Source organism: Puma concolor, chromosome C1, assembly GCF_028749965.1.
Source record: "Puma concolor isolate L17-30 chromosome C1, mPumCon1.1.hap2, whole genome shotgun sequence".
Classification (NCBI taxonomy): Eukaryota; Metazoa; Chordata; class Mammalia; order Carnivora; family Felidae; genus Puma; species Puma concolor.
The window spans coordinates 14514104-14584429 of NC_141674.1; the positions used below are offsets into that span (position 1 = coordinate 14514104).

General features: G+C 47.7%; 2 protein-coding genes and 1 long non-coding RNA gene across 4 annotated transcripts; 2 read left to right on the forward strand and 1 right to left on the reverse strand.

The window, feature by feature from the left end:
• Positions 1–19153: 19153 nt before the first annotated feature.
• OTUD3 (OTU deubiquitinase 3) lies at positions 19154–49546 on the forward strand. 2 transcript variants are annotated; one of them, XM_086715863.1, is made up of 9 exons: positions 19154–19508; positions 28052–28200; positions 32513–32625; positions 36835–36957; positions 41177–41308; positions 41772–41868; positions 43306–43490; positions 44250–44371; positions 44491–44616. In XM_086715863.1, the coding sequence occupies exons 1-8, from the start codon at positions 19288–19290 to the stop codon at positions 44340–44342; spliced, it is 1113 nt and encodes a 370-aa protein (XP_086571989.1). In that variant the 5' UTR covers positions 19154–19287; the 3' UTR covers positions 44343–44371; positions 44491–44616. The 2 variants fall into 2 exon arrangements, with proteins under 2 accessions (XP_086571989.1, XP_025768319.1); XM_025912534.2 differs by lacking the exon at positions 44250–44371 and having other exon boundaries at positions 19157–19508; positions 44491–49546.
• Positions 49547–55691: 6145 nt separating this feature from the next.
• LOC112848836 (group IIE secretory phospholipase A2) lies at positions 55692–62298 on the reverse strand. The gene is made up of 5 exons (XM_025912637.2): positions 62119–62298; positions 59253–59336; positions 58341–58479; positions 58068–58174; positions 55692–56187 (listed from the first exon to the last, which is right to left on the reverse strand). The coding sequence occupies exons 2-5, from the start codon at positions 59290–59292 to the stop codon at positions 56045–56047; spliced, it is 429 nt and encodes a 142-aa protein (XP_025768422.1). The 5' UTR covers positions 59293–59336; positions 62119–62298; the 3' UTR covers positions 55692–56044.
• Positions 60976–66831, forward strand: LOC147577819 (uncharacterized). Its single transcript, XR_015254516.1, has 2 exons — positions 60976–61099; positions 66270–66831. It is a non-coding gene; the product is annotated as an uncharacterized LOC147577819 (long non-coding RNA).
• The last annotated feature ends 3495 nt before the right edge of the window (positions 66832–70326 follow it).

The following is a 70326-nucleotide window of genomic DNA, read 5'->3' on the forward strand; positions in this document are numbered from 1 at the left end:
CCTCACCCTTGTTTCAATTTATGAGACTGGCGGGAGCATGATTAGCCTGTAAACTCTTCTGGTCTCCCGTGGAGAAAAACATCTGATAGGCGATGAGGATGGCTGTAGTTTATAGAACTGAAGATTTGTTTCCAAAGCAATCCTTCCCGATAACTGGAAGTGAGGACTTTGTTTTATCTGGGCTTAGGAATGTGTAAGTAAAAATAGTTTGGAAAACCAATCTTGGAGAACCCATAGTCCTAGAATTGATATTTGTGACTGAATCTATGTGGTAGGTTACATGATTCTCAGGCCCTTGGCAACAGGACAGTTTTGTTTAAAACTTTGCACTTAGGAGCACAGGCTCTGGAGTTGGACTCAGGTTTGAATTCCAGCTCAATCCTTGCTAGATGTGTGACTTTGGGCAAGTTTACTTCATCTGTTTGTGCTTCAGTTTCCTCATCTGTAAAATGGAAATAATGATAGCGCCTAACTCATAAGATGGTTGTAAAGACTGAATGAGTTAAAAAATCTAAAGTTTTTAGAACAGAGTGTCTACAGAGAAGAGGGTTAAGAAGTGTTAGCTTTATCTATCTATTTATCTATCTATCTGTCTGCCTATCTATAACATCATCATCTGGATTGAGCAGTGCAGTGTAGAACAAAGAATGTAGGATTTGAAACAGAGCTTTCCAATCCTGCCTGTACTACTCAGAAGATTTGAGATCTCTGGAACATACCATTCTTTAAATTTTTTTTTTTCAACGTTTATTTATTTTTGGGACAGAGAGAGACATAGCATGAACGGGGGAGGGGCAGAGAGAGAGGGAGACACAGAATCGGAAACAGGCTCCAGGCTCTGAGCCATCAGCCCAGAGCCTGACGCGGGGCTCGAACTCACGGACCGGGAGATCGTGACCTGGCTGAAGTCGGACGCTTAACCGACTGCGCCACCCAGGCGCCCCATGGAACATACCATTCTTAAGTTTCTATATTCAGTGATGGCTAAAAGCTGATGATACTTAAATGAGCTGTATAAAATACAAAACCATCTTAAAAGTATCAAAGAGCTAAAAAGATGGTGAAGCATACTGGCTTAAATCTGGGAACAGCTAGGATCCCAGAGAGGTGAGCCATACACTCGGGGCCACTTTTGCTCAGGAACACTTGCTGATATCAAATAATCAGCTGAGCTATTGAGCTGTCTTTTGACAGACCCTCAGAGCTTGGAGGACTAAAGTAGGATTTTGAATCCCATCAAGGGTAGTGATCCTAGTCAACCATTTCCATTTTTAGCTGAGACTCAAAAGTGCCATGTCCTGGAAGAAAGCGTGGAGTGGAACTAAACCTGCTCAGACTGGCACTAGTCTTTGAGTCATGAGAATGGTCCAGAAAACCCCAATCTTTTGGATTTGATTAAATTGTCCCAAGCAGAAGGGGCGCCTGGGTGGCGCAGTCGGTTAAGCGTCCGACTTCAGCCAGGTCGCGATCTCGCGGTCCGTGAGTTCGAGCCCCGCGTCAGGCTCTGGGCTGATGGCTCGGAGCCTGGAGCCTGTTTCCGATTCTGTGTCTCCCTCTCTCTCTGCCCCTCCCCCGTTCATGCTCTGTCTCTCTCTGTCCCAAAAATAAATAAACGTTGAAAAAAAAATTTTTAAATTGTCCCAAGCAGTTAGTACCCTCAGGTATTTCATAGAAGCTAATGAAAACTTTTTTGCAGAGAACATAACATCATTTTAGGCCTTCAATTATTTTAACAAATATACTTAAAAATACAATATTCAACGACTACTTGAAGATAACTAGGCACACTAAAAGACAAGACACCACGAGCAAGTGTCAACAGAAACAACAGACAACAGAAACAGACCCATATGGAACATAAGAATGACCAGAAACCAAAAATAAAACAGCAACACTTACTTTATTCAGAGAGATACAACCTAAGCTGGCAATTTTGGTTAAGAAACAGGAAATGATCAAAAAAAAAAGTGACATAATAGATTTTAGAAAGAACCAAACAGAAATTTTAGAACTGAAAAATAGAAGAATCAAAACTAAGAATACAACGGACTGTTTTTTTTTTTTTTTTAACTTTGTTTGTTTGTTTGTTTGTTTAGAGCAAGCAGGGGAGGCGCAGAGAGAGAGAGAATCCCAAGCAGGCTCTGCACAGCTAGCATAGACAGAGCCTGATGCGGGGCTTAAACTCACAAACTGCAAGATCACTACCTGAGCCAAAATCAAGAGGCAGATGCTTAACCGATTGAGCTACCCAGGCACCCCTACAATGGACAGTTTTACCATCAGATTAGGCACAGCTAAAGAAAGGATTAACAGTGTATGCTATAAGACAGGTAAAGAAAATCTCCAGAGAAAAGGATGGGAAATCAAAAAGGTCTGAACCACAGAAGAGGTAAGCGACATAGACTGCCTCATTGAGGATTAATTCAAATCCCAGAAGGAAAAACAGAATGGAGCACAGGTTGTATTTGAAGAAAATGACTGGAAAATTTCCAGAGATGAGGGCACATCTCTCCACAGACACAAGAAGCCAGGAAATTCCCAGACAGAATAAATAGAAAGAAATCAGACTCTGGGCACCTAGTGGTGAAATTGCTCCAGTGGTTCCTATATCCAGAACATTCTTCCCCAGTGCCCATTCTAGCTAAATCCTATCACAAGTTATATCTCAATTTATATCTAATGTAAATTAAAATGCTTCATTTCTCACCTCTCCCCACTTCTGAGTTGGGTGGCCCTTCCTGTTTGCTCCTATAGTGTCTCGAGCTTACTCAGAATTTTATTTTTATTATTTATTATTATTTTTTTCATTAAAAAATGTTTATTATTTTGAGAGAGAGACAGAGCATGAGCAGGGAGGGACAGAGAGAGGGAGGGAGACACAGAACATGAAGCAGGCTCCAGGCTCTAAGTTCTCAGCACAGAGCCAGAGGTGGGGCTCGATCTCACCAACCGCGAGATCATGACCTGAGCCAAAGTTGGATGCCCAACAGAGCCACCCAGGTGCCCCCTTTTTTGAATTAAAAAAAAAAAGTATTTATTTCAGAGAGAGAGAGGGTGTGAGCCAGCGAGGGGTAGAGAGAGGGACAGAGAATCTGAAGCAGGTTCCATACTGTCAGTGCAAAGCCCAATGTGATGCTCAATCCCATAAACCATGAGATCATGACCTGAGCCGAAGTCAGACACTCAACCAACTGAGCCACCCAGGCACCCCATTTTTAAAACTTATCATACTAGAGACTGCCTCTTTACCTGGCTGTATCTCACACCAGGCTGTGAGCTCTATGAGAGCAAGGAACGTGTCTTTATTGCCTACTGTTGACTCCCAACACTCCAGCACAGAGCCTGGCACACACAAAAGTACTAAAGAATGTTGTCAAAGAATGAAAGTTGTTTATACTCTTTGAACCTCAGTTTTCTCATCTGGCAAGTGGGTACAATAACACAAATCTCATGCATTCATATATGGTTGTTAGAATTAAATAAACAAGGTACCAGACATTTATTGATATAATAAAGCTATGTATTTGACCTCCCTGAGGCTCTGTTTTCTTATTTATCCACTGGGGAAAATAATACCAGTTAAGCCATTTTTATTATGGCTGAGATAAGCTATCAGTCATGTCATCGTTGGCAATGAACTAACAGGAGCTAAATGAGCTAAAGGCAGATCAGACTGATTTGTCAAATTTCTACTATGTGTCATTTGCTGGGATGGGAGCTGTATATTCATTATCTCATTCTATCTGTTTGTTTGTTTATATTTATTTTTTTAGTTTTTAGAAAAACCCCATTCTTTTTTGTTTGTTTGTTTTTGTTTTTTAAGCTTATGTATTTATTTTGAGAGAGAGGGAGAGACAGAATCCCAAGCAGGCTCTGCCATGACAGCATGGAACCTGACGTGGGGCTTGAACTCACGAACCATGAGATCATGACCCAAGCTGAAACCAAGAGTTGGAGGCTTAACTGACTGAACACCCAGGCACCCCCGTTATCTCATTTTAAAATGGATGAAAAGGGATGCTCGGGTGGCTCAGTCGGTTGAGCCTCCGACTCTTGATTTCGGCTCAGGTCGTGATCTCATGGTTCGTGAGATCGCACCCCGTGTTGGGCTCTGTGCTGACGGCACTGGGCCTGCTTGGGAGTCTCTCTCTCCCTCTCTCTCTGCCCCTCCCCTGCTCGTACTCTCTCTTTCTAAAAATAAATAAACATTAAAAACTAAATAAAAGGGATGAAAACACGAGGCCCATAGTTCTTTTCTTCCCTTTTAGACGCCTGAGAGCGAAAACCCGTATCGCAGAAGAGTTGTCCTGGAGGAAGAGGAAGTAAAAAGAGAAAAGACGTTTTACATTCTGGGTGAAGCTCTTGATTTTCAAGCTCCACTGCAATCTCTGAGCTCAAGGAGGAGAGAGATGAGAAAGATTCTTTTCTCCTGTATCCCCATCAATTAAAAAAAAATTGTTTTTTGGACAATACAACTCTGCTAAGTCCAAGGAACCTAATATCCCCTTGTCCTATAGCTACTGATCTTTCCAGAAATAAATATCCAATATAGTAAAAAACCATCCCCTTCTGCAAGGGTGAGGAGGGGCAGAAGGTCAAAATCTCATGTGGCCCACTGGACGGGATTCAAAGCCCTGTCCTCGGTTATGCTCAGGCAGCTGCCACTTCCGGGGCTGCATGACACACACTGTAAGGCTGTGTGAGCAAGTCCAGCAGCGTGGATGCCGTCACGAATACACCCTTGAACTTCAGTCGCTGCACACAACCAACACTTGTTTTTCCCTGACTTGGTCCGGTGAGGGTGTTCCTGGTCAACGGGTGCTTTTCCTCCTTAAGGTGACTCAGCGACCCAGGCCTGGAAGTGGCCCCCATAACTTCCATTCACATCTCAGTGGCAAAAATGTGGGTTTTGGCTGAATCTGGAGGCAAGGGGGGCTGGAAAATGGACTCCATGGTGGGGCAGCTGCCTTTTAGCAACAACTTGACGCTCTAGAAGAAGAATCATGGATTTTTGGTGGGCAGTTAGTGATGCCTTTTGTAAAAGTATTATTGCTAAATATGAATCCTCCTCCTCCTCCTCCTATTTGGGTGGGGAAACTGAGGCTCCAGTGCTTAGGTAACTTGTCCCAGATCTGCAGCTAGTAAGTGGCGGAGGCAGGATTTGAGCCCAGGTAGTGCGGTTGCCAATCCCATGAGCTTGCCACAGCATCCTGCCAGGTCGCGGCGATGAAGGAGACCGAGTGCCCACTGTCAAGAAAAAGGTGATGTCAGGCACGTTCCTGAAATTCTATTTTCAGGATCGGAGCTCTTGACAAAAGCTAAATAAGTACTTGAAAACAAACACTTTCACGGTCATCCAAAGTCAGAGCTCAAACGCCACCTTCTCCGAGGGGCCTTCTCTGCCCCCCTTGCCTTCCAACCACGCCGAACCCCCAGGCACTCTGTTTCCTGTGCGTTTACAACCTCTGCAATTTGCTCATAGCGCTATCACCATCTGAAAGCAGACACGCTTGTGTTTCCTGGTGGATCGACTCTCTCCCCAGCTAGCATATAAGCTCCCTGCAAGCAGCAGGCCTGTCTGTCTCCCTTGATGTCCCGGGGCCCATCACAGAGCCTGGCGCACAGTAAACCCACAATAAATTTTTGTGAAATGAACAAGCAGTCATATCTACAAAGTGGTGCTGGAGCAGACGCATGATCTTATTCATTCACTCATGTTATTAGTCACTCACTCATTCACAGAATCTTTCTCAGTTGCCAGAGTCTGATCTGAGGATAGAGAGATGATACTCTTTGGTCTAAGAGTAGCTTGTGAAACCCGGGAAGGCTTCTTGTAGTTAATGGTGTTAAAGGGAGCATTTAATTATGAGTTGGGGAGGAGGGTGTCATGTTACCTCTTTGGATACTTTTACAGCTTCACTGGACCTGTTACCAAATGTGTTGCTGCCCCTGGCTTTGTAAACTACCATGGTTCGGCAGGGAGACTAGCCTGGATATCGCTTTATGGTTGCAAAGCTCCCGAGCCGTAGGACAGACTCACAATGGGACAAGGTGGGTTTGTGCTTTCTGTCTTATTTAGAGGGGTGTCGCAGGCAGGTTCTAGGTTCCTAGCAAACAGCTGGCAGCTTTTGTTAGCCTATAAATAAAATGACCCAGCCATTCACGGGATGGCCAGCCCATCTCCAATTCCAGATGCCACAGCAATGCCAGTGTCATGGCTGTAAGCATGAGGGTCCCCAAGGAAAGGTACGTGATGTTTTTCTGAAAAATCTGAATTCCTACTCTCCAAGTTGCTTTTTGGGCAAGCCAGGTACGGCAGCTCTTCATTCCTGATACTAATGAAGATGCTTAGACACTGTCCAAAAGGGACATGCACGGCGCAATCCAAAGTTAAGGTCAGCGACTAGAGAATGAAGGGTTTCCTCCATAAGAGGCCACTCCAGCCCTGGCCTTGGGAGTTCTGGTGCTGAGGGAAGCTTTCAGGAGCAGGTTTGGAACAAACACCCGCGTGTTCCGACCACTACGCACAGATTTTGGGAGGCGTTTTTCTGACAACCATTGTAATAAAATTCCAGTGCCTAGAATTTAGAAAAATACAAACACTCGACAATGTAAACCGAAGAAAATAAAAAGTCACCTCCACTTCCAAGAGCTCAGACATGATCAGTTTGGCAGTCTGACATCTATTCCTTCATTCTTTCTGTGTGTGTACGTGTGTGTGTGTGTGTGTGTTTTAAATTGTGTTTTTTACCTCTATAGAAATGGGATCCTTACCTTTGTGCAAACTGTTTTTTTTTTCCTACTAACCCATTGCATACATTATTCCATTCCGTTTTCGTTGATTGATTGGCTATTTGGTGTGGCTACAAATTGAACCATGCAGGGGTTAGGAGCACTGGCCCCCATGCAGTTGAAAATTCTGCACTCCCCAGAAACTTAACTACTGATAGCCTACAGTTGACCGGAAGTCTTGCTGATAACACAACCAGTCGATTAACACATACCTTGTAAGTTATATGTATTATCTATTGTATTCTTACAATAAAGTAAGCTAGAGAAAAGACAGTGTTATTAAGAAAATCATAAGGGGGGCACCCAGGTGGCTCAGTCGGTAAAGTGTCTTTGATTTTGGCTCAGGTTATGATCTCACGGTTTATAAGTTCAAGCCCTGTGTCTGGCTTAGTGCTGACAGCAAGGAGCCTGTGGGGATTCTCTCTCTTTGCCCTTCCCTCTCTCTCTGCCCTTTCCCTGCTCACACTCTCTGTGTTTCTCTCTCAAAATAAATAAAACTTAAAAAAAAAAGAAATCATAAGGAAAATACATTTACGGCACTGTACTGTAAAAAATCCGCATACCTGTGGACCCATGCAGTTCAAACTCGTGCTGTTCAAGAGCCAGCTGTGCTCTGTGGTATGGTGGCACCCTAGTTTATTTGAAAAACCCCCTGTTGGTGGATCTTTAGGATGTCTACCACTTTGCCCATGATAAATGCCACAGTGTGGTTTTTTAAGGTTAGGCATTGAGTCAAACGGTGTGTACATTTAAAATTGTTTTAATTTATATATTTATGTTTTATTTGCGAGGGAGAGAGAGAGTGAGCACAAGCAGGGGAGAGGGACACAGGGAAGGAGAGAGAGAATCTCAAGCACAGAGCCTGACGCGGGGCTTGATCCCATGAATCTGGGATCATGACCCAAGCCTAAATCAAGAGTCAGATGCTCAACTGCCTGAATCACCCAGGTGCCCCAGATGTGTTAATTTTTGTTGTTGTTTGAGAGAGAGAGAGAGAGAGAGAGAGAGAGAGATAAAGAGAGAGAGTTGTGTGAGGAAGGGACAGAGAGAAGGGGACAGAGGATCCAAAGTAGGACCTGCGCTGACAGCACAGAGCCCGATGCAGGGCTCGAACTCATGAACTGTGAGATCGTGACCTGGCTCAGCCGACTGAGCCACCAAGGCACCCCATTTTTAAAGCATAACTTAAAATGGCAGCATAGCGGGTAAATCCCATGGCTCTAGCTGTGCAAATTAAAAGACCAATTTAAGTGAAGCGTGTGTATAAGACATTACGATTAACTAAATACAAAATACAGACATTAGACGTTAACTTCTTTGAATAGATCTACTCCAAGGGGGTCAATTTGACCTCAGTTTCTTTTTCTCTAACTGGAAGAGAGAGAGAGAGAGGGAAACATGTTTGCCTGGGAAGCAGTAGGTGTGTTGGAACCAGCAGATGTCCCCTCCTTTCAGGATGCTTGTGAGTTGTGCTTTTGCAGCTGGAGATTTCACAGGGGACACTGACGGGTGTGGGAACAGTCCATTTTACTTGAGACATCTTATCTCTAGGTCTGGGTCTCTGCTGAACTTTGCCGATACATACGCTTTTACTCAATCTTCTCGAAGAAGAGAAATGAACCCAGAACCCAAGGCGGCTTCCTGGGATGCCAAAGGACCGACGAGCTCTTGAGGGAGAGCCGAGAACGATGCTTCCCAGCTGCGATGCAGGACGGGAAGCTTGCAACACAGGCAGTCCTGGTGAGATTCTGGGTTTTCCTCACCGGGAGCAGTGTTTGCTCTTTCGCAACAAGCAATGTGCAGCGTCAGTAATCAATGGCAGCTCCCTGCCAACTCAGCTTGCTAATAAAAGCTGCTCCCATTTATAGAAGGTGCACCGGGCACCACACCTGGCAGGGTGCACCCAGCAACTTGCAAGGTGGTATCTCTGTTTTGCAGACAAAGAGACAGAAATTGAACGAGGTTGGCCGTCTCGCCCACGGTCACACATTGGGGAAGTGGGAGAGCCTGGCTTCTAACTCTGATTCCAGAGCCCCTCATTATGCTTCATTGCCACCGTGGCTCACGGTTATCCCTATATTTTATAGTCCAGTTTACAGGCAAACTTTAAAGTCCTCGGGGTCAGGAAGATTTTGACTCTCAAAGGAATTAGTTGTTTGTTTGTTTGTTTGTTTGTTTCTGGTTGCCTGTGTTCTCAGTGTCATTGTGCACCACTCATAAGTTATAATTGTCTGAACAACTTGGAGATGAATATAACCAGAGAATCCCGCGAACATGTCACTGCCTTAATATGAAAATGTGGGCTGTGGGTTGTGATGGTGAAAGGGACCTCTCCTCTTCCTCTTTCAGGAGTGGGCTCAGGACCCTCGGGAAGCTTTTCTTCATGCTCCTGCCCTTCCCCTGCAGCTCTGGACAGGATGCCCTAGCACCTGTGTCTGGCACCAGGGAGGTGACATCCTAATGTTCTGTTCAGCTTTGACATCTGCCTGTCAATCACTTCTCGGCCTTCTGGCTAAGATCAAGTGCAGCTTTGACATCTGCCCGTCTAGATCCGAGAGACTTCTTGTCCTCAGGGTGCTCTGCCTTGGGTCCTCAACAAAGGAGGCTGGGTGTTTCTAGCTCAGTGGTTCTTACTCTTTCGCTCCCTGCATTTCTGTAACACCCATTTGTGGGCCCTCTCAAGCTGCAGGTAACTAACACAGTCTTGGCACAGAGAAGGCCAGCCTAGTGGAGAGAGAGGCACATAGTGAATCTGAATATTTAATAGCAAAAATGGAAAATGTATGAACAATGGGAATGCAAGCTGGTGCAGCCACTCTGGAAAACAGTCTGGAGGTTCTTCGAAAAACTAAAAATGGAACTACCCTACGACCCAGCAATTGCACTAGTAGGCATTTATCCAGGGGATACAGGTGTGCTGTTTCGAAGGGACACATGCACCCCCATGTTTATAGCTGTACTATCAACAATAGCCAAAGTATGGAAAGAGCCCAAATGTCCATCGCTGGAGGAATGGATAAAGAAGATGTGGTATATCTATACAATGGAGTATTACTCGGCAATCAAAAAGAATGAAATCTTGCCATTTGCAACTACGTGGATGGAACTGGAGGGCATTATGCTAAGTGAAATTAGTCAGAGAAAGGCAAAAATCATATGACTTCACTCATATGAGGACTTTAAGAGACAAAACAGAGGAACATAAGGGAAGGGAAACAAAAATAATAAAAAAACAGGAAGGGGGACAAAACAGAAGAGACTCATAAATATGGAGAACAAACTGAGGGTTACTGGAGGGGTTGTGGGAGGAGGGATGGGCTAAGTGGGGAAGGGGCATTAAGGAATCTACTCCTGAAATCATTGTTGCACTAGATGCTAACTGATTTGGATGTCAATTAAAAAAAATAAAAAATAAAATAAAATAAATAAAAATAAATACATAATTTTTTTTAATTAAAAAAAAATCTTGGCTAGCAAGTTTATTAGCATTTACAGGAGGAAGGAAAGGAATGTGTTACAGATCCTTTCCCATGATCCACTTCACCTGACACAGTACAAGTCGTGGGGAGGTTGCGCAAAAAGCATTTATTGAATAGAAGTTACTGTAATATGGAGACCACCTGAATGGGCCACTTACTTTGCTTGGATGATTTGACTGCTTGGTTAGAGTGTAGGTTAGATTTGCTTGCTCTCAGAGGACGTATAGTGTTCACATCCAGAAAAAAATAAAGTGTGACCTAAAATTGCAGATAGTCCCAGGATCCATCCACTGGTGTTCAGTAAGTTGGAACTGGTTGACGGCCTCCCTCACAGCTGAAAATGATTGATATTTCTGGTCACAGCTCTCCTCCCATTTTTAAATGGCGAGTTTATTTTAAACATATATTTCAGTTTTGGGGCACTTGGGAGGCTCAGTTGGTTTAAGCGTCTGACTTCGGCTCAGGTCATGATCTCGCGGTTCGTGGGTTCGAGCCCCACGTCGGGCTCTGCGCTGACAGCTCGGAGCCTGGAGCCTGTTTCAGATTCTGTGTCTCCCTCTCTCTCTGCCCCTCACCCACTTGCACTCTGTCTCTCTGTCCCTCTCAAAAATAAATACACATTAAAAAAAATTTAAACATATCCTTCAGTTTTTCCCCATCCTGACATTTTCCTATTGATTGCACCACAATTGTGTTTTTATTTATTATTTTAAAAATATCTACTTATTTATTTTGAGAGAGAAAGAGAACAAACAAGCTGGGGGGGGGGGACAGACAGAGGGAAAAAAAAAGAAAATGTATGAACAAAAGCTATATGTCTTGACACGGATAAATGTTCAAAAGTATAAGTATCATTTATGTAAAATTAAAAATGTTAAACTATCCTGCGTACTGCGTGGTGATGCAAACCTATGTATGATAAACACCAAGTTTATGAGAATGGCTCCCTCACGAAGATACGGACGGGATGACCATCGGGGAGGGGCATGTCTGGGGCTTCGGTTGTACGTGTGACATTTTATTTCTCAAGGGAGCAGTGGTAGTCATGCTTGTGTACATACAGACGTCTGTTACTAATATTTCATTTGAAAAGACAGGCTTTGAAAAAATGTTTATTTTTTGAGAGAGTGGGGGTGGGCAGAGATGGAGAGGGAGAGAGAGAATCGCAAGCAGACTCTGTGCTGTCAGCACAGAGCCCGATGCGGAACTCGAACTCATGAACCATGAGTTCGGCTCATGACCTGAGCCGAAACCAAGTCACCTGAGCCACCCAGGCGCGCCTGAAAAGACAGGCTTTAAAGATACACACACGTGTGCATATAATCCCATCTTGAATTCGTATTTAAAAATGCATTTATGGGGCACCTGGGTGGCTCAGGGTTGAGCATCTGACTTTTGATTTCAACTCAGGTCATGATCCCAGGGTCATGGGATTGAGCCTCTCATTGGGCTCTGCAGTGAGCATGGAGCCTACTTAAGATTCTCTCACCCCCCCCCCCCAACTTGCACTCTCTCTTTCTAAAATTAAAAAAAAACAACAACACATTTGTGTTTGTCATACAGAAAAGGTGTGAGGAAATATTAGGTTAAACCACATGAAATTGTCATTTTTTAAGTTAAAAATGCTCAGGTATCAGCCATCTCCTATGACTCAAGTCAAGACACAAACATGCCTACAATCACTATCTCTGAGAATGGGATTATGGATGGTTTTCCTCCTTCTTTATTCTTTAATATCAAGATTTTCTCTCATGAACATGCCCCCTTTTTCGCATCAGAGACCTTTCCATGTGCATTGTTTGAGAGGAAGGAGAGAAAGCTGCGTTTCTGCTGCCCCCTCGTGTGCCCTCCAGGACAGAGCTCCTCTTCCCTTCGCCCTGCCCTGTGGGGTTAACGTGGCCACAGGGCGGGGTCCTGGCACAGGTCCGGATGGTGTGGTGGCAGGTAGTTTACATAGGGTCACCGTAACAACAGACTGTGTGAGCAATTAGGCTCTTTGGCACAGAGATGCCAAACAAAGACGTTGCTACGGAGCTGTAAAGATTAATTCCGCAGTTCAAGGACCAGCAAAGTCACTGAATGAGCATGAGCATCTAAAATCTAGCCCAAGGACAGAAGCCCCCATTCCCACACCCCATGACCTTCCCCCCTCATCAAGGGCCATCAGTGAAATGGAGAGATCGAGCAAGGATCACCCGAAAACAAAAACTGATGCCTTCATTCCCCACGAGAGCAATGAATGTTCTCTTTGGTTGCTAGGAAAAAGAGGAATGGAGAATATTCAACTACTCATTTACATATTTACATAATTTAGTATATATGACATATTTCAGTGGATTATAGTATAGGGTATATAGTCATTTAAGAGAAAGTGGTGAGAATGGGTGGTGGTGAGATAGGACAAAAAAGAAGGGAGAGAGGAGGAAGGAAACTGGTATTTATTTAGTTATTTTTACTTTTTAAAAGCCTATTTATTTATTTAAAATTTTTTTTTTTAAATTTTTTTTTCAACGTTTTTATTTATTTTTGAGACAGAGAGAGACAGAGCATGAACGGGGGAGGGGCAGAGAGAGAGGGAGACACAGAATCGGAAACAGGCTCCAGGCTCTGAGCCATCAGCCCAGAGCCTGACGCGGGGCTCGAACTCACGGACCGTGAGATCGTGACCTGGCTGAAGTCGGACGCTTAACCGACTGTGCCACCCAGGCGCCCCTAAAATTTTTTTTTAATGTTTATTTTTGAGACAGAGAGAGACAGAGCACGAATGGGGGGAGGATCAGAGAGAGAGGGAGACACAGAATCTGAAACAGGCTTCAAGCTCTGAGCTGTCAGCACAGAGCCTGACGCGGGGCTCGAACTCAGAGACCGCGAGACCATGACCTGAGGTGAAGTCGGACGCTTAACCGACTGAGCCACCCAGGCGCCTCCCGATATCTACTGAATTAGGCAAGACTCTGTTAGGGTCGTGATCTCAATGTCTCAGACCAACTCTGAGAGGAAGTCATGACCGCTGTCATTTTCCACACGAGGAAACTGAAGCTGGAAAAGATTCTGGAAAATACCGCCGGTCACAGGGGTTTAAGCAACAGACATGGGATTTGGATTGATTTCAATGTGACCACTCCCGCATTCTTGTGCTTTTGGTCCACCAGGTGCTAAGTGAGTGGGACAAGGGGGTGCTATTGAGGGCAGAGAAAGAGGATAAGGTCCGGGAGGGAGAGCGGAGCCACGGGACCAACCCCACCACCGAAAGCAGGAGCCACAAATGGAAAAAGAGACGGAGGAGTGACAAAGCTCCCTGTGTACGCGTGCACAGATCCGCATGCACGCACGCACGCGCACACACACACACACACACACACACACACGACAACAATAAACGTAAAAGATGCAGAAACAAAGAATGACCAAGAGAAAAGACTTTTGTTGAGTAACATTCTTCCTGGTGGCCTACTATGGGACTGTCCCGGGATAGAAATAAACTGTGTGACATTTTCACCAGGGTTAAGTACAGGGGATGAAGTTAGAGACGTGGCTTTGGTACCAGAGGCTCCCTGCCCTGAACTTGTTCTTCTCAGACACTCTGCCAGTCAGTGAGCTGCGCACAGCACCCATCGTGGCCAAGTTCACTTGGGGAGTGGGTCTGGGGGTGGGGGTGGGGTGATGCTCTTCGTCCTGAGTATTTGATGTCTACATATGTTCTCTGTGTCCATCGAATAAAGGTGGCGTCTCGTTAATTCAAATTCTAGTAGCACGTAACCTGTGATAGTTTGGACATGGCTGAGTTGATATCTGATTTTGTTTCAAAGCCCTGTTCTCACAGGAGGAGCAAAATGACAATAAAACAAGATCGATCCAAGAGCGACATGGTGGAGATACAAGAGAACAAGATGCTGTGAACTCTAGAGACACGAAATACCCACTTCTCAGGAAAAGCAATACGCTTATTCCAAATTCATGTTAGCTGATAAAGCACTCCCAAAAGAATTCTGTAGGGCTTCAGTGTGAAGGAAGGAATAGATGGTTAGTCCAAGGAAAATAATTTAGGTAGTGAAATTATATACATCATACACAATTACGCTGCCTTAATTAAAAACAAAAACAAAAACAAACCACATAGGGGCGTCTGGGTGGCGCAGTCGGTTGGGCGTTCGACTTCGGCTCAGGTCATGATCTCACGGTCTGTGAGTTCGAGCCCTGCGTCGGGCTCTGTGCTGACAGCTCAGAGCCTGGAGCCTGCTTCAGATTCTGTGTCTCCCTCTCTCTCTGCCCCTCCCCAGCTCATGCTCTCTCTCTCTGTTAAAAATAAGTAAACGTTAAAAAAAACTTCAGAACGGATAATGAGATGTGGTGTCTCTGGGTCATCAGGCATTTAAAACCTTACCAGAGACTGTCCCATTGCCCTCCAAAGTGGCCAGACTAGTTTGCCTCTGAAGAGCAGTGTGTGACAGTTCTCATCTTCCCATACCCTTCATGGTATGTTCTGGCATGTCCTAAAGCTGCATTTTTCACGAAAATTCTGCCAATCACACTTTTTTTTTTTTCTTTTCTACTCATCCACAAGTAATCCCCACTTATCCACGGTTTTGCTTTCCACAGTTTCAGTTACTTGCGATCAACCCCAGTCCAAAATCAACCCCAGTCCAGAAGCAGATGATTCTCCAGATGGGTCATTAACGGACTGTCAGAAGGTCGATAGCAGTCTAGGACTACATCACATGACCTGTCATTCCTCGCATTTCACCCCGTCACGCGGGCATTTTATCATCTCACATCATCACAGGAAGAAAGGTGACTACAAGATATTGAGAGAGACAGACAGACAGACAGAGAGACAGAGACAGACTCCACATTCACATAGCTTTTATTACAGTATCTTGCTATAACTGTTCTATTGTATTATATGTTATTATTGCTAATCTCTTACTATGCCTAATTTATAAATGAAACTTTATCATATGTTTGTATATATGTATGGGGAAAAACATAGTATATATAGGTTCAGGTAGTATCTGTGTTTTCAGGCATTTGCTGGGGGCTCTTAGAATGTGTTCCCTGCAGAGACGGGGAGACTCCTGTACTAAATGCCACCCATGAGGTTTGATGAGTCTTTGGATGATCTCTGATCAAGCTGGCAGAGCATTCATGTAACTCACAAGGGCTCCTTCCCTTCCGCCTTTAGCTGTAATATAGAAGGAGTATTCATTTGCATTCAAAGGGTGATAATGGTCTAGCATAGGTCTCTGCTGACAGAAGACCACCTGTGGTCTTCTAGGTAGACCTGTAGATTTTAGGTGTGGGCTGGAAGGCCACCGACCTGTGGAAGACCAGAATTTTCCAAGAAGGGCAAGTATTTGCATTTCCACGTGTTTCCTGAAGACGAGCCTCCCTCTTCCAGTTTCTGAAGTTGCCAATGGCAGGCTTTGCCTGGCTCCCACGACCTTCCCGCCACAGAGGAATGATTCAACCAACATCGCTAAGTTGGCAGGCCTGGGGCTTTCCGTTCCTATTAATGTTGACAGCTCTCCCTCCCATTCCTACCTGAGTATGGCTATTTGACAGGGTAGAAAACTGAGGTGCAGAAGTGCAATAACTCACCTGTGGTGAGACCAGGATGGAAACCCGGGGCTATGAGGCTCTAAACTGTGATCCGCTTTAGCGCAGAGAAAGTTAAATAGAAAATTGGACACCAGTGACGTGTGACAATAGGGGTGGTTGAAAGACCGTACCAGCGATGAATGTGGGACACATCAGAGAGTTAATAACAAAATAAATGCATGTGTTACGTAGAGTTTTGTGCAGTTTATGGAAAGGTATATGTGTGGTGGTTAAAAGCCTATGGTCCTGGGATACCTGGCTGGCCCAGTTGGTAGAGCACGTGACTCTCAATCGAGGGGTCATGAGTTCAAGCCCCGCAGTAGGGCATGGGGCCTACTTAAAAAAAAGACAGGGGGGCGCCTGGGCAGCGCAGTCGGTTGAGCGTCCGACTTCAGCCAGGTCATGATCTCGCGGTCCGTGAGTTCGAGCCCCGCGTCAGGCTCTGGGCTGATGGCTCGGAGCCTGGAGCCTGTTTCCGATTCTGTGTCTCCCTCTCTCTCTGCCCCTCCCCCGTTCATGCTCTGTCTCTCTCTGTCCCAAAAATAAATAAATTAAAAAAAAAAAAAAAAAAAAAAGACAGGTACCTTGGTTAAGTGTCTGACTCTTGACCTCAGCTCAGGTCTTGATCTCAGGGTCATGAGTTCAAGCCCCGCGTTGGGCTCCATGCTGGGCATGAAGCAGAAAGAAAGAAAGAAAGAAAGAAAGAAAGAAAGAAAGAAAGAAAGAAAGAAAGAAAGAAGAAAGAGTATATAGTCTGGAGTGAAATGACCTGGCTTGGGGTGCCTGGGTGGCTCAGTCAGTTGAGCGTCTGACTTTGGCTCAGGTCATGCTCTCACAGTTCGTGAGTTTGAGCCCCGAGTTGGGCGCTGGGCTGATAGCTCAGAGCCTGGAGCCTGCTTCGGATTCTGTGTCTCCCTCTCTCTCTGCTCCTCCCCTGCTCATGCTCTGTCTCTCTCTCTCCTTCAAAAATAAATTTAAAAAAATTAAAAAAAAGAAATGACCTGGCTTCAAATCCTGGTTCTGTCACTTTGTGACTTTGGGCAAATTACTTAACTCTCTCTGTGCCTCAGACAGTACATATTTCATTGGGTTGTTGTAATGACTAAGTAAGATAGCATTTGTAAAGCAATTAGAATAGTGCCTGGCACATGGTAATACCACAGAAGTTTGTAATTACTGTCATTACTATTGCATTTGGTCTTTACTGTTATTATGTATGCTATTTTAAAGACAGCAAAAAGGAACTTGGGAGGTGAAGCAACTAATCCAAGGTCATGGAGTCCGTCAGTGATAGACCAGGCCAGAACCTAGGTCTCTGCCCTCCCGTCCAGGGGGTTTCCACTCCTAGCACTGTCCCGCCCCTCCACCTTACTAAACACAGCAGAGGGGTCATCTAAGGGCTCAGCATGTCTGTGCAAGAAAAGGCGGGTCCAGGCACAATTTACGCTCTTTCTTCCTGAGAACAAAGGAGGGATCTGTGCAAAAGAATTTCAGGAACTTCAGAGAAGCATGTGAAACATTCCAAGACAATTCAGTCCAGTTCCATCCGAACATGTGAGCCTATTTTCCCAATCTCCCTCTCTTCTACTCCGTCCTAGACCCAGCATCACATCACCGTCACCTGTCTTTGGACGTCTACAGGAGCCTCCTATGAGGCATCTGCCCTCTGACCATTCTCACCAAAGCTGAAGACACATTTCTAGACATAGGCCTGATCAGCTTTGTTCCCAAGATGGCTCCCCACAGCTCTAAGGACTTGGGCTGATCTCCTATGGAGCAGGGTGGAGCTGGGCTTTCTTCCCACTTCCTGCTCAAGCTGCATACTCCCATTAGATGGCACTTCTTCAGTTCAGCACTGCATTTGTCATGCAGTATTGTAATTGTGCTGTGTTCTTACCTATATGTCCCACTGGAATCTGGGCTGAGGGCAATTGCCCCGTCTGGTTTCGGGATTATGCTGGGCACCTAGCACAGGGTCTGCGATGAGAGTTACTGATCCAAGATAAATACAGGTGCTGGTTCACACTGGGCTTGCAGATGCTGCTTTTGGCCATGGCCCAAGAAGAACCTGTAGGTAGAGAAGACAATTATTAAGGGCAGAAGCATTAGGAACATTCTGAGGGATGGCAAGATTGGTTTAGGGGGCCAAGAGGAGGAGAAGGCAGTACCATGACTATGGGAAGGGAGAGAGATGGAGCTTAGATGAGGGAGGAGAGGGGGTTAAGATAAGTAGACAAGGAGACCATTAGACTGAGGTGGCTGTAACGCCTTATAACCACAGAAGTGAACCCAAACCCAAACCGAAGCCAGAGTCAATGAGCTGGATTCTCAGAAGATGCAACTTAAGAACGAAGCACAAACAGGTTTTGCCAAATAAGTCAACCGCTTATGCTACAACCAAGCAAATAATTTCCTTGCTTAGCTTCCTGTCTTCTCTATAAAATCCTCTCCTCTAGGTCCTGTTGGAGGAGCGCCCCCAACCATCTTTGGATTGGCACTGCTTGATTCCGATGCCAATGATGTATGCTCAAATAAACCCTCAAACTGTTGGTATACCTCAGTTTGCCTTTTTACAAAGGGATTACTGCAGGGGAGAGGAGGTTACAGAGTGATTAGGTTCCAGAGTAGGTGGGTGTGAATGACAGCGACCAACTATCCTGGTTCGCCCAGGACTGTCCGTCCTAGCTTTAAAACTGAAAGCCTCGCATCCCAGGGAACTCAAGGCAAACCTAGGGACAGGGAGGGGTGGGGGAGGTCACTCTCGAGTGGAATCGACATTACCCTAGTTGCCAGAAGTTTTGGACAAGGGCAACTTCTCCCTTGAGTTATGAGGATGGTAGAGAGGTAGAGAAGGGAAGGATCAAATAAAGTGTATGGGCTTTGGAACAGGGCAAAGCTCTGCTTCTTTGCCGTGTGATCGTGTTGAAAATACCCTCGCAGGCCCAGTTTCCTGTAGTATGGGGATACTTAAACGTTTAAGACTGAGCCACGTGAATGCGCCTACTCCAACTGTGGGCTCATACGTAGCGTTAAATTTTTAAATTCCTTTCTCTCCTCACTTTTGCCGCTGCCCTCATCTCCCACTTTTCAACCCTCCCTTTGTCTTCCTTAACCTTTCTTTCCTTGCTTCGTTCTCCGGGGCCAGCCGCTCCTCAGTCAGCACCACCCACCACCAGGGGGAAGAGCGGAGCCAATAAAGATGGGTGCCCCTCTAGCTCTCCGAGGCGAGCTCTCTATGGTGCCGCGCGCGGGGTTGGGTGGGGTGGGCGGGGTTACGTCACGTGACCCGGGTGCCCGGCGCCCGCGTCGCCGTCGCCGGGTTCCGTCGCTGCGTCGTTTCGCTACCTTGACACCTGAGACGGCCGCCCGGCGGTCCTGCGGCTTTCCGTCTTGCCGCTGCGGGCCGCGAACCGCGGCCATGTCCCGAAAGCAGGCGGCGAAGGGCCGACCGGGCAGCGGCAGCCGGAAAGCCGAGGCCGAGCGCAAGCGGGACGAGCGGGCGGCGCGCCGGGCCCTGGCCAAAGAGCGGCGGAACCGGCCGGAGTCCGGCGGCGGCGGCGGCTGCGAGGAGGAGTTCGTCAGCTTCGCCAACCAGCTGCAGGCCCTGGGGCTGAAGCTGCGGGAGGTGCCGGGGGACGGGTGAGGCGGGCCCGGGAGCGCGGGAGGCGGCGCCGGGGGACGCGCCGGGCATGGCGACCGTCGCCCGCTCTCGTCCAGTCATTCATTCAGGCGGCGCCGGGCGCCACCGCTTCCCAGTGCGGGGGGTCCGGTGGCGGGCGAGGCGGCGAGGCCCCTCCCGTCGGGACGCTCGAGTAATCCCCAGTTGCCCTAATGGTGGCAGAGGCCACGAGGAAAGTGTGAAGTGGTCCTAAGAGACAGCACTGGAGCAGGTGTCCTTTAGATCGGTGCCCGGGAAGGCCTCTGAGAGGTGACATTTAAGCTGAGACCTGGAGGAATGAGATGGAGCCCGTCCCTCGAGGAGCAGGACAGCACGTAGGGCCGTCAGAAAGATGCTGAGACACGGAGAAAGAGGCGAAGCCCCACGTGGTGTAACGCTTTGCCCCTTTCGATTCTTACTGTTCGGTGTTGCCCTCCTTTTACACTCGGGAAATTAGGTCTGTGAGGGCCTGTTTACTGAGCAGAAGGTGACTTCTCTAATTCTTACTTCCACGGGCCTCACTTTCTCCTCTGATGCTTACCCCAGCTTGCTTGGGGGCTTTGACCGGAATCTAGGGCCAGCTTTTTTAGGGAACACAGGCTAAATAAGTGGGGTGGGAGGGAGAAAATGGGGAAAGGGAAGGGGCTATGGATCCAGGAGCATGGATGGCAGAAGGAAAAAGGTAGGGGAGAGGGGGAGGAGAACAGCTAGCATCCTCATTGCAGGGGTAGGTGAGAGGGAGTCTGGTTACCGGGATGTGTCACTCTGGAAGAGACAGTATTAATAACAGCCTGGCTGTTCTTGTCCTTGCCATCATTTGAGGGCTCAGAGAGGGCAGAGGGAGGAATAAGATGGAATTAAAGGCTGTGTAGAAGTGCCTGACTTGTTAAGCATGGGAACGAGGGAAGAGAGTGTTTTTTTGGATTTCACGTTACATTGTGGCTCGTTAATCAAGACTATGAATTGACCCCAATTTATGTATCCCACCTTTCCTACATATGCTCAATGCTTAGACACTTGGCTTTAGACCTTGGTTGCGTTTGACTCACCACCACCTAGCATAGTGCCAGGTACATAGAGGGCACTCAGTGCGGTTCTGTCGTATGAATGAATGATAAAAATGCCACGGAGGCCCACTAGACCCTCAGCTGGGCCTCTCACAAGGACATGTCCCCCCTCCCTCCCTCCCTCCCTTCCTTCCACCCTCCGTCCGCCTCTCCCTTCCTAACTTCCAGAGCAGGGGAGAGGGGCAGAGGGAGGGAGGGAAGGAAGGAGAGAGAGAGGGAGAGAGAAAGAATCTTAAGCAGATTTCACATTCAGCATGGAGCCGGATGGAGGGCTCGATCCCATGACTCTAGGATCATGACCTGAGCTGAAAAATCAAGAGTCGGATGCTCGCTGACTGAGCCAGCCAAGTGCCCCTCAAAGGAACATTTTCTCAGTGGAGTCACTACAATTAAAGTCTTGCTTTGCTGTGTCTTGCTTTTAGCCTAGTACCTTGATTTCACCGAATACAGTTTATTAACTCTTCTGGGCCTTACTTATCCTAATCCAACTCACAAGCACAAGACGCTGCTGTATAAACCAGATGCCAGGAGACCACTTTACACTGGGATTGGGGTGGGACTGTTCCTTGTGTGGAACTGCATTGTTGGTGTCTGTCATAGTGGACATATTCTCAGCGTCAGGGTGTCCAGGGCACCGAAGTACTCAACACAAGGTTGCTTATGAGTAGAAATTGCAGCACAGCGAATTGTAAAATCTCGAGGGAGCTTTCATAATGCCATGGGAAACTTTGGGGCTATTACCTCTACTCTGCCCCGCCCCCACGAGAACGTACTTCTTTAGTTAATTCAACAAATGTTGGTTGAACAAGGTGCTGGGAATCCATTGCTGACTAAAATACTGAAGGAGTTCACAGCCTGGTAAGAGATAAACGTATTAGTGGGCTCAAACATTTTGGTCTAGGGATCCCTTTACCCTCTTCAAAATTACCCAGAACTCCAAAGAGCTTTGTTTATGGGTCATAACTGTCAACACTTACTGTATCTGAAAGTAAAATGAAAATTAGAAACAAGAATACACACATTCCCTTAACTGTCAGAGTGATAACCTCATGTATCAGGGAGCCTCTGGAAATCTTCACTGTACAGTTGTGAGAGAATGAGAAGAAAAAGATAAGTCACACCCTAGTTTTGAACTCAAGAATACCTTGAAGGGGTCTCAGAGATACACGCACTCCCCCCCCCCCCCCAAACTGGGCCACACTTTGAGAATGGATAATATAAATCAAGTCCAGTTTGGTATATTTTTAAATTTTTTTTTAACGTTTACTTATTATCAAGAGATAGACCGTGAACAGGGAAGGGGCAGAGAGAGAAGGAGACACAGAATCTGAAGCCGGTTCTAGGCTCTGAGCTGTCAGCACAGAGCCCCACGCGGGGCTTGAACCCACAAACCGCGAGATCATGACCTGAGCCGACGTCGGACACTTAACCGCCTGAGCCCCCCAGGCGCCCCAGTTTGATATATTTTTAACAGTGACTGATTATAGTACCATTGAGCAGGAAGTGGCCAGCACTCCCTGAAGGGATCAGGAAGGCCTTTTCATTCATTCAGCAAATGTTTATTGCAACTTACACTGTGCTAGATGCCTCTCCGAGGAGGTCCTACTCAGACTGGGTCATGAAGGACCAGTAGGAATGTGCCAAGAGAACACTTCAGGCTGAAGAGTAATGTATGTACAGGTATAGGAGCACGTTATTTTTGAGACATATCAAGTTGTTTAGGATGACAGAGTATCAGGTTACAAGGTAGAACAGTGGCAGCGAGACTGCAGAGGCCAGCTTGCCGGGAATGTTCGTGTCGCTCCCTTCCGAGGCCCCTGTTCTTGAGACAGTGTTAGATAAGATGATAATGATAATTCCCTCTGTGTGAGTTCCAGGAAGCTCCCCGCTTTCTGTTCACAAGTTCTTCCCATGGGTACCATGAGACGGACTGTGGTCGGCCCTCTGGTATTGTGACGCTTTTGGAGATGGTGATGACAGCCTTTATCACCGTGCAATGGGTGGCGTTTCCTGTGTGTGGGATGGGTTAGTAGCCATCAATAGAGTCTGTATTCATATTCATGGGATACTCTTGGTGAAACAGAATAAAGTTATGGTAATACTAAAAAGTCAACAGCCTCCACTCTTCCATTCTAGTCCGATTCCAATATTGAGTGGCCTGACATAGCATCTCGCTATGGAGGCATAATCGTTGTAGGCAGTATGGTACTTACAGCATCCTCGAACCTCTGAGTGCTTGGGGACAAATTAGCCGGTGTCCTTTAATGTAGCCTTTACGTGAGTTGAGTCAATTAGTAGAGTAATCACAGAGCTATTTTTAGGGTTTTGTAATGCATCATGGGCCACCTTCATATTTGTCATGTTGTATGGACCCACATAAATTACGTTGTTTCAAAACAAGAAAGAAATATTTTAACCTTGGTGTTGTCCTTAAAAACATGATTGGCTCTAGTGTGAAAAGAATCTCTAATTGGATTAGGCAGTACAATAGCATCTGAACTGTATCCACTTGCATCTACTAAATGTTGCCCTAAATTACATTACTAATTAGTAGTGTTCTAAAATTAAAACATGAAAGAATCACTAATTTTAGCCATTTATCTCTGTCCTAAACAAGTTATTTTATTTTTTTTTACTTACAAATTTTTTTTTAATGTTTATTTATTTTTGAGAGAGAGACAGACAGAGGGTGAGCGGCGGAGGGGCAGAGAGAGAGGGAGACACAGAATCCGAAGCAGGCTCCAGGCTCCAAGCTGTCAGCACAGAGCCCGACGCGGGGCTCGAACTCACGTGCTGTGAGATCATGACCTGAGCCGAAGTTGGACACTTCACCAACTGAGCCACTCAGGCGCCCCACAAGTTATTTTATTTTTCTAATTTTTATTTTGTTTTTATAATCCTAGGATTTTAGTGATGGAAGGATCTTCACACATCATCTTGTGTAATTATCCATTGGTACCTGCATCCCCTGCACAGCAGCTCTGTGTCTAGCTCAGTGCTTTTCAGCTGTGGTGGCACAATAGAATCACTTTGGGAACTTTGGAAAAAATACAGTGTCTGAGCTCTCCTAGATCAGCTATTAAAGAATTTTAGGCACTGGGGCCTGGTTATTGGTAACCTTTAACATGTCCATAGGGGATTCTGATGTGCAGCCGTTATTGCAAACCACTGATTTGGAGTCTAGATTCTAGGCTAGTGTTTCTCAAACTTTAGAATGCAACAGAATCATTTGGGGGAGCTAAATTGGTAGATTGCCCCAGAATGTCTGACTCAGTAGGCCTGGGGTGAGGCCTGAGAATTTTCATTACAAATAAGTTTTTAAGTAGTCAGAGATAACACTTTTGAGAATCAGTGATCTAGACCAGTGCCTGTCCGATAGAAATAAAACAAGCCACTATGTAATTCAAAAATTTTCCATTAGCCGTGTTAAAGTAAAAAGAAATAGGTGAAACTAATTTTAATATATATATTTAAGCCACCGTTTATTCAAATATTATAATCCATCAACGTGTAATCACTATAAATATTTTAAATGAGATATTTTATGTCTTTAAAATACTGTTAAAAAAATCCAGTGTCTTAACAACACATCTCAGTTTCGATTAACCACATTTCAAGTACTCAGTGGTTACACGTGGCTATTGGCTATGTTTTGTACAGCACATAAATGTAGGCAATTCCTGAGGATTGCTAACAGATAAAAATTTACAAGATCTTTGGTTTATAGTCTGTTTCCATAGAGCTAAAACAAAGGTTCCTCTCATTTGCCCCAATCTGTGTCTTTGGAACTCTCATGTTTTAGTTTTAGTTTTATTGTACAGACACAGCATCCCTTTCATCATGACACATAGTTGGAGGTGGCTGTCATGTCCCCCTGAGCCTTCTTTAGGCTAAACATCACTAGTTGTTTATGCTTTTCATATTATGAATGAAGTTTAAAGCCACTTCTCATCTGAACGTGTCTCTCTTAAAATGTGGTAACGACAAATCACGTGTAGTACTCTGGCAGTAGTCTGACCTCAAAGAAGACTACAAAACCTGCCCCTCCACCCCACTCTGCCCTTTCTGAACATTTACTACTCTTTTTTTTTTTTTAATTTTTTTTTCAACGTTTTTTATTTATTTTTGGGACAGAGAGAGACAGAGCATGAACGGGGGAGGGGCAGAGAGAGAGGGAGACACAGAATCGGAAACAGGCTCCAGGCTCCGAGCCATCAGCCCAGAGCCTGACGCGGGGCTCGAACTCACGGACCGCGAGATCATGACCTGGCTGAAGTCGGACGCCCCTGAACATTTACTACTCTTATTGCAGCCTAGAAGGCCATTGTAGTTCTTTCAATGGCCAGAAACACAGAAACAATATTGTCTCCTACTCAACTACTGAGCTCAACTACTGAACCCAGAACTCTTCCATGCTACTGAATGTAATTGCTTATTTTTGGGAACTCAAATGCAAGGCTTTCCATGTATCCTGATAGTGCAGTGGTTCTCAAGCAGAGATGGTTTCGATGCCCCCCTGAGACATTTGGCAATGTCTGGAGACAGTTCCGGTTGTCACAAGTGACAGGGAGGGAGGCGGTGGTGGTGCTACTGGGATCGAGTGGGTAGAGGCGAAGGATGCTCCTAAACACCCTACAGCGTACAGGACGACCCCCCACAACACAGAAGGGTCCCAAAGGTCAGTAGTGTCGGGTGGAGAAGCCCTGCTGGAGGGTAACGGGGGAGGGTGTGGGCTCAGGAAGCAGTGGGGATCTTCTCGAGGGCCTTCAGGTTCTGGTCGCACTGTTCTTATGGCTATCATGAGTGCCCTTGCTGGGCCCCCGAGGGTACCTACTACACTCACGATGTAGCGTTTGCTCACTTTTCCCATGTCACCAGAAAAGGAAGTGATTTGTCTACCTTGATTTTTCCTTTCGACTATTTATTTGTAGTCAATTCAAGTGAATATAGAAAAAAAATACAGAAATACGTTTAACAGGTACTGCTAATTCCACTATCTAGGGATAACCACAGCTAACATTTTGGTGCCTGGGTCTGAATCCTGGGTCTGCCATCTACTGGTTTTGTGACCATGGATAAGTTACCCTAGAGGGATAGTGTATCAGTACCCATCCCATAGAGTTGTGAAGACCAACCACATCTAATGCACATGCTGTTTAGAACAGTCCCTGGCACATCGTAAGAGCACTTTAAAAGATGGTTTCAGGTGTTCTTCTTTGTATACATTCGTGTGTATTTCTGTGTCTGCCTATATAGTGTGTAGGTGAACTTGGTCAAGCTCATGCAGTGTGCCTAAGCCTATTTTTTTGGCTTATGTGGAGAACACTTGCCCATATTACTGAAAGTTCTTAGAAAGCCTGTTACTTTCTGTAGAATACCATGAACTTAATGTAAAATAACTAAATACGTAATTTGGTGCTGAATCACACCTCTTAAACAAAATTCAAGAATAGACTGACTAGAGGTGGCAGGTAGTAATGGTTTAAAGAAGTTTGAGAAACACTTAAAATTGAGAATGTTTCATCCATTACCTTACTTTGTTTTCCTGTGGGTGAAAATATCTTAGCAACAGACACTTCAGGGTAGTGTATAGAAATGGCTGTATTCCAGTCTGTTCTAGAATCTTGCCTCAAATTGATGCATAGTTTCTTGGTTTCCAGTTTATAGAATCTGCATTCTTTACATTCTCTAATTCCCCTTTGCAAATATATATATATATATATATATATACACACACACACACACACACATACATATGTATATATACATATATACACTATATATATATACACACACGTTTATATATATACACGTGTGTATATACACACACACATATATATGTGTGTATATATATGTATACATATGTATATATATACATATACGTGTATGTATGTATATGCATATATACGTATGTATATGTATGTATACGTATGTATACGTATGTATACGTATATATGTATAAAGATCCTTATACGTTTGAAGAAATTCCTGCCTTCTCTATAGCTTTCCGTTGAAAATTCACTTTTCTGAATTGAAAACAAAAAACCTCTTTCTCCTACACATTTAGGTCTGAAGTTCTAAAGTGATGAGTTTATATTTTGTGATTAGACTATCCTAGATTTTCATTTGGAAGAGTAAACAGTTCGGTGCGAGACTGGGCAACAGTTTGGCTTCTGAGTGGCTTATTTCCTTAGTTTTAAGGATGCTAGATTGTGGTTGTCTCACTTCAGTTTCTGTGTATCTGGGCTCTGTGTTTGTGATACAGTTTGGAACTTTAGAAGCCTTTGAGGGGTTTCTAAGTAAAGATAGCTCTTAAAGTTTATTACCAGCATCTTAATTAAAAAAAAATTTTTTTTAATGTTTTTATTTATTTTTGAGGCAGAGAGAGACAGAGCATGAGCAGGGGAAGGGCAGAGAGTGAGGGAGACATGGAATCGGAAGCAGGCTGCAGGCTCCGAGCTGTCAGCACAGAGCCCGACGCAGGGCTCGAACTCACGGACTGTGAGATCATGACCTGAGCTGAATTTGGACACTTAACCAATGGAGCCACCCAGGCGCCCTCCAGCATCTTAAGTTTAGAAGCAAACAGTGTGTTTTAAAGTTTCCATTTGGCGGGAATAGCATTGTGGCTCCCTGGATGGCAGGAGAGGAGCCAGGGAGGGGAGCATCGTTCCATAGCACAGCTGTGTGTTGTCCTCATTTTCTCCACTGTGTTTGTAGCACTCAGACAGGATGTAGAGTTCAATTGCTTGTATTGGGAACTTGACAGATTGCTATCTTTTGGGTATTCTTTGTTAGATGAATGATTAGTTAGCCTGCAGCTTGTTTCAGAAGAGAAGCACTAGATACAATTTATTTTGGAGGGGGCTCTAGGAATCCCAGTCCTTGGGTGTGGAATGGCCTGTAATGTCTGGACCCTGCCTTGAGGCCGGTAGCGTATCACCACCTCCAGGTGTTGAAGCAGCTGAGGCCCCGGGAGTCAAAAGTCTCCTGAGTCAGCCAGCTGGTAAGTGGGGAATGAGGTCCGAGTTTGTTGCCTCTCAAGAAGGTAATGTGGTTGAGTGCCTGCCCTAGTGCTCTCCACACAGCCTTTGGGAAGAATCCTGCACTGTCAGAGTTGAGGCTTTATCTCTGTGTGAAGGATTTCCATGGATGGCCTAGCCATCTGAGTGTCAGATGAACTTAGTTCATTTTTAAAAGGTCTTGACTGGGGCTCCTGGGTGGCGCAGTCGGTTAAGCGTCCGACTTCAGCCAGGTCACGATCTCGCGGTCCGTGAGTTCGAGCCCCGCGTCGGGCTCTGGGCTGACAGCTCAGAGCCTGGAGCCTGTTTCCGATTCTGTGGCTCCCTCTCTCTCTGCCCCTCCCCCGTTCATGCTCTGTCTCTCTCTGTCCCAAAAATAAATAAACATTGAAAAAAAAAAATAAAAGGTCTTGACCGACATTTTTGTTTTGATAGCAATTGCCTGTTCAGAGCACTTGGCGATCAATTGGAGGGACACTCCCGAAATCATCTCAGGCACCGACAAGAGACCGTGGACTACATGATAAAGCAGCGGGAAGATTTTGAACCCTTTGTAGAAGATGACATTCCTTTTGAGAAACATGGTAGGTTCACCGTGGGACACTGGATCCTCCAGGAGTAATGCATTGGGTAGTTAAATCCATCAGCGTTCCCCGCCCTCCCAGCCAGGGGTTTGATGACATAAAATATGGCATTCATTTATGCAACAAGTATTTATTTGTTTGCTCTGTAATAGGCAGCATGCTAGGCAGTTGGGAACTAGTAGGTTTAGGCGTATGTACCTTTAATAAAAATGATGATGTTAATTAACCTGAAAAGTTGTTTATGACTTCTTATTCATTGGGGGGTAAAAGCAGACTGTAAAATATATGTAGACTGATCTTAGTTTTAAAAGGTATACACACTAGGAAACACACTAGGAAAAGTGGACAGATACTAACATTTTATGGTTGTTGGTGCTTGGCTTCACTTATTTTCCACTTACTTTCCACTCACTTTCAACAGCTTCTATAAAGGAAAGGTAATAAGAATACCTAACTTACAGGGTTTTTGTAAAGCTTAAATTAGATAATACAGTTAAAATAAGTTCTTAATAAATGTCAGCCATCTGGGGATGGTGGGACTAGGACTATTTTAAATGATCTTCTGCATGTTTTTCTGATTTTTTAAAAATGACCGTGTATTGCTTATATAGTCAGAAAAAGCAATACTCATTTCTCATCAAAAACCCAGACACAACCACTCTTCTTTGGGGCAAGTGAGTTAGTGATTTAAATTAGTTTCTTAATATGCTCAAATCTAGTAGGAAAGTACATATGAGCTTTTAAACTTTAAGGATCTACTAAACTAGTGTTGATATATTTAGTGTTTTACAACTAACATTTTCATCACACGGTCAGAGTCTTATCTGTCCCGTAGGAGGAGGCAGAATTGTTCTGTGTTTTAGGGAGCTAAGTCTGGAAACCATGTCAAGAATGGATGGAGAGAGACTGAGAAGGAGGATGAGTTGGAAGGCTCTCCGCATTGGCCCAGTCAAAGCATAAGAGGGTCTCCACCAAGGCAGCTACTGGGGATAATGACTAGGGTCCAGACCGAGACCCGGTTTGGCAGTGTGGCTGACAGGTCTCATCGGAGGTGGGGAGGAGGGGAGAAGGAGGAGACCAAGGTGATTCTGAAGTTTCTGCTTGGGGAATGGCTAAGTAGCTGGAGGCTTAGCCAGATAGAAGACAGCAGGAGGAAGACCTTTGGGAGGGAAACTATCCATGACCCCAAAGCCTTTCTCATTCCTCACTAGCGAAGGGCTCATTCACTAGGTACCAGCAACAAAAGAGACACAGCAGCAGACTCCCCCTCCCCTCCTGCCCCCACCCTTACCCCCATGAGTAGTTCGTACTCATGAGTAGTTTGACCGAGTTCTGACAGTTCCTCTCCCTGGCTCACCTTTGGGCCTAGCAGGTACCAGTTTACCAGACGGTCACCTGTTGGCAAGTGTCGGTTTGTGGGGCAAGGTTTGTAGTTGAGCGTTCTATAAAATGACTTGTGTCATTAGTCTGATGAAAATAATCATTTTGGATGAAGAGAGTTTTTAGTTGGTGACTCGAAATTCCACTCTGAATACCTTCAGCAAAGGTCACGTGGTAGTTTGGGGGGTGTGGCAGGACAAGGAACTCAAACCCATCAGTTGCCAGTGTGACAGTGCCTACAGATGTCCAACGGGAAGGCGTGTTTTTGAAATGCCACTGTGTTTGCCTGATGGTTGGTCGGTGCTCTGGAAGGATCTGACATCACAGGAGTTGAGAGGTGGCTCTGATGGCCACAGCAGAGAATGGAAACCGAGAAGTCTGCACTTGGCATTTACATGTCGGTTGGAGACTATACTTACTGTTACGTGTTTTTAATGCCTGTCTACCTTTTTATACTGTGAGATTCTTGAGGGACACGGACTGTGTCTGTCCCCCAATTGGTAGGCACTCAGAAGATCTTTGTTAAGTGAATAAGTGAATGGTTCACTTAACTCTTTAGGGCTTGGTTACCCTTGCCTGTGGCTGTATTTTTTAGGACTATTCCTTTCCTTCAGACTCTGGCTTCTCCAACTGTACAGAGACCTCCTCTCCCTCTCTCTTCATACCCCGTCATCCATTACTACCTCAGTGTTTTTTCTTTCACTACTTCAACCTCGTAAAATCAAGCCTCTGTGGCCATTTGCCTAGATTTCTTCACTACTTTTTGGACTGGTTTCATTGCCTCTTGACCCCTTGAGTTTGTTTTCCACATTGCAGCCAGAGTGGTGATCTGAATGTACTTATTTATTTATTTATTTATTTATTTATATGAAATTTATTGTCAAATTGGTTTCCATACAACACCCAGTGCTCCTCCCAGCAGGTGCCCTCCTCAGTACCCATCACTCACACTCCCCTCCCTCCCACTCCCCATCAACCCTCAGTTTGTTCTCAGTTTTTAAGAGTCCCTTATGGTTTGCCTCCCTCCCTCTCTAACTTTTTTTTTTTCCCTTCCCCTCCCCCATGGTCTTCTGTCAAGTTTCTCAGGATCCACATAAGAATGAAAACATATGGTATCTGCTCTTCTCTGCATGACTTACTTCACTTAGCATAACACTCTCCAGTTCCATCCACGTTGCGACAAATGGCCAGATTTCATTCTTTCTCATTGCCAAGTAGTATTCCATTGTGTATATAAACTGCAATTTCTTTATCCATTCGTCAGTTGATGGACATTTAGGCTCTTTCCAGAATTTGGCCATTGTTGAAAGTGCTGCTATAAACGCTGGGGTCCAAGTGCCCCTATGCATCAGCACTCCCGTATCCCCGGGGTAAATTCCCAGCAGTGCTATTGCTGGGTCATAGGGTAGATCTATTTACATCTTTCCCCTAGCTTAACCCTGGGGGCAGCTCCCCACTGACCGAAGGATGAAGTCCAGACTCTTCAGCTCTTGTTTCTTTACCCTCGTCTCTTGCTGTTGCCACTGTGTCTTCTGCTTCCCCCACCCCTCTGTCCCCCTGCCACTCAGCAGTGTGAGTTCCTGCCATACTGTAAAGCATGCAAGCTCATTCTCTGTCTCTGTCTCCGTCTCCGTCTCTCTCGGCTCTGCTTGGAACATGATCCCTTCCTCTTCTGTCTCCTGCTTGCTGTTTGGAAATCAGTGCAGTCGTGTCAGCTGAGAAGCTTATCTGATACCCTTACCTCCCCCTCCCACTACCAGACGGGCTTGAGGTCCCCATCTGGAGTTAGCCAAGCGGCAGGGTTTGAGGGCACGGTCTTCCACAAGATACCAACTGAAAATCTGGGGTTTCCAAAAACCACCCTGGGGTTCGATGGTTTGTTAGAAAGACTCAGAGAACTCAGTGAAGGTGATTGTACTCACAGTTATAGTTTATTACAGGGAAAGGATACAGATCAAAATTAGCCAAGGGGTAGAGTCTGGGAAGGTTAGACAGTCACAGAATATTTATTGTCAACCAGGGAACTCACACAAATTTCCGTGGTTGGAGTATTGGGGCTTCATTATGTAGATATTATTGATTGGTTGCCTGAGAATCCAGCTTCCAGTCCCTCCGGTCTTCCTAATACCACACGGCCAGAGAGGCCCATCATGTGTCACCTCATGAGCGCAAACTGTCAAGTGTGGCTAAGGGACCCATCCTTCTTGCGCTTGGGACATTTCAAGGGCTTAGAGGTTTATTACCCAGTTGCCAGGGACAAAGGCCAGATATCTCTGGTAAGGCCAAATTCTTTACCACACATCCCTTTCCGGCGGCGCTTACGCAGTAGTGCCTGTCTGTTTATTTGACTCCCCGCTGGCTGTAGACTCCTTGAGCTCAGACCGCGACAGGCTGCGTCATGGGGTGGCCAAGAGCCAGGTCTTGGAGTCAGACTGCCTGGGATGAAATCTCAGCTCTGCCACGTCCTGGCTCTGTGACCTTGCGCACAGTTATAAACTTCTCTGAGCCTTGGTTTCCTTATCTGTAAGATGATGGATAATCTCTTTCAGAGAGTTTTGAGTAATAATCCAGAGGCGAGTGGAGGAGATGTGCTTACTACGTAATAAGCACTCATCAATGCAGATTTAAGATTACTCTGGATCTCGTTGCATTTCCGGTGTCTTTCAGAGCTAGGGATGTAGGAGGCATTCCATAAGCATTTAATGGAGGAAGAAAGGAATCCGTTCTTTATGAATGACTGGTTCTCTCCCGAGTAGCACTCGATGTACTCCTGTCCGACCGGCTGAGGTCCTAGATTCTGGCAAAGCTGATGGACTTCTCAAATGTATACTTTGTCTTTTACCATTTGGAACTGAATAAATAGCGAAGCATGTTTGCATTTGGATCTTTCCGTTATAAAGGCTTCATTTTTCTTTCTTCTGTTTCTTTGCAGTGGCCAGTTTGGCAAAGCCTGGCACATTTGCTGGCAATGATGCGATTGTGGCCTTTGCAAGAAATCATCAGTTGAATGTGGTGATTCATCAGCTTAATGCCCCTTTGTGGCAGGTGGGTCGCCTACTGAGGGATTTATCTTAAGCTCTTATTTATAAATTCGCTTTGGGGGTGTCCTGCGATGGTGCAGCAGGGTCACTTGGACCACAGGCTTAACCAAGATGGGAAGCTCCCGGTGGCTTGGACTTAAACCCCAGGCCATGTACAGATGGAGTCCGAAGTATAATTCAGGGACCTTTAAAATATCATTCAGCAAGGTGATGGGGATGATGCACATGTTGTGATGAGCACCAGCTGTCGCACGTTAAGTGTCAGATCGCTAAGTTGTACGCGTGAAACTAATATTACGCTGTATGTTAACCAACTGGAATTTGAATTAAAACTAAAAGAAATAACCATACATGTGTGAGAGAGAGAGAGAGAGAGAGAGAGAGAGAGGGATATACATATATATAATTCAGCGGTCAGTTAACTGGGTAGTTTGAGGGTAGAGAGCCTAATGTGGAAATACTTTAGATGACTTTGTTAAAAATATTAAAGGGGAGGTCGAGAGGATTAGTGCAGACACGTTCTGGTTTGGAGTATGCCTATTCCACGTGTATGTTTTGTTTTTTAGGTGGAGGGAAACACAAACCAGATGTACTCAATAAGCCTTGCTAACAGGGTTCTGAACAACAGAATTTATTTCATGGCTTAGGATGTCAACCTCTGTTTCCGTGCTCTGCTCAGGCATGCGTAACGGTTTTAATAGTTTTCGACGGCAGATAAGATTTTATGACAAATGTTCAAGATGGCCTCCCCACCCCTGTTGTGAAGTACCTGTCCATTCAACTGTTTTCACTTTTCTTTACCTTTGGTATCCTAAATTAACCTCACCTCCCCCAAACGGTCCATCGGACCACGCATTCAAGTATGGAAGGTCACAGGTCCAGGGGAAAGGGTCTCCAGGCTACCACCCTCTTGTGCTGGCCCCTCGCATTCAGGCTGCTTCTTCCACTTTGCGGCTCAGCTCCTAAAGACGGTGCCTAGGACTTCTGTCAGTCCGCCTTCCCGCCACTCCCCCATTTCTAACCGTTCCTTTTTTTCAACGTTTTTTTTTTATTTTTTTATTTTTTTATTTTTGGGACAGAGAGAGACAGAGCATGAACGGGGGAGGGGCAGAGAGAGAGGGAGACACAGAATCGGAAACAGGCTCCAGGCTCCGAGCCATCAGCCCAGAGCCTGACGCGGGGCTCGAACCCACGGGCCGCGAGAGCGTGACCTGGCTGAAGTCGGACGCTTAACCGACTGCGCCACCCAGGCGCCCCAAACCGTTCCTTTTTTAATTAGCTGAAACATGTTAATCATAGAAAACGGTGACATTTCAGAAAAGCCCGTCAGGCAAAAATCACCCAGAGTCACGTTATCCAGAGATAATCGTGATTACTGTTAATATGTTAGGCGTTCACATAAACTCTGAAAAACAGCTGAAAACATTCATACTTAACCGACAAGAGACGTGTCACCATGGTTTTAAACATATTTTAAGCACCTCTGTTAAAAAAAAATTACAAAAAGAAAGCACCTCTGCACATGTAGTCATGTCCATATGCACGTTTGCACAGTCACGTATCGCTGTATGTTATTCGTCTCATAAAGGCAATGGTGACTTTTTTTCTCATTTTTTTCCATAGACCACCTGCACGCATATATTCCTCTGAAAGTGCTTATTTCTAGCCTCTGCTCGTTAAAAATACAGTTTATAGAGATACAACATATAGGTAGCAGAATTCACCCTTCTCTAGTGTGTACTTCAGGTGTTTTGAGAGACACAGGTCCCACTGTGAACGTATGGTGGGACATTTCCGCCAGCCTAAGAAGTCCCCTTATGCCCCTTTGCGGTCACCCGTTCCCTCTCCCCATTCCTAATGCCACTAATCTACGTCTTGTAGTTTTGCCTTTCCAGAATGTCGTACAAATGGAAGCAGATAGTCATTTGTGTCTGTTGTAATATTCTTTAATGAAATTATGTTACAACAAAGTAAATTAGACACTCCGTGGATTGGTGCAGGGTGCAGTGAGCAGGAGGGAGCCAGTGACTGTAGGTGTCGTTTTGGGGGGGCAGTGTTGTAAGATGTACCGACCCCAGGGAACGCTCTCATGTTTTGTGAGCCTCTCTCTTTCTAGGGAGGGTCTTTGAGCCAAGAATACTGGTTATGGCCTTTGTTGTCCCAAGTTTTGGTCATGAAAGTTTGACTGTTCAGCAGAAGTCACTGAAATCATTTGAATATTTGAAACATTTGAATAATGACCCTATTCTTGGAGAAAAATATTCTGTGCCAACTTGGGAACCACACAGCCTGCCTTTCCCTCCATTGATAACTATTTTTTAAAGTTTTTAAATTAGGTGCTTGTAGAAGATAATTCTGCATAGTTAAAATTTTATTTCCAAATACATTTCTGTAGTGTTCTTTCTCATGGATTGCTAAACATGGATTGCTATATATATATATAGTTTTTTTTTGGCGGGGGGAGAGTGTGTGTGTGTGAGCAGGGGAGGGCCAGAGGGGAGGGAAAGAGAATCTTAGGCAGGCTGCAGGTTCCACGCTCAGCACGGAGCCCGATGTGGGGCTCGAACTCATGAACCATGAGGTCACCACCTGAGCTGAAATCAGGAGTCGGATGCTTGGGGCGCCTGGGTGGCTCAGTGGGTTGAGTGTCCGACTCCCTGATTTCAGCTGAGGTCGTGACCTCATAGTTCGTGAGTTCGAGGCCCACATGCTACTGGTGTCAGCTGTCAGCCCAGAGCCCACTTCGTATCTGTCCCCCTCACCCTCTGCCCCTTCCCCACTTGTGCTCTCTATCTCAAAAAATAAAACATTAAAAAAAAAAAAAAAAGTCGGACGCTTAACCAACTGAGCCACCCAGGCGCCCTGAAACATATTTTTAAAATAAGTATATTTGCTGTATGATGGAGCTCTGTGCTGGATCTCCCCCATCTTCCGCCTCCCCAGTGAGGCATCTTACACCATTTAAGAATTGAAACTGTGTTGGTTGCTACTGTCTTGGTTAGGAGCTCTCGCGTCAATAACAAGTGGGCTCGCACTCACACCATGGAGGTGCTGAAGCCTGCGTGTTTTCCTGGTGTCCCAAAGGAGCTTAGGCTTCTGTGAACCATAGAGGCGTGGGTAGCATAGAAAGTGATACATAAACGTAACGTAGTATCTTACTACCTGTGACTTCCAGTAAAAACAAGAAGGAGGTGCTGATGTTTTGGAGTTTTAACAAAGAGACAGTTACTGGGCTCTTTAGGGGCCGGATTCCGAAAAACTTCAGAGTTTCGGTGGAGGTGGTGGTTTTCTGGGGGGCATACCCGGGCTGGACCGTCACCCCATTCTTGTCCGACTGTGCTCCATGGGAACATTCACAAAAGACTGCCTTGGGAGTAATGCCTTCAGGGTTGGGCGCAGTGGTAAGTACAGCTGGACTACATACCATTTTGTTTCGAAATTGATTTCAAGTCGGAGATTTTGGAGTTTGTTCTTGTTAATGTTTCTTACTATGTGGTTGATGGAAGATGCTATTTTTGTTTGAATGATGGGTAGAGGTACTGTGAAGCCAATAAAACCTAAATGTATGGTCCCTCATTTTTATGGTCCCCTTTCAAGGTCTTGGGAGGAGTTGTAGCAATTTAATGTTCGTAATTTTGTATTCTTTTTCTCAGAGCCCCAAGTTGTTTGTGCTTCAAGCTCCACAAATCTGCATCCTGGAACAACCCTTCCATCCTGGAAGGGGCCTGTGCATTTGAGGGGCTGATGGGTGCCCACCCCCACCCCCCAAACTTGAGCTTATTTAATTTCATTGTAAATTTGCCCCTGACTTTTGATTATGTGTTTTCCTATGGATGTATTTCTGTATAGTTAACCATTAAGCACATGGAAGCATACTTACACGGCCACATGGGTAGGAAAAAAGAGAATTCAGAAATTGCCTAAGCATTTTTTTTTTTTTTTAGAGAAGGTCTTTATTTTTTCCCCACACATTAAATCAGAGGCTCAAAACACAGGGCCCACAGTCCAGCTGTGTAGCACCAAATCTCTTGTTGCAGTCAGATACCTGTTCTTCCGGTCCAGCCCTCTGGCACATCCCGGGCATACCCTGAATTCGTGTCTGCATAGAGCCTGTTGGCTAGCCTTCCTAGACAATCCAGGTGGCGTTTCTCTCCCCCAGTAGACACCTTCCCCATCCTCGCTGGCATCCCTGTCCCCTTTCTTTTGCCTGCAGATTCGTGGCACCGAGAAGAGCAGCGTGCGGGAGTTACACATCGCGTATCGGTGCGGAGAGCACTATGACAGCGTTCGGAGGCTCAATGACAACTCGGAAGCACCTGCCCATCTCCAGACTGATGTGAGTGAGGCCTCCGTGTTCTTTTGTATTCTCAGCGCTGGTGAACTGGGGCAGGAGCTGCGTATCCTGCAGCTAAAACCAGGGATGTTTTGTGGAAAGTTGTCTTTAAGAATCTGTGGGCTTGGTTAAAAAAAATTCTTTTTTCAGCTCCAGTGAGATTGATAGATACAATTACAGGTCATTCTTTTGCTTTCCCTAATCGTCTTTGATGGCTATGATTGCATAAAATAGAATTTATATAAAATTCTGAAATTACTTTTGTGACTTAAAATTAATCCATGCAGGGGCGCCTGGGTGGCTCAGTTGGTTAAGTGTCCAACTTTGGCTCAGGTCATGGTCTCATGGTTCGTGGATTTTAAAGCCCACACATCAGGCTCTCCGCTCTCAGTGCAGAGCCTGCTTTGGAACCTCTGTCCCCTCTGTTTCTGCCCTCCCCCTGCTTGTTTTCTCTCTCTCTCTCTCTCTCTGTCAAAAATAAAATAAAACTTAAAAAAAAAAATTAATCCATGCTTCATATCTGAAGTTTGGAAAGTATAGAAAAAGTGAAGAAAATAAAAAAGTGCACAGGGTCAACCACACTGGCAAAATTTTTGTTACTGTTCTGGTGTTTTAGATATAGCTGTGTTTCCTTTCCCACTCTGTTCAATTAACATGATTTCATGAGGCTCTTCTCACATTATTACATGCTTTCTTTGTAATTTTAAAAAATAAAGTGAAATCGCTCTTCCATTGTTGTTCCCCTGCCTGAACGCAACCCGCGTTATCCGTAGGTCATCAAATCTCCTGGAGAGATTTTCCCCATGAAGCAAACGTGTGCGTGCACGTGCACGTATGTCGCTTTTGCGGTCTTTCCACGCGCTCTGCCCCCGATTGTAAGCATCCTACACAAACTGTTGTGCGCCGTGCTTTTCAAATGGAAGGTATCTTGGAGTCTCACTCACCGCAGTGCATAAGGAGCTTGCTAAACCGTGTTCAGTGGCCACACGGCATTCTGCTGCGTGGATGCACTGTCACGTGTTTGACCAGTCCCTTTGGCGGACTTTTAGGCGGTTTTCACACTTCCGCTTTTAGAAGGAACATGTGGTGCCTTATATATACGTCTTTTCACGCTTGTACGAGTGCGTGTGTGGGATAAATTCCTAGAAGGTCCTCACTGCATCAGAGGACGTGTGTATTTATAATTGTGACAGGTATTGTGCAGGCTTTACCAGTTTGCACTCCCACTCTCCGCGTGCGCCTCTCCCTGCGTCTTCGCCAGCACAGCGTATCACATTGGCGAACCTCTGTCAGTTCCGTGGAAAGGATTGTTTTCCTAACAGTTTTAACTTGTGCTTCTCTTATTAGTGAGTTTATGCTCTTTCCCTGGGTTTGCAACCTATTTGTATTTCCTTTTTTTCGTGAACTGTATTCATTTTCTTTGCCCACATTTTTCCCTATTCAGGTTTTTTGTTTTTGTTTTTTTTTTTTAGTGATTTTTAGGAGCCTTTATAAATTAGGGAAATTAGCCCCTGTCTGTGGCATGAGTTGCCAGTATTTTTTCACAGTCTGTCATTTGTCTTTTTATTCTTTCCCCACTGGTCTTTGCAGTGATGAAGTTTTAGATTTTTATGAGGTTAAATTAATCAAGGTTTTTGTTTCTGTTTTTTTTTTTTTTTTTTTTTTTTTTTTTTTTTTTTTTTTACATGTCTCCTGGGTTTAGGGGTCATGATTAGGAATGCCTTTCCTACTCCGAGGTTAAAGAGAATTTTCCCATAGTTTATTTTCGTACTTTTGTGGTTTCATTTTTTCAAAAAAAAAATTACACCTTGTCTCTCTTTGGAATTTATATTCATATAAATGGGTGAAGGTAGAGATCCAACTTTATGTTTTCCCTTGTGGTTACCTAATTGTACTCCAACCATTTATTTATTATATATCTTTTCCCCACTGACTTAAAGCGCCCCTTTTCTCATCTATCAAATTCTCTGTTTCTGGATGTAGATTCTGTTCCACTGGTTTCTTTGTTCATGTGTGTGTTGTTTTGATTAAGAGTATATTTTAAAATCTGGTGGAATTTTTCACTTATTTTCTTTCTTTATAATTTCTGCATATTCTTGTTTTTTTTTTTTTTTTTAATTTTTTTTTTTCAACGTTTATTTATTTTTGGGACAGAGAGAGACAGAGCATGAACGGGGGAGGGGCAGAGAGAGAGGGAGACACAGAATCGGAAACAGGCTCCAGGCTCCGAGCCATCAGCCCAGAGCCTGACGCGGGGCTCGAACTCACGGACCGCGAGATCGTGACCTGGCTGAAGTCGGACGCTTAACCGACTGCGCCACCCAGGCGCCCCTATTCTTGTTTTTTTGTTTTATATATGAGTATTAGAATAAGGTTGTCATGTTAAAAAGAAGTCCTGTTGCCTTTATTTTTATTGGGCTCTCATTAACAGATTAACTTCAGGAAAAATTGGCATCTTCGTGGTGTTGAGTCATTCTGGCCAAGAACCTAATAAGCTTTTTTTTTTTTTTTTTATGTTTATTTATTTTTGAGAGAGAGACAGAATGCGAGTGGGTTGGGGCAGAGAGAGAGGGAGGCACAGAATCTGAAGCAGGCTCCAGGCTCTGAGCTGTCAGCACAGAGCCTGACACAGTACTCAAACCCAGATGAGCCTCAAATTCATGACCTAAGCCAAAGTTGGATGCCACACTGACTAAACCACCCAAGCGCCCCTCTCTGATTCTTTCTTTTTTAAATGATGGCCCTCCTACTAGGTGTGCAGTGCTATCTCATGGTTTTGATTTGCATTTCTCTAATGACTAATGATGTTGAACATCTTTTCATGTGTTTGTTGACCATCCATATATCTTTGGAGAAATGTCTGTTCAGGTCCTTTGCCCATGCTTTAACTGTGATGTTTGTGTTTTTGTTGTTGAATTATAGGAGTTCTTTATATATTCTGGATACTAGATTCTTATAAATCTATGATTTGCCAAAATTCTTTCTGTCTGTGGTAGTTTTTGGTCAATTCTTTTCTTTTATATATATATTTTAGGTATAGAATTATATTATCTGCAAATAGGGATAATCTTTCTTATTTCTTTTCAGTTTTATACTTCTATTTTTTGGGGGTGGGGGGGACTAATTGCATCTGCTCTTATTTCCAAAATATTGTTAAATAATAGTGGTAGTAAAATCTTTGTGTTCTTTACTTTAATGGAAATTAAGCATCATTGTATGGATTTACCATGGTTATTTAATTATACCTACACCGTGAAGCCCTCAGGTTGTTTCTGGTTATTCGCTGTTCGTAGCACTGTGGTGAGCACTCTTACATAAATCCTTAAATCCTTACTACAGTTGACGTTATTTGACATTATTTCCTTTGAATAAATTTCAAAGACGATACACATTGCCAAGTTGTTTGGGTATAATTTTATAATTTTATAGTAGATCACTTTTTATTGTGAGGAATGTACTGCACACTGCGAGATTCTCCTACTTTTCCATGCAAACAAGTAGAAATTTGTCCTTCCCTATTTCTCATCTCTCTCTGTTAATAGGAAGCAAAGGAAGAAGGTGTTCGGGCAGCCACAGAGGAATGATTTTAGCTTTTCTGAAATAAGCTTAGGTCATAAAAGCCTCGTGGATACCGAGTGAACTGCTCTCTGTGTCTTTAGAAGTTGGATCGGCAGGTTCCCTGGAGTGGGCTGGTGTGCACGTGGTGTAGGTGAGGTTGGATGAGTTGTGCTCACCTGTGACTGCGGCTGGGACAGGAACTTCACACCAATGCTTGCTGGTGATCAGATGGGGCCTAGGGACACAGATGAGAGATGTATGTCTGTTTCTTCCAGACAACTTGTCCTGCTGCAGAGGCTCATCGGGTGAACTTCTGTCACTAGGCTCCCGGCTCTGGAAGTGGACGGACACAAATGTGTGCTGTTCGAGCCGGCAGTCCTTACCAGAATGTTGGTATCCAGAAACTACGTAGGAGCTCTAATGCCATTCGTACTGAAGCCCTAATCTTGGGCCTTTCTTTTTCATACTTCTCTTGTGGTCTGGAATCTCAGTGTCTGGCTGAAATTGAGCCTCGTCACTGCTATTCCCCTAAGATTGTTCCTGGGATCTTTTCCTCATAAATATTTATTAGGATGATTTTGAGATTAGAGTGTCTTCCTGTGTTGAAGATTCTGAATGTAATTTGCTAGTGTTCCATGATCGTTACTCTTTGCATTTCCTTTAGTTTCAGATGCTCCATCAAGATGAATCAGATAAAAGGGAAAAGATGAAAACGAAGGGAGGTGACCTCGACGACGACCTGAGAGATGAAGTAGAAGATGCCGTCCAGAAAGTCTGCACCGCGACTGGGTGTTCAGTCAGTGTCTTTTTCCTGCAGTAATGGCGGCTAAACATGCACTGCCGGGCCTGGTTCACCTGCCAGTCTCGTAGAGCCAGCCTAGCGTGCCGACACCTGAGGGGCCAAAATAGGTTCATGACTTGTAGGTTCATGGCCTGGTTAGGTTCAGTGCCAAGAGCTGTTTATTCATTTTTCTCTTGTTTGCTACACTTTACCCAGTAATACTGCTCAAAATCCTAAGAAGTATGTGGATTTTTTTTTCCTCTGACCAGTGTTTATGCTAGTAAAAGTGCAGTTTTCTAAAGGAGTTCATTTATATTAAAGGGTTATTTCTGGTGGCCAGCTTTGTTGAAAATTAAGACCTTTTTTAAATGGAAAAGGTCTTCCGACCATGCCTCAGGTCCCACCGTTACATCATTTTATGTATGCAGTTGGTGGAAGGACGTGCCCAGTCCTAAGTGTTCCTTTGTTTCTTGGATAGGATTTTAACCTGATAGTCCAGAACCTGGAAGCTGAAAATTATAATATTGAATCTGCAATAATTGCCATGCTTCAGATGAACCAGGGGAAAAGAAATAGTAAGTCCATGATTGATATTCATAAGCTTTCAAGCTGATTACATTGGTGATTTTCCAAACATTTAATTTTAATCAAGTCACAGGTGGTAATTATACTGTCATTTGTTCATTCACCAGCAGTTGTTTATTGAGCACTTTCTACACATGGGCACAATTTACTAGATCCTAGCCCTGCATCAGGGAGAAGGTAATCTGGGGTCGAGGCGGGGATGGGGGTGAGAAGTAAGTAAACTGATATAATAAACGGATTGGAGTGGTGTGGGTGCAGGGTCCCAGGGGAATGCGTGAAAAGGCCACTTAACCCCGTCGTGGCGGGATGCACAGTGTCAGGAAGACTTTGTTCTTTTCGAAAGAATCCCTTATGAAACCAAAATGATAACTGAAATAGAATGGAAAGAAAAATTAGTTACTTTTCTGATGGAAATACTTAGATTACTACCATCTATCAACTGGTGATAAATCAGAATTTTTTTTTTTTTACTTGAACTGGGTTTAATTCTGTGACTCAGAAGAAGGAAGAAAGGATGTGGAGTCTCACTGTTTCTTCACATTAATTACTTAAAATGATTTCAATGCATATTGCCAGATATGTGCCAGAGACTGCTCCTGGCAGTACAGCCGTCTGTGTGATTGGACATTTTATCATCCTCTCTGTATATTTGCTGTGCTTTCTTAGAAAGCCGTAAGTAACTTGGTCTTTGCGACGTTACGACAGTCGTGTGTGGTGCCTGTGCGTGTAGTGTGGTGTGTGCTTGACATGTGTGGCTGAGACCAAGGAATTAAAGTTTGAACTTTATATAACTTTAATTAATTGTAATTGAATTTTATTTTTTTCAGTGTTTTAAAATTTTTATTTTATTTATTTTGATATAGAGAGAGTGACAGAGAGAGTGAGCAGGGGAGGGGCAGGGGCGGAGAGAGAGAATCCCAAGCAGGCTCTACGTGCTAGCATGGAGTCCTTACCTGGGGCTCGAACCCACAAACTGTGAGATCATGACCTGAGCAGAAACCAAGAGTCCGATGCTTAACCAACTGAGCCACCCAGGCACCCCTAATTAATTTTAATTTAAATGGCTAAAAGTGGCTGGTGGCCTCTGTATGGGACAGCACAGGTTTAGAGCCTGTTTCTGGTTTTTGGGTGCAGATGAAAGCTTTCCCCCTAAAAACACATGTTAAAAAGTGGCTTAATCTAGTAAAACACTGTGCAGGTGGGAAGCCAATGATAAGGCTGGTCAGCAGGTTATTTTTAAATTTATCTTCCACATATTACCAATTATTTCCCCCTGTATTCCCCATTGTATTGATATTAGAATTTTGCTTCAAGGAAACTTGCTCTCCACACACAGGTAATTTCGGAGTCATTTAACAGTGTACGTTGTTACGCGTTGTGTAACGATCTCAGGTTCGTGATTTTAATAAAAGGTCTTTCTTTGGAAGATGCAGAGGAGAACCTAGAGTCCGGCGGCCGCGTGCCCAAGCCATGCGACCCTTTATGGGAGGAGGGTGGCAGTGGCACGAGAATCTTTGGAAGTCAGGGCTTGACTGAAGGCAGGACTGAAAACAGTAAGGAGCGGGCCAGCCCGAGCGAAGACAGCAGAGCAAATAGAAACCAACTCCCTAAGGTATGAAAAACGGGGCTGCATGGGCAGAGGGTGGGCTGCTGTCGTGCAGGGGCAGGGGCAGGAGCCCGGAGCTCATTTTAGTGTTTTCTTTCGATTTTTAAAAAGTAGTCATTGTAGCAAACGGGTGGGAGCATAAGGGTGTCTCAAGAAGCAGAACGAGGACCTTGCTTGTCCGGTTTGGTATGTGTGGGGATTAGAGGTACACCCTGAAGTCCTACTGTGTGTGTGCACGTAGAGCCCTACAGCCTGCCTTCCCTGCACAGTGTCACTGTGTGCCTGCGTGCTTCCGTGGTAACCCACATTGTAGGATTCCCTTAAATGCTGTCATCTTTAGTGGAAAACTCTGTGTATAAATCTTTGTATTTTGCATTACTATTCGTGTGTGTGTGTGTGTGTGTGTGTGTGTGTAGAGTGCCAGAAGAGGAATGGACAGGTTAAAGGGTATGGATATTTGAATCTTTATAAGGCTTTTTGATGAATTGTCCAATGCTTCCCAAAAGGGTGGTACATCCCCCTCCTGCAAGTAGTATATGGCACCATTCTTTTTACTGAATTTGGAATTTATTTTAAAGACTTCCACCAAGCAGTTCCGAGCTCAGAACGCAACATAATGTAAAAAGCCACAGGCAGAGGTAAAGATGCACTAAGCTTCTGAGGATTTTGTGAGGATTCCCTGGGGCATTAAATTATGCAGAGAAAGGTGTCCGATGGCATGTCTGAGCGTCAGCTCGTGCAAGGACCAGGGTTACTGTTTCTTAGGTCACTGTGAATTGGATGAGGAGGAGAATGGAATTGATTTCATTTGCCAGCTCAGCGAGGGGACAGAAACTTCAATGGAAATTTGAGCAGTGATGGGAAATACATCAGTTCTGGTCTGATCGGTGGGTTTTCTGTGTTCTTGCTGAGAGGCGGTGTGTGCCCCCTCTCTCCGTCAGTCAGCCCCGTGTCTGCCTTCGGCAGGGGGTCGCCGTGCCGGCAGCTCACCTGCCTTCTCTTTCAGGTCACCAACAAACAGAGGAGGGAGCAGCAGCGCCTGGAGAAGAAGAAACGACAGGAGGAGAGGCACCGTCACAAAGCCCTAGAGAGCAGGAGCGGCCACAGGGACAGCAACCGGAGTGAAGCGGATGCCAACACGCAGGTCACCTTGGTGAAAACCTTTGCCGCTCTCAACATCTGACTCCCCGCCCCTCGGGGAGATGTGAGAAGCGAGCGGAAGGTGGAGTGCCGTGTACCAGGCTTTCCGAGCAAGGCCCACCTCTCACAAAATGAAACACAACCCACAGAGCTCTCACACGAGCTCACGCACTGACTTAGTTTCCTTCAAGCTGCCTCTTTTTTGCGCAGACTTTTGTTAGTGATGTGTTTTATTTTATGGAAGTTCAGCGAAGCCATTCGTGTTCTGTAATTAAAATACCGAGTTCTAGGGTTGGATAGTTAGTCCAGGAAAAACCTTTTAAGTGTGGTTTCATTTGCCCCCAAAATCAGAGTTCAGTGACCCTGGGATTTTTCCTTAACACTGGGGTGAGGTTTGCTGTAATTGTTCATGAAGTAGTTTAGATTAATTGCTAGAAATCCAGAATGACAAGTTTCCTTCGTGTCTCTTTCATTTTCAAGCAGATATTCACATACGGGGTAGTTTATAAACGGTCTCCAACTCAGGAACACGTTTAGATTTAATTTTCTACTAATCCAAGTTAATCAGAAATTAATTCAGGAAGTATTTTCCCAAAGTAATAGGACATGAGAGGGGCTGCAGCCTGTAGTCAGGGTGGAAATTAAACAGCTGCTTCTTCCTGATTCTGATGTTCTTTCAGATGGGATGCGGGTGCTGTGAGTTTGTTTGCACTCAAGCCACATGATAAATATGCCCGACTGTTAATTAGGCCTGGACCTTGCTGGAGAAGCGATGACGTTGTTGAGTTTTTGGTACGTGTTGCGTGACAATCAGAAGGTGGCAAGTCGCTGCTTATGATGTAATTCTGAGATTCTGATGGTCGGGATGGCAGAGGCCGTTGTTGTAAAGGGAAAGAAATCAAGAGATTCCTGAGTCTTAAGGAAGGGTCTAAAGAGTTCCCTGGTTTTGTAGGGGCAGAAGGTCTGGAAGAATAACTGAGGTTTTTCAGGTTCGCATTTTAAGTGATGTATTTTCTTCCTTGCTATGCTAGACTTGGATGCCTTCAGAGAAGTCGTTTGACCTGTTCAGTTTTCTCAGTACTGTGAAAATGGACTCCCATGAGATGCTGTATCTTCCTTTCCATTCAAGCCCTGTTTGGGATTTCGATGTTGGGAAAGCTCTCCAGTGCTCTAGTAATTGTCAGTGACCTAGGTTCACCCAACAGGGCAGAGGCCATTGAATGACTCCACACACAGTTCTTATGTGGAGAGAGGTCATTCCTAAAACTGGTAGATGGATGTGAACTCTCAAACCGTAATGTCTGAAGTGGCCGGTGGTGGACAGTCCTTGCCTTTTAGCGACCCGGCATTTGGACGAATAAAATCTGCTGAATCAAAAGGTAAATGAGTTACTTTTCCGCTCAGATTTCAAAATTATGTAAGTTCCAGGGAGAAGGGAAAACCATAAAAATGTTTTGGCCGTACAGATGTATCATCGTCTGGGCTGGCCCTGGATTCATTGAATCGTCTTTATCAGCAGGTGATTTGTGTCCTTCGGTTGTAAGGATGTGTTTTAATTTTTTGTTTGTTTGGTGACTTTCTGTAGTTGGAACATCCATCAGTAGTTTCCTGGAATCGCTCTCAGGACATTGCCGTTTGGGCTACTTCCTGGTACGGTGCATTGTAGTATTTAGCAGATTTAGAAATGGGTGCAGCATTTTTTCTTTGCACGTTGCAGAGTTCTGAGTGTGAAGTCCAAACAAGTGAAGGGTCTCTGTCGCCTTACCATTTCCAAGAGCGTGAGATCCAGTGCTGAAGGATCTATTGTTCTCTTGGTTTTTGAATCTGGACCCCGTCCCGACTGTGGCTGATCTTTTCTCAGTGAATGCTCTTTCTTGTCTGTCTTGTATGGCAAGAGTGCAGGAGAGCAGATCCTCTCTGCAAGAATTGAAATCATGTACCAGAAACTCAGCAGAATTAGGAGTCCGAAATAGCTTAAGGGATACCCTTGTCAGAAGCAGTAGAATTGCTTTGTATACCTGGTTAATGAAGGTGGCCTTGGGCCCTACTGGGTTTTAGAAGTTTTACTAGAAGCTGCGAAAAAGTTACTAAGGGATACTGGGCACCCTTATATACACGTTACCAACTTCTGATAATAGGCTTCGGCATTTCTGGGGTAAAATAACAGTGGTTTTAAAAACCAATCGTATGGCTTTGGTAATTTTCTTTTATTACCATTTCATAGTTTTCCAGTTAAAATTGGTCTGTGTTTAATCAGTTAATTATTAGGAACGGGGTACGTGCATCCGGCTTTAGTGAACTCTTCTAGCTAGGGGTTTGAACTTAAGACTTTCTGCCTCGGTCTCACTGAAGTGTGAGGTAATGGAATCCATACACTTAGTTGCTTTGTTGACATTTGAAAACTACGTTATCGGCAGCCTGGATGGAGGTGCAGACGTGGGTTTAGTTCTGGGAAGATACCGTCGGTGGCTGTGCCCTAGTATGTTACTCACGTGCACCCCATGTTAGGAGGTACGTCTTTCTGAGTCTCTGTGTTACATCTTGGCTCTTAGAGGTTTATATTACTGCGGGTTGTCTCGGTAGCTTTTAGGGAGGTCGGAAGAAAGGGGATGAGGCAGTGGTCTGTAGCTGCTTACTAGTCTTATAAGCTGTATATAAAGGTTTTATGGATTTTAAAACGATTTTTTTTTAAAGGTCAAAATAAGAAATAAAATCTCAGTGGCAACAGCTTTGTACTGGAGAGGTAGGTGTATTAAAACAACATAGAACCATGTGTTCTAGATAACATAGTTGCCATCAGGAGATATTAGAGAGAGCTCCTGTGTGTATTTAACCTTTCAGTAGTGTGAACATTCGCTTTCAGGAGCAGAGCCTGGTCGAGGGATTGTGGCAGAAAGAAGGATCGTGGATGTCAGCTGAGGCTGTTGCCTGTAGTTCCTTTTATAAGCTCTGAAAACCCTCCCAAACCCATTTTGATCCCGAGGGCTTATGAAATAGGGTCTCCGTGTGGGGCAGCTCAGGTGGGCGCCACGGGAACCTTCGAGTAGGTCAACTGTAGTGCTCTGCCTTGCCCCACCCCCCGGGGTTTACAATGTGAAATGGCACGGTCCTGGGGCGGGGAGGGCCGTGCTGAGAGGGGGAGCGCCGGTCACACGTTAGGTAGGTAGGTATCAGATGGACTTCGGCATTGAACTGTGCTCGTAGTGAGTCCCTGTCGTCCATGTGCAATTTCTCTCATTCTGAGAAACTCTAGACTCTGCCTGGGTTTTACTGGGTCAACATAGAATGCTGTCAGTTTACCTCCGTGAAATGTTCGACTCGAATATGCAGTCGGTGACGGGAAACTTGGATTTTTGTCAGAGTTGACTAACAGTCTTCCTGAACGAAAGGGCCTTTGTGGGAGGGATGAAGGTGGTTTCTTGGTTTCCGTGTGTCCCCTCTGTGGCCCACTCTGACTCTCATTTTGGGCAGACACGTAGCTCTTCACCTTCACCTTCACCTTTTTACCTCAAGGCTCTGTCTGTAGCAAACATTTAGATTCAGAGCCTGACGCGCTTTTCTGTTTTGCCGTCTTCGTTATTCACCAAGTCGCCCATCTCAGCTTTCAGAACAGGTGTTGCTAAAACTGTGGGGCCTTCCGACAGTTGTTCTGAGGTGATTTAATGATGGCACTTTTTACGCGGTGTGTTTTCCTGACTCCAGAGCAAATTGTATTTTTCCACCGACACTGAAGCGAGGATCTTCTAGGTTGTGTATTTATGGCACGTCTTCTGCCGTCACATACCAGAGGGGGACACGGACCACCCGTGTGAAGGGGAGATGGTGATCCCTGGTCGCAAAGTGTTGCATCGCGTGGGGCGCTCCCTGCGGGCCGCCGGGCCCTGCTCCGGCCCCAGCTAGCACTCCCTGTAACCTCAGGCTCTTAGCCACCTCTTCTAAACTCGCTTTCTGGTCTCTCTAGCCTGGTTAGGGGTACTTCGTAGCTTGGAAAAATCTTTAGCATGCTCGCAGAGTTCCTTCGCGAGGGGCTGCTGTCCGTGAAGAACGTCCCTGCAAAAGCATGAACTTCCTGCGCGGTGGCTCTGTTTTCAGCAGGGCCTCCCCGGGATGCAGAAGTACCGCCCCCTGTGGTTGTCGGGGGAGGTGACGGTCCCTGGGCAGAACCGCTGTGATCCGCTCGTGCGCGTGTTGGCAGCCGGTGGGTCACCGTGACCGGCCGTCCGTGACCGTCACCGAAGCTCAGTCAGAAACCTCGGCCTGTGGTTGGATCCCCGGGCGGGTCCCGCGGCCAAACCCTGAGGAATGCCCGTGTGGGGCTGCTCGCGTCTTCCCACTCTCGTTCATTTCCCCTGGCGGGAGGCGCCCTCGGCCTCCCCGGCCACCCTTCCAGCAGCCTCCATCGGCACCGAGCTCAGCGAGAAGAAGGAGGTTGCCTGGAGGTAGACTTCAGACCCGCGCGCGCCTCTGGGCGCGAACCCCCTGGTGAGGGAGGGCGGGTGTGTCTGGAGAGCATGGGGGCCTTGGCAGGCTCAGGAACCTTCTCGTTTTTCTAGTTGCACTGTACTTGTTCTAGCTTCAGTCTGGAGATACTTAAGACCTCCATGGGGTCATGATCCATAGACTTAGCAAGTCTTGCCTTATCTATGGAGCTCGACGGGGAGATGTGTGACCACTGTCCACTGTCCATAGTTCCATTTCCTCGCGGTTGTCTCTTTCCACAGATTGTCTTCATCTGAACCATTGTATTTTATTTTTTTACCAAAGTACTGTACTTGGCTATTTGCAGTGTTTTCAAAACCAAATGTTTCCTTTTTTTTGTGTTTTTAATCTTCAATACTTGGTGCAATAGAAGCTGCAAAGATGTGCCACTTTATCTACGACGTGGGGTTTTGTACGCCAATAAATTCTAGTTTAAAGACAAAGCTTCGTGTTGTTTTTGCCGGTCTGACCACCGTTCGCGTGCGTGAGCCTGAGGGAGCCTGGCAGGAAGCGGCCTTTCGGAGACCTTTGCCTGGAAGACGGGAGGGGACAGTCGTTTGGGGATCTCACTGAGCTCGAGAGAGCGGACTAGCTCTGGTGCACGTGAGCACCGGCACACGCGGGCAGAGCCGCCCGTCAGTGCTGGACCCTGAAGCCTTCTGCCGAATCCTAAGAACATCTCTGGTAATTTGGAGTTGCCTAAGTATGGAGCAGCTGTCTGTTGGCTTCCACCTTGGCTTTCTCCAGAACTCTGAGGGTTGGTTTGGCCCCAATTAAGGAGGAGGCACAGCCCTCCCCCACCAGACACGCACGGACAGCTGTGACTGGAGCACAGACACCTGCCAGAGGTCCTCCGAAGGGGGACGGAGAAGGGAGAAGGGCAGCCGCAGGAAACCAGTGGGTGGGGACTCCGCGTGTGCAGCCCACACGAGGGCTCCGGCCAGTCTCGAGGTCAAAGTCGGTACGGTCGCACCCCGCCTTCCGGTGTCCTTGGGCTTGTGGCCTTGAGACTCTCGCTCTCTCTTGTTCTGATTTTGTACTCGTCAAGCAGCCTTTGGATCGGCTGCACTGATACCTTGATATACCACTAGGTATCTATCCAGTACTACCCTGGAGGGCAGAAAACGTTCTGGCTACTGGCAAGGACATTTCCCCTTGGTCACTGTCCCTGTGTGATTTCCACCTCAGTCCACGACTGAGAGCTCCGGATGCACCAACACTATCCAGGTCCCGGGCCCGTGAGGCCTGGGTTCTGGACCTTGTTAGCCCAGTTTGAGAATTTTGCCGAAAGACCCTACCAGAACCAGAGTGGTGTCCCAATGTAGGATCTCCCTCAGGTGGAGAACTTCCATGGCCTCAATTCCATCCCTGCAGTGATTCGTGGGGGCCAGGGAGCCACCTGCTAGGTCGGGTGGTGGTCGGCGGCTTCCTGTCAGGGCCTGTCTGTGAGATGGCTGAGCCCATAAGGACAGAGAAGAGTTTGGAGTTCTCAGGCCAGGTGGGGAATAAGTGAAGGTCGTTATTTGTATTTTCCTCTAGGCCACGGCACTGCTTACTCGGGGTGAGTGACAGTTTATGATGCCAGACACTGAAATTCCATAAGGGGGAAAGTGGCTGTTCCCGTGTCCCTTTCTGCTAACTTCATGGTTGCCTAGGAGAAAGCTGGGTTGAAAACCCAAGTTGAAAGTGTGTCGTTTGCCAGACACACTACAAGCCCTTACCCCCAGCACATGGAAAGCGTACGGGTGCCTTAAGATACAATAAAACTTTGTCATAGGATGTTCTGCACCCCTGTGGCTTTTATCCGGGCTGCTGGACAGAGTGGGCACTCAGATCATAGCGATGCAGCGGTTTAGAACTTGTTTGGCTGTAAAGGATCAGGATTTAGAACTTGTTTGGTTGTAAAGGGTTGAGATTAATCCTGCTACTTCATAGGTTCTGGTTTGGCAGAGGGAAACTTCCCCACCTTGGAGAAACTTGTCTGAACCTCCCTATGGTAGAGGGACTTAGATACCTCAAGATACCCTGTTTTGATTTAATTTATTCACCCATCCAGGCATCCAAGAATCCATCCAACTTGTACTGAACTTGTATGGCCTATGGGTTCTTATTTCCGGGCGTACCATGAGACACGGACCCTGTCCTCAAACAGTTTCCAGTCCTGGAGTGAAAGAAGACACGATCTCTCTCTCTCTGTCTCTCTCTGTCTCTCTCTGTCTCTCTCTCTCTCTCTCTCTCTCACACACACACACACACACACACACACACACACACACACGACGTAAAAGGAGGCATTGCTAACAGGTGCTGATCGCGTGGACTCAGGGAAATCAAGGAAGGCTTGGTTGAGGAAGTGACTTTTGCATTGGGCTGAAAGGGAAGATAGGAAAACCCCAGAGTAGGGGACAGAGTTTATTAGGATAATACAGTTAGTTTGGGGAAAGACTGGGAATTTCTTCAAACGTCTGTCTGACGGCTTTTGCTACCAATTCTACGACGAGGCGTACTTTTGCCCAGTGTGACCACCTTACGCTGTCAGGAGTTGACCTCTGTGCTGTGTTTTGACTTTGGAACTCACCACGGTAGCAGCCCTTGAGGCAAAGTGCTGCGCACAGTCTCTCCAGCCAGTTTTGCCTCATTTCCTCTATGGGACATCAGCTCAGGGCAGTGAAGGTTAATGACTTTCAAACATGTGTCCACTTAAGATAAATGAGCCCTCAGAGCAGCGAGCCCGGGGGCGATTCAAATAAATGAGCATAGAATTTATCATATGTATGATGCCACTTCCCTGAAATAATTCCAGTTATCATGCGTCTGTGGCTTGAACGGAACAGATGTTTATTTAGCATGTACTGTGTGACGGATGCAGGAGGGGAGGCAAATATACATACAGTGACCTGGCGTAGATGGGGCTTCCAATGATGCTTCAGGCACCCTGAATAGGTTGTCTCATTTATTTTTATTTTATTTTATTTTATTTTTTAAAAAAAATTTTAATGTTTATTTTTGAGAGACAGAGACATGGCACGAGTGGGGGAGGGGCAGAGAGAGAGAGAGAGAGGGAGATACAGAATCGGAAGCAGGTTCCAGGCTCCGAGCTGTCTGCACAGAGCCCGACGCAGGGCTCGAACTCACAAGCTGTGAGATATGACCTGAGCCGAAGTTGGACGCTCAGCCGACTGAGCCACCCAGGCGCCCTGAGGTTGTCTCGTTGAAACCTTCAAACCGCCCTGTGAAACTTGTGGTTCTGTCCCCATTTTACACACAAGGGAATAAGTAACTGGCCCAAGATCACAGAGTGGTAGCAGAGATAGGACTTGAATCTTTGGCCATCTGCCTCCACCTCATAGGAACCCCAAACAGGGACCCAAATAGCTGGGGTAAGCGGCACCAGAAAAGGTATAAAAACATTGCCTGGCAGTTCAGAGGAGGGTGAAATCTCCAGCTGGAAAAGCGTCATGGAAAAGGTGGCCTTTGAGATGCACCTAAAGCGTGTGGATTTTCACATGCGAACAGGGAAGCTTCCAGGTCGAAGGGAGCTATTGTGCAGAGGGGTGAAGGCTGGAAGGCAGCGGGGGGGGGGGGGGGGGAGGTTCTGCGAACGATGGAGAGGATTAAGAAATAAGATATGGCTGGATCGATGAGGCTGGAAAAGCAGATGATACCGAGCTTGAACGCCAGGGTTTGGGTGGACGATAGGAGCTATTTGATGGTTCAGGGACAGAGGAGGGACGTGATGGAAATCAAACTGGGGGAAGATGAAGCTGGCATCAGTGGACAGGATGGGGGACCGGCCGGACGATGGAGGTCCTGAGAGTCCAGTCTTAGCTCTGTGAAAGCGGTCACTAGTGTAGAATAACTTGTGTCTGCCTGCCGGTTGGCCCCACGTGATTTGTCAAGGGACCAGCCGTGTACCCAGGCTTACTGAAGGAAGGAAGGGACGTTAAGGCAGCGTTCGGATCTCCAGCCGTGACACTGCGAAGAGCCCCAGAGAGGCAGGTGAATGTCCGTGAAATCATAATCGGACTCTTAGGTTAACTCGGGAATTCCAAGGTGATTTGATTTCTCAACGTTTATTTATTTTTGGGACAGAGAGAGACAGAGCATGAACGGGGGAGGGGCAGAGAGAGAGGGAGACACAGAATCGGAAACAGGCTCCAGGCTCTGAGCCATCAGCCCAGAGCCTGACGCGGGGCTTGAACTCACGGACCGTGAGATCGTGACCTGGCTGAAGTCGGACGCTTAACCGACTGCGCCACCCAGGCGCCCCGATTCGATTTCTAATCACTTAGCCAGTTACTTAATCAAACATTTCGTGAAGAGCTCTTGTTAGGGGTTAAGTGGGAACAAAGCAAGTCAGTCCAAAGCATGTCATCAGCATTGGAGAGGTAATCCAAGAAACATTCAGGTAACACAGTCCCTCCTCTAGCCTTGATAGAGCCCTATGCCTCATTCGTTCGTTTGTTCAATGAATTAATAATCCTAAAGCACTTAGCACGGTGCCTCGTAAATGCCAAATACTTAATAAAGTGTTAGCTGTTATTGTTATGGCCATCATTCATTCGTTCATTCATTCATTCATAGAACATGAATGCTTATTATGTGCTAAGTGTTATTTTGCGTACTTTCATAAATGCCAACTTATCGAACCCTTGCCACAACCCGCCCGCCAGGGAAGTGTCATTGTTCGTTTGGCCACATGTCAGCGCTCTTTTAGATTTCAATGTGCACACAAATCACCCAGGGGTCTTGTTAACCTATCGATTCTGCCTTAGGAGGTCTGCGGTCAGGTCCAAGATTCTGTATTTCGAACAAGGTCCCTGCTCCCTGAATTTCAAACGAGGTGCTGCTGCTGTCCCGGGCCTCCCTGAGCAGCAGGTCTGGAACAGACGCACTGTTGCTAACTGGCTGAGCAGAGAGGTGTTGACCAAGAACCTGTGATCTCCAGTCCAGGGTTTTTCAGTCCTTTCCCTGAGTCTGCAGCTGGAAATGAAGTGTGTGTACGGAAACATACGTGGAATTTAGACCCATTGATTCGTTCACCAGACATTTACTGATCAGCGGGAACACAGGCTACACCAGGTCCAGTCCTTGAGCTCCACTTTCCAGATGGCCACACAGCTGTCCAGTCAGCAGGTGCCTGTCTCGTTGCTGCCTCACATCCGTCACGCCCAGAACATGACCTCCCTCCATCTCTCCAAGCCCGTTCCCTCTTCCTGTGTTGCTCATTTATGTGGCAACATCGGTCACTGTAAGATGTCTGTAAGGGCTTTGTGGTTATTTCTCACCATATTTATTATTGACAATGCCAAGGAACCGCTTTCACTAGCCCAGAAGCAGTAGCCCCCACTGATGAAGAGAAATCCAAGTTTAAGCTGAATTTAGGGTTCCTCCTCGCAGCCTAACCCAAATGGACACCAGAGGGCGCCTCAGGACCACTTTCCCCCACAAATGCGCCCTGGCTCTTTCCCCAAATCCCATTCATTTCTGCTTTAAGACCTGGTCTTCCCCGGAGTCTTTACCAAGGATTGGCATCATTCACGGTGGCAAAGTGCACATACCCCGACCCCCACTTTGTTTTTACTAACACAGGACTTCTTCACCTTTCAAAGTTTATGATGATCATCCCTTTGATTTCTTCCTGCTCTTTCCTGCCCTCAAAGTGTTGAAAGTTGCATATAAGTCATGAAAAGGATAGGAGTGAACACCTATTACATATCTGCTGTGAGCTGCCCCCCGCCGTGTAATACCTTTTCACATGCTTGCCCGTTGAATGGGCACATCCCAATCCTGGCAGATTTTATCAGCATATTGTAGCTAGTGGAGATATTCTGTCCAATATTTAGGAGAATTTGGTGAAGTACATTGCTTCCAGGGTAGGCTGCATCCAGCATGGGGGGAATCCTTTGGGGCATTACATTCCTCGTGGGTCCAGAGTCAGCCCCATGGTGGCTGGAGGCTGAAGTCTTTCCTCTTCCCCTCCCTGTATCAGGAGGCTGACCCGGCCTGGGCACCCTCCCAGCGGACCTTCCCTGGCCACTCTAGGCTGTCCAAGATGACAACCAGAGGGTTGGGTTGACATGGCCACAGCAGAGTGTCACTGGCTGCTACCACCTTGTAAAGAAACAGAGACACGCAGGCTGGGCGTGAGGCCGCCCCCTCAGGTGGGACTTCCCCTCTCTGACCCCTGGCTGCCTCTCTGTCAAAGGAAGGGTCTGGATAAAATGATTCCAGAGCTCCTTTTCACACTTAGCCGTTCTGCTAATGGGAGGGATTTGAAGCCTGATGACACAGCGGGACAATATTTTTAGGTTGGTATTTTTCGTGCTTCTCGCATTGTGCCATATGGCCAAATATATTCCTTCTGGAGATTGCCGTTATTGTGTTGGATAAGATTGTAGGATGTTAGAAAAAGAGAATCACAAAAACTTACTATAAGGGGAAATTAAAAGGACAGAATATTAGAATTGCACGCAGGGGCCACCCATGTCCGATCTGTTCTTGCTGTGTCCCAGCGCTTAGCACGATACTCAAAAGAAAGTCTTAAAAAAAAAAAAAAAAAAAAAAAAGGGAATGAATGAAAGAAACTGTAAACTAATTAAATTCTATAATGATAGAATCTGAGAATCAGGGAATATTAGGATTACGGGACATTATTCACTTATTCAGAAGCGGAAACCGAGATCTCAGGGCTGGGTTATAGAATCTTCGGGGGGCTAAAGGGTCCCTTGGCTCCTGGGCACGGTGGCTGTTCCCAGCAGGGGGGAAGATGTGGCCCAGGAGGCCAGCCACGGTCCAGACCACACTCTGGGAGCTCTCAGGGAGGGATGGGTTTGCAGGTAAGGAATTTTCCGGAGGGAGGGCTGGTGGTGTCATTGCTGCCCAGGCCCCGGGGCTACAGCAGCTGGAGGCCGGACGCAGGCAGGAGGTGGGGCCAGGCCCTAGCAGGGCGGCGTGGGGCCGCTGCACAGCTTGTTGGGGTAGCGGACGTAGCTGCGGTTGTAGGTGTCCAGGTTGCGGCGGAAGCAGAGGGCAGCCCTCCGGTCACACTCGCAGGTCTGACGCTGGCAGGTGGTTCTGCCGGCTGGCGGGACAAGGTGAGTCAGGGACCATGTGGCTTAGGCCTCCCGCTCTCCGGGGTCCACACTCTCTGTCCCACTCTGCCGGAAGCCCATTGCCACCCGGGGCCGTTTCAGGCGTGGGTGAGAGTCAGGGCAGGGCGCGTGGGGGTGGGGGCGTGGGGGCCCAGGACGCTGGGGCAGGTGGGATGTCTGTGATGTCCGTTCTTCCTCTCCCAGGCCCACACATCACCCTTGACCCTCCGGCTGGTGGGGAGACCATCAGGTTCACTACCACATCCGCTCCAGCCTGGGGGGATTTCTAGGCAGCCCCTTCGCCGCATGAGGCATGGCTGGTGGCCGAGTGAGGCCATCAAGCTGACAGGGGAGCCATGAAATGACAGCGACTCAGTCCCGAGTGGCCTGTGTGCCCCAGAGCAGCCTGGGTCCAGACTGGAGCCTGTTGGGGCCGAAGCTCGGGGCCCGCTTGGGCCCTGGGCCCGTCTCTGTCTGAGTGGACAGAGCCTGCTTTTCTGGCATTTATCTTAGGGTGTGTCCCCACACCCAGCCTGGGATCGGAGCTGGCACTGGGGAGCCCCAGAGCCTCCTGTTCTCTCCACTGCCTCTGTCTGCCCTCAGTGGCTCTGGCTCCTCTCAGAAACGTCTAGCGTTCCTCGTTTTCCCCGCAAGGTCAGCCTCTGCTTCCCACCAGGGTCCTGCCCACACCTGCCGTTCCAGCAAAACTCAGCATGGGAGGGGGCTTAATAGTTTCTCATCAGTCCTTTTGGGTGGTTCTTGCTAGGAGCTGGACTAAGCTGGGGAAGTGAGTGTGATTAGCACCATTTTATAGATGAAGAAACAGAGGCTTTGAGAGGTTACACCATTTGCCTGAAGTCACACGGTGGGTAGAAGGTGAAGCCCTGAGCCTCCGTCCCTATTTTCCTGACATCTCTCCTCAACCATCCTCTCAGTGCTATCCCCGACAGGTGGCTGTTTCCACCTCGCATAAACTGCCGGGGACGGGGAACTCACTACCTGTAAGAGCTGTCTAGCTGAGTAGATAGATGGCTGTAGGAACAAGGAACCGAGCTAAATCTGCCTCCGGTTGTTCTGGTCCTGGAGCTGCCCCTGCCCCAGGATAGACCTTAGCGATCTGAGCTGGCTTCTTTGACCCTCCTGGGTCTTTCTGCTGTGCCCCTCCCTCAGCTCCCCCTCCTTCCAGGCTGTTCCTGGTTTTGCATCAGGGACAAGGTTTGGGGCTCTGATGTGGGCTCCCTCCACTGGGCTGGGCTGCATGGAGCCCTTCACACGGTTGCTTGGGTCAGGTCACTTCCAGTGGATCGGTGCTGGGGACCAGAGGAAAACTAATTGGCCCACGTGGGCCTTGGATGTGGCCAAGCTGAGCCAATGACAGCCCCATGGCTGGGGCGGAGGGGGGAGTCAGCCTTTGGAGAGGGGGTTTGCTGTCCCACATCGCAGCTCCAGATCTCTCTGTCTGGGACCGTGCCCTCGAGTCTCTGTCCTGGGGACCTTGCCTTGGACCTTGCTGCCCAGGCTTTGGAGCGGCCATGTGAGGGCAGCTTCTCTGACCTGGCTCAGCTCTGCCCCCTTTGTTCCTCTTCCCTGAGGCTGGAGTTGGGAGGCCCCTGGCCCGGTAGGAGCGCCTGGGGCCAGGGCAGGATGCCAGGGGTCAGGGGATCTTTCCTGCGGTGCCAGGTGAGCATCCGGGTGGAGGGAGGGACAGTCCTGTCTGCAATCCTGTGATAGTGGAAGACCCACCTCTCCCACGTCTCTGGCCCAGGGCCTGGCCCTGATGAGGAGTCAGCGACCACCATCAGGAAGGGCTTCCTGTCTGAAGCCGTCACCCCTACCCAGCGTCTGGGGTGCTCCAGGGCCCTTCACTTACTGCAGAAGATGTTGTGCCTGCTGGCAGAGAAGAGATACCTTTCCAGTTTGGGTTCACAGCCCAGCTTCTCCACACGCCCATAGCAGCAGTCATGGGCATGGCAGCACCTGTAAGGGTCACGGTCAACCTGGGGAGGGGGGCCCGTGAGTCAGGGTGGGCTGGATCAGGGGCTGCTGGGGGGCCCAGGGCTCAAAGGGGTCTCAAAGGAGAGGTTGGCCTCCACTTGCTAGGTGTCCCCTCCTGGGGAAGCCCCTCCAGGGGCCGTCTGCTCACCAGTCTGTTGGGTCCACGGGCCAGTGGGAGCCACCAACGCCACAGTAGCAGCCGTAATCATTGTACTGCAGTGCCGGCTTCCCCGTCACCCTCTCAATCATTACCCCAAACTGGACCAGGTTCCCGCCAGCCAGGGCCACTGTGGGCAGGGAGGGCAGAGGGCAGATCTGTCAGGGCCCCACCCGGGGCAGCCAGCCTCCCCCAAGCCCCCTCAGATCGGAGTGCAGACACCTCCCCGGCTGTCCAGTTAACCCTCCCTTGCCGAGCACCTTGCTCCCAACAACAACAGCGCTAATCAGTAACTGTGTTCCGGGCCATGCACCCCACCTTGATCCCCAGTGCTCACCCCGCCCCCCATGGCAACACGCCCAGGGCCCGTTCCGCTCTCCTCCCTCATCTCCAGAGCACCACCCACTCATCCTGCTTGTCCCCACCCCCGCTGCCCCCTCAAACATCTCCCAGTAGGCCCTGAGCGTCTCCCCAGGGGTCAGCGCCATGCCCTCAGAGAACTCTGTCCCCACCAAGTCCCATCAGATGCTACTGGATAGGCTTCATGACCACCTGTGCTTCCCCTGAATACCTCCAGATCCTGCTGATACAGCAGCGGTGGGGGGGGGGGGGGCGGGAGGGACAGCCCACCCAGGCAGGTTGGAGCCCAGAAAGGAAGCTAATGGGGCAGGGGGTGGAGTGCAGGTGGCGGGAGACTCATGTGTGCTATCTGGGGTTCCCACCAGCCCCTTTCCTGTGCCCTCCCGGGCCACCCAGCCTGCATCCCCCTCCACCTCCCCCCCTAGCTTGTGCTGGCTCGGGCAGAGCTGGCCTGGCCATGACCCACCACACCCTCCGGGACCTCCGGGGAGCTCTGTTCCCAGCTGGGGAGGAGGGAGGGGGAAGGCCACATAGGTCACTTACCCAGGAGGCAAAGGAAGGTCAGAAGAGGGGGAGGCTTCATCCTGGGGGGGGGAGGGGAGGTGAGCAGGGGGCAGAGGAGCAGGGCTGCAGGAGAAGGAAGTGAGCGGGGTGCCTCTGATCTCAGGGCACCTCCCCAATTAGTTAAATACTGGGTCCTGTCCACTCCCCATCATTAACCCCTGAATACTCAGTGATGCAACCGTACTTCTAGGTCTTTGGCCAAGTCCCCAGGGGAGGGGCCGGCCTGGGGCCTGTGGGCTTTGCTTCCAGGCGGTTTTAGGGGAGCAATCTGTAGCTCTCTCTTTCCCCCGCCTTTCCCTTCACCTACCCCTTTCCAAAACTCATGGTGCTAGCTCCCACCGCCTGGGCTGTGAGCCAGGGGTTGCGCCGAGGGCTTTTCATTCTTGGCACTTTCCCTCATCCCCATTTTACTGATGCAGCAACTGAGGCCCAGAGAAACTACGGAACTTGAGTCCGCATGGCCAAGTCTGTCTGTTTCCATGCCGCTAGCTACTCGGGCGTGCCCTCTGCTCCCTGTCCTCCACCCCCGGCCACCATGTTACCCAGAGGGACAGTGCCAAGAACAGCTGGACCCCTGGGAAGGCAAGACCCTGGGGACCTGCAGGGCCATTTGTCCAAGATCGGATAGGCCGGAGGCCGGGAGCTCAGCCAGCTGAGCTTTGGGATTTTTCTTCATTGTTTTTTTCCCCGGGCAGGCTCCAGCTTGTTTGACGAGCAGTGAAAACGCTCCTAGAAGTGACTTCTGTCTCCCTAGATCCCCAGGCAGTGGGGCTGTGGAAGTAGGCTCTGTCTGCGTCAGCTGGAAAACCACATTCCAGCATGGACTGGAAACTTCTGTCCTTTTGATGTTATCTTAGGGGCTGAGTTGGGGAGATGGTAGCCCCTGGCACAGCTTGTCCCCCACCGTGAGCTGCTGTCCCCACGGTCAGGTCAGAAGGTGGAGGCCAGGCTTCAGGGCTTGGCTAGAGGTCAGGGGGATGGATGGAAGAGGGGGCCCCGTCCCGTTGTGGTTAGCAATTTCAAAGTCCCAGCGGTCGTGGGCTCACGAGTGGCCTTGTTTGCTGGCTGCTGCCCACCCCCCTGAGTCCACACAGGCAGAACTGGAAGCAAGGTGGCCCTGTCCTGGCCGGTGACTTCCTCCTGCCCTGCCCTCCCCGTTCCTGGTCTGCAGCTGGGATAACTTGAACAACCACGTCCATTTGCACAGGACCTGGGAGCTGCTTGGTCTGCGGCCTAGTTGTCCTGACTCTACAACTTATTCCACGGCCTTAGGCAGATCCTTTCCCTTGTGCGTCACCTCAGTTTTCCTATCTGTATTATGGGGATGGAAGGCATCCCACCCTTGCCTCTTTCCTGGGAGGTTAGGAAGCACAGATGCGAGCAGGCAGCTAGCCTCCCCATCCTCCACCCCCGAGTATTTACTGTGCTCTTTAGGCAAGGTCATCATCCCCATTTTACAGAGGAGCAAACTGAGGCACACATCTAAATACACGGTGAGCCAGAATCTGGGTCCAGACAGTTCCAAGGGCTTACCTAGCGCTTCCGGGGGGTTGGGGGGCACAGTGTCTATAGCACGCACAATGCCTGTGGCGGGGGGCACAATGTTTTAATTTCTTTAGAATCAGAATGACAGGAATCCAGCCTGGATTCTCTCTGTCTTCCTACCAATGCGGTCATAACATTTGCTTTTCTTTTTTTTTCTTCTATTTTAATGGAAGAAAGGGCCCACGAAAGCATAAGTCATGATGTGACCAGGCAGTAAGGCCTCCCTCCTCAGGAGCTGATCTGGTGTGGAGGCTGGAGGCCGGGTCTCACTCCGCAGCCAGGTGAGATGCCCCCACACACGTTCCCTGACACCCAGGGAGGGGGAGGGTACCACCCTGGGAGGGGAAGAGACGGCTGGGTGGCGGGATCTCTGCCAGTGAATCCAGATTAAAAGTTTTTAACACAAGTGTAAAGCCGGGTAAACACTGACGTAGTTGGGCTGCGGGCCTGCCTGCGCCCCTCCCATTTCCTGCTCCGGACTCCTCCTTGGAACTCATCCTCCTGGACAAGACGGGGTGGTGGGGGTGGGCGGCCAGGGAGGTGAATGCCCCTGGCCAGGGTCACCCAGCAGCTGTGAATCATGGTCTCCAGAGAGGGGGCTCCCCTTTGCTCACCATTGCCTTTTGATTTTAATAAGGGCACCTCCTGACAGCCCCTGGCTCCTGGCCTGGGTCATGAGAACCCAAACGGTGAGTCACTGAGGAGCCACGTCTAAACAGCTGAAAATGAGCTTTGATTCCTGGGAGGTTTGGCCCCCAGCCCTTCCTGCAGCAGCGTAAGGGTGTTCCCCGGGAAGGGCTGGGTTTCTGAGGCAAGTCCTTTGGTGAGCCATTTTGACTCCCAGCCTGGTCCGGATGGGGCCCCTACTGGCCCCTGCCCCGTGTGTACCTGGGGCAGCAAACCAAGGATGGTGGGGCCAGAGCCAGGCAAGGAAATCCCGGCAGGCTTCCAGGCGGCGGTGTCCTCATCTGAGGTTTGGGGGAGGGGGCTGCGGAGGACTCGGATATGGAGGAGAGTTTCAGGCATTTGGGAAATACGGGTGGGTTTCGAGATTAGAACCTGAGTGCTTGCCCTGCCGCTCAGGGCCTGTGTGACCTTGGCCAGCCCCATCACCTCCCTGAGCTTAGCTTTGTCATCCGTAATACGCGGATCATTAGAACCACCTTTGGGAGTTCGGGACCAGACGGAAAGGAAACGAAGGGTGTCAAGTTCTCCGCAGGATGCCATGCCCATGGGAGGCACCCACAGGTGCCCGGCCCCTCCTTCCCTTCCTCCTTCCCTGGCCAAAGGGGTGACTTACCCCTCCTGGGGCGTATCAGTGCGGCCAGGCCAGGGCCCCAGCCCTCGTGCAGGACGCTGGCCCCCGCTCGGCAGATTTTACCTTCCTTGATGAAGGGTGGTCAGCTGGGGCTGAGGAGAAGGAACAGAGCCCAGTCTCGAAGCAGCGTCTTCCTTCTCCTGGTGGGAACGTGTTCCTAGTAGCTTAGAAGCTGTCACCGTCATTGTCATCACCTTAACAATAAAAATGGCAAAACCACTACCGTTTGCTAAGCTCCCGATGTGTGGCAGGCACCATGCTGGGGGCCCTTCATCTACTCGGTCTTGTCACTTCTGTTGCTTCCCTCAGAGCCCGAAGAAGCCCGCAGACCTCTCCCAGCAAAGCGGGGGTAACCTCATTCCTGAAAGGATTCGTTGGTCAGTCAATAACCTATACTGAGGACTTCCTCTGGGCTGGGGATTACGCTGACGAGCGAAAATACACTGTGATTCCTGCCCTCATGGAGCTGACAGTCCAGTGGGGAGACAGACCTTAGTAATTGCATACGGAAGGGAAACTTGCAAATAGGGATAAGTGGTTTGACAGGATGTTCCATGGGGCCATGCGAGCATTTATGATGGTGTCTGATCTGGGCAGGGGACCTGTGAAGACTTTTCTGTGGAAGAAGAGACTTAGCAGGGATCTCAAGAAGTTAGCTGGGTGAAGAGGAGAGCAGAGAGAGTTTAGGTAGAGAGACAGCCTGTGCAAGGGCCCTGTGGTCTGAGGAACATGGATCCAGGAGGGGCTGAAAGGGGGCTGAGGTAGCTGTGCTGTGGCGGGCGGGCCTCCACGGGCATGATTCGCTGGGAAGCTGACCTCGGGAACTTGACCTCCTGTTCACCTCATGGTATGCTTTTTCCTTGAGCATGCTGGGCAGGTGGCCTAGAGCTTACAGAATGCTGGAGAGGGCCCCAGAATCCCCCATGAGGAGGAGAGATCACTGGTATTTTCATCCCAATGGGGGAGAAGCTGGGGGCACCTGAAGCCCGGGGAGACGCATCCCTCCACTGGAAACAGGCTTTGTACAGCTGTGGTCACACAGTTGGGTTCTTCCATTTGTGATGGAGAGTAAAGAACAAGACTCCTTGGCGTGGGCCTGTTGTCATCTTTTATAAGGTCGCCAACGCCAACGTCCTTGTAAAATGGCACAGCCGCGCCTTGTTGGTCTTTGTCCAGGGAACGATGGAACACCAGTGAAGGGTTTTACACCGGGAGGCATCCCTGCTCATATCTGAGTTTGGACCAGATGGTGCTGGCTGCCGAGGGAACCAACAGGAGGGGCAACAGCAAGGAAGAGAAAAGCCCACTTAGCAGGTGCCGCCGGCTTGGGGATCAGGTGACAGAGGGGGCTGGGCTGGGACACACTGGGTAGTGGTGGCGTCTGAGGGATGGTGAGAGTGTTTCGGGTCACCGCCGTGTTCACTGAGCCTTCATGGGTGCGGGGGTCGTGGGGAGGGACAGGAAACAACAGACACTTGTCCCGTGGAACTCTGCCCCAGGCTGACCCTAGGAGGTAGAGGGACCGGACGACTCTGGGGCGTAGGGACACCCACATAGGTGTGGGCGGATGCCTTGTGCAGCACAAGAGCCCGTGCGTTTTGCTGGGACTTGTGTCGGGGGCCATGTCAGCCCCCTGGCCACTGTGTGGGACCCCTTTGCTCCCGAGTGCCGCAGGGTCCTGGCTGATAGGATGCCCTAGGCTTTGCATCCAACTTCATGGTCAGGTTGCCTGGCTTTACCACTGGCTAACTGGATACTCTCAGGCAAATGGCCGCACTTCCCACGGTCTCAGTTTCCTCACCTGTACAATGGGGATAATAATAGCACCCATTTGTGATATGGTTGGGAGTTAGTCAAACAGTACCTGCAAAGCACAGTGGTTACAGCTATTGTCAACATTAGGAGCACTCGTCCTAGTTAACGTAGATTTGTGGGCCTCCTCTACAAAATCCCCTCCTGCTTGGAACCCCCTCCCCATCCCTTCTTTCCTGGAAGCCTCAAGAACCTACCTGTTCTGGTTGGTGCGGTCAGGCTCACCCCTGATGCTTGAACGCTTGTGGGTCTGATGCAAGAGTACATGTGAGGGTCCCCACACCGTGTGTCTAAATATTTTAAGTTTTCAGTCAAGTCGCTAAAGTGGGAAATAAAGTATGTTCTATCCTTCTATCTAAATATACTTTCCCGGGGCGCCTGGGTGGCTCAGTCGGTCGAGTGTCTGACTTCGGCTCAGGTCATGATCTCACGGTTCGTGAGTTCGAGCCTCCTTTCCTAACAACAGATTAAAGAACATATGGAGAGACACAGTTTCTGTATGACTGGAAGTCAGAAATTATGTCCCAGTCGCTGGAGTTTAATTATTATTGCATGTGTCCGAATGACTCATAAAATAATAGACATACATACTTCATAAATGATTGCATCTTTGTTCCATAAAATTTGTTTTTCTTGCTTTCATTTCAGCAACATCGCCATTACCTTCTAATCAAATTTTTACATAATTTTTGCTCTTCTGACCATAATGACCTAAAAGATTTTTTTAAATGTACTTGTATTCAGGGGCGCCTGCGTGGTGCAGTCGGTTAAGCGTCCGACTTCAGCCAGGTCACGATCTCGCGGTCCGGGAGTTCGAGCCCCGCGTCGGGCTCTGGGCTGAGGCTCAGAGCCTGGAGCCTGCTTCCGATTCTGTGTCTCCCTCTCTCTCTGCCCCTCCCCCGTTCATGCTCTGTCTCTCTCTGTCCCCAAAATAAATAAACGTTGAAAAAAAAAATAAATGTACTTGTATTCAAAGTGTATAAGATCTGTGTTTCGTTAAACAAGTGAATCTAAAGAGAAAAATTGAAATTATTTTGTTATGTTCTCAAAAAGATTTCTCTCCTGGGGCACCTGGGTGACTCAGTCGGTTAAGTGTCTGACCCTTGATTTCGGCTCAGGTCACGATCTCACAGTTCCTGAGTTCGAGCCCTGCTTGGGATTCTCTCTCTCTCTCTCTCTCTCAAAGTAAATACATAAACGTACTTTTAAAAAGGGTTTTCTCCTAAAATACTCTACACTCTATTAAAATTCATAGGCAAAATATAAATTATCACTAGTGAATATATAAAATTTAAAAGAATTTGAATGAAGTTCACTCTTGGGAAGTATTTTCGTTGAAATTTAATTACAACTCGCCAAGTATTTGTTTATTTATGTATTTATCTGCATGTTTATTTATTTATGTGTTTATTTATTTATTTTGAGGGGGGGAGGGGCAGAGACAGAGGGAGAGGGAGAATCCCAAGCAGGCTCCGCCCCGTCGTCGATTTCATGAACCGTGAGATCATGACCTGAGCCTCAATCAAGAGTCGGACGCTTCGCTGACTGGACCACTCAGGCGCCCCACGGCCAATTTTTTTTTTTTTTTTTAGATTAAACTGTTCGCCATTCCAGTGTTCAGTGTCATGTAGCTGCCAGTGAAAGCGTTGCTAACGTGACCCAATGTTATGTGTCCACCCGCATTATATACATTTCCACGTGATAAGCGTTGTGTGATATGGCCCCGTGTTCCTTAGTCGCCCTGGGAAACTGTGGCCCACAAGCGGCTCCACACTGTGGGTTGGAAATGACCAGGCACAAGGAGATGGGCGAAGTGACATTTGCTAAGCAAGACCTGGAGTGTCTCCGAGAGGAAGGGTCTGGCAAGCTGACCCCTTCCTCCAACGACTGTGCGACCATGTGGCTGCAGTGGGGCACACAGCCTTCCGATAGTTTGACCCAGGTGCCTTTTGTTGCCAGGACAGGGGGCACGAGAGGCTGGGAAGCCGTTCACGGGGCTGAAAGGTGTTAGTTATGAGAACAGAGGAGAGAATTATAACCAAGGAGCCGAGAGGCCAGAAACAGGGCTGACCCAGTGCTGGGTGCCTGGCAAGGGACAAAGGCACTCAGGCGCCTTCCAACAAATTTGGGGTGTGTGTGTGTGTGTGCCTGCGTGCGTGTCTGTGTGACACGCAGGTCCTCTCAAGCACGGGACCCAGGGTGGGGCCTTTTGCCTGAATCCCGGGCTGGCGCTGGTGGTAATGAGGCCATGTGTGTTCTAGTCTTTACATTTCACCTCACCACAACCCTGTGAAGTGAGTATTATTGTTTCTGTTTTACAGATGATGAAACTTAGGCTCAGCGCCCTGCCAAGGAAGCGACCAGCCAAGGCCACCTGAGGACCCAATTCACAGGAAGCCCGCAAGCCCGGAAGTCCCATGCTGTTGCTCCATGCTGCTGCCCAGTGGTGAGTTTCGGAACAGACCCTGATGTGTTTGGTCTGTCAGATGCCCTGGAGTCCGGGGTCCTGAAGACTGGTGTTTAGTCCCATGGATGCCCTGAAGCTGACCTCGGTGGCCTCCTCTGACCATTTGTGTTCTGGTTTTCCAGAACCTGCTGCTGTGCCCTCCCTGGAGGCACCCAGGTACCCAGAACCCAATCCTTAGGGTTTCTTTTGGCTCCTGACCTGGATTTCTGGAAACTGAGAATTTCCTCCCCTGGGATCCATCATCTGACATCATCACTGCTCCCACGCTCGGGGAGCCTCCTCCTCAGAACCTAAGAGGCCCGAGACAAAGGCCGGAGGAAAGAATTCCAAACAAGGAGGTGAGAGGTCAGGCTTCGGTTCTGCCACTGACCCAGAGCACCAAATCCAAACCAACCCAATAAAATGGTAGAGCTGAACTACTCCTGGAGAAAATCCAGAAGAAGCCCTGCTGGGCGTGGGACAGTTCCGGAGATCTTTTCCCTAAGCCCTAGAGTCTTAATCCAAGAATGTGAATCGTACTGTCCTGAGTCATTGGGAGATAACGTAGGTGATATCAGGAAGTCCACAGAACAATGGATTCCCTTACAGAGAAATGCCAGCCCCAGGAACACAGCCCAGCGAGATAAGAATGCCAGAACAAAAGGAACATCTCAGAAACAAAGCAAAGCACCTTGGACGCTCACAGCAAGTCTTTCAACACAAAGGAGCTGCCAGAAGTCAGTAGAGAAACTTCCAGAGCAGCAGTGAACACCCCAGTGTTGCCTGGAGATCCCCAGTAGGTGCAAATTAATGGGTACCAAGTCCTCACAAAGAGGGAAAAGAATGCAAACACATTTGTGAAACGCGGGGTCCCTAACGTGTGTCCACCGCCAAGATGAAAAGGCTCCACGGCTGACCCCAGGGGACAGAGAAGCAAAAAGGCCAGGGGCTCCAGCAGCAGTGTGGTGGAAAGCGCCAGGGAGCCACGGGAGGGCCACGGAGGGGACAATTCACGCTGCCTGCCTGGCCTTCAGGGAGAGCTGCAGGGAGGGGCTGTCGCCTGAGCTGGGCTCGGAAGGGTGAACTGGGGTTCAGCTGATGATGGCCGTTGACGACAGCCCCGAGGAGGGTGATGCCGTGGCTACAGAGGCCCAGGGGCTCAGAAGTCCTGCTGACATCTTTGCTTTTCTCGGTTCAGAACACTTTCTCCCCTCCTTTAATGCCATCATCCCATTTCTCTCCTCGCATTATCTGTGGTCCTGGCGGAACTGCCAATCACAATGAGGCCCCACCCCCCCAAAGGCAGGTACTTGACCCAAGCCGACCAATCAGGCGGGGGCTCTCCCTCTTCAGGGGAACCCTGCGCTAGTTTCAGGCCAATGGACAGAGCCTTTCTGTCCTTAGTGTTCTAAGACCCTTGCTAGAGACTCCTTCCTTGCCTTCCGTCTTCCTCCCAAGGCCAGCTAGATCAGCCTTTCCTTTTCCTTTTTTTTTTTTTTTTTTTAAAGTTCATTGATTTTGAGAGAGACAGAGAGAGCGCTTGCAGGGGAGGGGCAGAGAGAAGGGGGGGAGACACAGAATCTCAAGCAGGTCCCACACTGTCCGCTTGGAGCCTGATGCGGGACTGGAACTCCCCTGTGAGATCGTGACCTGAGCTGAAACCGAGATCCCAAGCCTTAACCGACTGAGCCACCCAGGCACCCCAAAGCTTTTCCTTTTATTTCATGAGACACCCAACTTCCTTTCACCAAATTCTTCTTTGGCTTTGGTCCGTCAGAAGTTTCTGCAGCTTGCAAGCAAAGATATTTCGTTGATAAAGGAAGAAGGTGGGAGGCGAGAGGCCCCGAGGGGAGAGGTGGAGTGGTGATTTGGCACACTAGCTGCCCAGGACACCCACAGTCGCTAAACAGGCACCTGCTCACCAAGGGCAAAGCTTGGAAGACGGGCGGTTCCTACCCTCTGGCAATTTAAAGTGGATGAGGACTGGGGAGGCCTCAGGATTGGATGGTTGTTTTGACAAAATAAGGTACTTACAGACCGAGATATTTATCCTAGCTGGCACCACTCATACATTATATGTCAGGTGTCTTTATTTCCCCTGTTCCCCCCAAAAAGAGTGTGTGTTCCTTGAGGGCAAGCACTTTTTCCTGAGCACACCTCTATCCCCTGTCCTAGAACAGTGCCCGGCACACAGTAGGTACCTAAGTATTTGATGGGTAAAGGGTGTGAGTAAACATCAGGCTTAAGCTTGGGATTTCCAGAATAATATGCAGAAGGGTCATCCCAGAAAAAATCCAAGGGGGGTGGGCGCCTGGGTGGCTCAGTCGGTTAAGTGTCCGATTCGGGCTCAGTTCATAATCTAGCAGTTCATGAGTTCAAGCCCTGTATTGGGCTCTGTGCTGACACCTCAGAGCCTGGAGCCTGCTTCGGATTCTGTGTCTCCCTCTCTGTCTACCCCTCCCCTGTCTGTGCTCTCTCTCTCTCTCAAAAATAAATAGACATTAAAACGTTTTTGTAAAAGAAAGAACTGAAGGGGTTTGCTAATTCATATTAGCCAATGGGGAGAAATTGTGAGCATCGATGTTGGGGCTCCTCCATCAAGAATGAAATGTTGGGTCAGGCTGGGCATATTACTACGGGTGCCCTGGTCCATGATTCTGAGTCTCATGTTGCCTGTGTTGGCACATTCAAATGTTGGTGTAAGCCATGCAACATGGAAAGCCGGATTCATTGTCTTCATGCGGAGGGGGGGGGGGTGAGGGGGAGACAAGAATTCCTGATTGCTACCTATCCCTTGCACCCTGGCTCCACCCACTCTCTCGTGTATCACCCCCCTGAACCCTCCGGGGTCCAGATTCCTCTTCTGTTCCTCTCACTTTAAGAACCCGATTGGGGAGGGGAGCATCATAATTTTAAGAAAGCTTATCCTGGGCTTTTCTTTCTTGGCCAGTGATGCTATGGAGGGGCTGCAGCTGAAATGATTTCTGAGGGGTTGAGGGATGCCCAGGGTGGCACAGCCAAGAGGCAGCAGGCAGACCCCGGGCCGGAATGAGTGGGATCATCGTGACAGGTGGTAGGTGTGGAGGTGATGAGATCTCAGAGCATGGGCCGATCCACACGGGAGTCATCAGAGTTGAAATGGGCCGGTGGCCCAAAGAGGTCTTGTTTGATTTGTGTAATTGTCACACTTGAATGACCGGAATGAGGTCCTCTAGGGCCCCGGAGCCTGCTGGAAGGAGAGTGAGACTGGCATTCAGTTTCCATCAGACATAGCTGTCATTCATTCTGGGGCTTCCTTTCATTATCTTTGTGAGTGGGATGCATTGGTTCTTGGACTTTATGTCCTCGCCTCAGCTCACCTTCTTATTTTGATGGAATGCTTCCCCCGATAATTTCTGGGAAAAGGAAGCAAGCTTCTAAGTCTTTCCATGTCCCAACATGTCTTGGCTGTCTCATACTTCCTGTGGATGTAGAACCCCAGCCCAGGTGCTGGCAGACTCGGGACCATGGACCAAACCCAGCTCTGTGCCTGGTTTGTGTTCTTTTGTAGATAATCTGTTTATTTCCCTCTCTTTCACGGAAGCTTTTAGGATCCCGTCTTTGTCTTTAGTGTTCTAAAAGTTTACAGCGACGGTGCTGGGCATAAGTGTTTTCCTCACGGGAGTTGCTAGCATTAGGTGGGGTCATTCAACCTGAGGACTGGTCTTCGTTTCTTTGAGAATTTCTATTGCTCTGTTTTCTCTTTTTGGATTTCCTAAAAGTGGACTGTCGAACTGCCTGGATTGTTTCTCTGAGTCTCTTATCTTTTCTGTTATATTTTTTCTTTTACAGTCTTTTTGTTCTACTTTCTGAGAACTATCTTGACTTTATCTTCCAACCCTTTCTTGGCTTAAGGAATTGCGGCAATCATATATTTTCTTAAAATTTCTAAG

Bases quoted from the DNA above. Each gene is read 5' to 3' on its own strand.
- OTUD3 (XM_025912534.2), top strand. From the start codon at position 19,288: ATGTCCCGAAAGCAGGCGGCGAAGGGCCGACCGGGCAGCGGCAGCCGG. The intron at 36,958-41,176 runs GTGAGTGAGGCC...CATTTCCTTTAG, and splicing joins CTGCCCATCTCCAGACTGAT to TTTCAGATGCTCCATCAAGA. The intron at 43,491-44,490 runs GTATGAAAAACG...CTTCTCTTTCAG, and splicing joins ATAGAAACCAACTCCCTAAG to GTCACCAACAAACAGAGGAG.
- LOC112848836 (XM_025912637.2), bottom strand. From the start codon at position 59,292: ATGAAGCCTCCCCCTCTTCTGACCTTCCTTTGCCTCCTGG. The intron at 58,175-58,340 runs GTGAGCAGACGG...TGACCCTTACAG, and splicing joins CCCGTGGACCCAACAGACTG to GTGCTGCCATGCCCATGACT. The intron at 56,188-58,067 runs GTAAGTGAAGGG...TTGTCCCGCCAG, and splicing joins CAGGCACAACATCTTCTGCA to CCGGCAGAACCACCTGCCAG.